General features: G+C 32.3%; 5 protein-coding genes, 1 non-coding gene and 1 pseudogene across 9 annotated transcripts; 4 read left to right on the forward strand and 3 right to left on the reverse strand.

The window, feature by feature from the left end:
• Positions 1-3241: 3241 nt before the first annotated feature.
• On the reverse strand, positions 3242-7797 carry LOC110633645 (zinc finger CCCH domain-containing protein 18). Its single transcript, XM_021782338.2, has 8 exons — positions 7431-7797; positions 5571-6502; positions 5312-5479; positions 5050-5229; positions 4645-4721; positions 4245-4418; positions 4040-4157; positions 3242-3898 (listed from the first exon to the last, which is right to left on the reverse strand). The coding sequence occupies exons 2-8, from the start codon at positions 6491-6493 to the stop codon at positions 3829-3831; spliced, it is 1710 nt and encodes a 569-aa protein (XP_021638030.2). The 5' UTR covers positions 6494-6502; positions 7431-7797; the 3' UTR covers positions 3242-3828.
• A 6446-nt stretch (positions 7798-14243) lies between these two features.
• LOC110633623 (protein transport protein SEC24 A) lies at positions 14244-29668 on the forward strand. Of its 3 annotated transcripts, XM_058137287.1 has the most exons (15): positions 14244-14561; positions 16457-16502; positions 16747-17852; positions 17984-18122; positions 19683-19873; positions 23962-24069; positions 24195-24398; positions 25118-25349; positions 25883-26032; positions 26206-26362; positions 26803-26930; positions 27018-27340; positions 27423-27608; positions 28307-28547; positions 29248-29668. In XM_058137287.1, the coding sequence occupies exons 3-14, from the start codon at positions 16797-16799 to the stop codon at positions 28538-28540; spliced, it is 3108 nt and encodes a 1035-aa protein (XP_057993270.1). In that variant the 5' UTR covers positions 14244-14561; positions 16457-16502; positions 16747-16796; the 3' UTR covers positions 28541-28547; positions 29248-29668. The 3 variants fall into 3 exon arrangements, with proteins under 3 accessions (XP_057993270.1, XP_057993271.1, XP_057993269.1); XM_058137288.1 differs by lacking the exon at positions 16457-16502 and having other exon boundaries at positions 29226-29668; XM_058137286.1 differs by lacking the exon at positions 16457-16502.
• Positions 29669-36879: 7211 nt separating this feature from the next.
• LOC110633655 (calcium-transporting ATPase 12, plasma membrane-type-like) lies at positions 36880-39813 on the forward strand. The gene has a single exon (XM_021782369.2). The coding sequence runs from the start codon at positions 36880-36882 to the stop codon at positions 39811-39813; it is 2934 nt and encodes a 977-aa protein (XP_021638061.2).
• Positions 39814-44528: 4715 nt separating this feature from the next.
• Positions 44529-45359, reverse strand: LOC110633668 (heavy metal-associated isoprenylated plant protein 16-like). 2 transcript variants are annotated; one of them, XM_021782381.2, is made up of 3 exons: positions 45266-45359; positions 45095-45173; positions 44529-44934 (listed from the first exon to the last, which is right to left on the reverse strand). In XM_021782381.2, the coding sequence occupies exons 1-3, from the start codon at positions 45269-45271 to the stop codon at positions 44660-44662; spliced, it is 360 nt and encodes a 119-aa protein (XP_021638073.1). In that variant the 5' UTR covers positions 45272-45359; the 3' UTR covers positions 44529-44659. The 2 variants fall into 2 exon arrangements, with proteins under 2 accessions (XP_021638073.1, XP_057992560.1); XM_058136577.1 differs by lacking the exon at positions 45266-45359 and having other exon boundaries at positions 45095-45182.
• Positions 45360-46532: 1173 nt separating this feature from the next.
• LOC131174110 (uncharacterized) lies at positions 46533-48028 on the reverse strand. Its single transcript, XM_058137174.1, has 4 exons — positions 47707-48028; positions 47077-47619; positions 46685-46851; positions 46533-46643 (listed from the first exon to the last, which is right to left on the reverse strand). Exons 1-4 carry the CDS (start codon positions 48026-48028, stop codon positions 46533-46535), a joined length of 1143 nt encoding a protein of 380 aa, XP_057993157.1.
• A 5417-nt stretch (positions 48029-53445) lies between these two features.
• Positions 53446-63098, forward strand: LOC131174111 (uncharacterized; annotated as a pseudogene).
• Positions 63099-67287: 4189 nt separating this feature from the next.
• Positions 67288-67393, forward strand: LOC131174378 (small nucleolar RNA R71). The gene has a single exon (XR_009144626.1). It is a non-coding gene; the product is annotated as a small nucleolar RNA R71 (small nucleolar RNA).
• Positions 67394-71873: the final 4480 nt, after the last annotated feature.

A 71873-nucleotide genomic window follows, 5' to 3' on the forward strand; every position in this document is an offset into this window, starting at 1 on the left:
TTAAAAATAATTCTGTTGAAAATTATTAATAATAAAATATAGATAATCAAAATATTAGTTATTGCGTTCTATATATAATTATAATGAAATAAAATATTCAAAAGTTTAAGAAATATTAAATAATAAATTTATAAAAAAATTAATAATTAAATATATTTAAATAAATAAATTTTGAGAATAATAATTAATAATTTTTAAAAGAAATAATAAAAAATTATGTAAATCAAAAAAAGATTTAAGAACATTTAATTGAAATGAAAATATTTGGTGAAAATAAAATGTCTGATATATATTAAATGTCTCATATGACATACTATATATATACAAATAAATAAAAACTATTTAAATAAAAATTAATTTATAATTAAATATTATTTAATTAAAAAATGATAATAAACATTCAAATTTAATTTTTATAATAATAAAATGTTTCTATTTACTTGGCCATTTTAATTAAATCGTCATAAGTTGGTTATAATGATAATAATAATAATAATAAGTATTAATTAATCTTAAAAAAGTGAAACAAAAAGAATATTAAATTATTAATATAAAAAATAATATATACTAATTATAAATAAGTTAAATTCCTATATTTTATTTTTATAACTTTTTATATAAATTACACTTTTTATCTTTTAAATTTTTTAATAAAGATTTCATAATAAAAATAGTAGAAAATATAAATATATAATAAAAATATTTATTAAATATATGAAATAATTTAAGGTTGGTTAAATTATATGATAGTTGATTATGAGATCATAAATTAATGATTATTTTTTTTAAATTAATAGCTATCAATGACCTTTAATTATTATTATTATTATTAAAAATAACAAACGGCAAATAATATTTTTACATAAATGAATTTATAAAAAAAATAATATAAATACTTTTTAAATATTATATTTAATTATAAAAGGTCTTAATTTTTTAAAAATTATATTTAAAAAAAATAATAATTTAAATCATAAATGTTAAGGTAGTATTATAAATAATAGTGATAATTAAAAGATAAATAAAAAATTAAATAATTATTAAGATTTATAAAATAATATAATTTTTAAATATTGTATTTAATTATAAAATATTTTAATTTTAAAAAATTAAAGTTTAAAGAATCATAAATATTAAGGTAATATTATAAATAATAATAATAATTAAAAAAAATATAATAATAAATAATAATTAATATAAATAAAAATATTTATTAAGAGTAATACATGATAAATTTTTTATAAAAAATATATTTTAGAAACACCTCATCACTCTATATATATATATATATATATATTACTTCTATCCGCTGGCCAATGTGCTCCGTGGAGAGATGGCAAGATGATGAGGTCATTTTCAAACTGTATTTTTTACTTTTTTTTTTTTTTTTAACAATAAACTGTATTTTTGACCTAGTCATGGATTTCTTGTCCTTTAAAATTGACATGGGTTAGTAATAATCATAACCTTTTCACCTCCGGCTTTTTTACAAGTTTTTGTGTGTTTGCGATTGGATTTTCTTGCCTTTTTTTTTTTTTCTCTCTCCTTGGATCCCAAAACGAGGAGGAAAAGGGTAAAAAGTAGATTAAAAGGCTACCTCAATTTGGGGTCAGGAGAGTGGTTGGAAAGACTGAGCTCGTTTCTCTCCTCTATCTTCTGGGCTGCCAACTTTCAATCACTTGACGTTCCACCAACTAAAAGATGGTTGATTTTTTTTCTTTTAAAGACTTGAGGTTGTCTATGCATCAATCTTCTAGGCAACCAAAAGCTTTATCCGCCAACTAAAAGATGATTGATTTTTTTTTTTTTCTTTTCTTTTAAAGACTTGAGGTTGTCAATACATTGGTAGGGAATTTTTTTTTTTCTCCTACAGATTATGCAATTGGTTGGCAGGTCATGCTCGGCCCTCTCGCTGAGAGGACAATATTTCCCGAAAATTGCGGGCATAAAAATGCTGCTAACAGTGATTCAATCAAGTATGGCACAGCTAAGGCTTATATTATAGATGGACCCACCCATAGGTGATGTCAATTTCAGAAATTATATTTAGTTCACCAGATAGAGATGATGAATGGGACATGATTGAAAAATGCAGGTTGTCTTGCTCTTGCGTTGTAGAATTGCTTGTCTCTTCGTTTTCTGAATTGTGGGTTTTGAGACTACTTTAAACATAGATATTTTCGTAGTCCTCCACATATTATACTGCAAACCCTTATCTTATGGGATGCCACTTGTAAAGAATAAGCAAGTTGTCTAACTATGCCTTTGTCAATGTGGTCCCCCGATGGTATCATTTATTGTGTTGCCGGTTATATGCTGTAGTTTTGGCTTTACTTGTGCCCTGACATTTATATTGTATCTTTAGAATAATTTGCAGAGATGAAAGGCTTTCTAAGATTTGCAAGGATGATTAGCTTAAATATATCACTGATCCCCCCCAATCATAGATAATTAAGTGCATTTGTTCTTTTTAGTGCCTTGCCTAAGTTGAGTTGTGAGTTGAACAATGCATCACTTAGCATAGAATATGATGCTCCCTAAATTTGTTTCGTGGAGGAAGGAGTTAACTTGGTCATAAAGAATTGGCCAAATTTTCAGTTTCTTGCCCCCAATGAAACAATTTTGAACAAGAGAACAAAGGGTGTGCTTTGTATTCTGAACTATATACCATTAATTTTGAAAGACGAAAGTTTCAATGCCACTGTTTGCTCTCATCTTAGCATCGTCACATGAAAGATGTGACTATTGCATATCTCTTTTCTCCAGTCTCCGAACATGACAAAGTAATAAATGACACTCGACTTTAAGGTAAGGCTGTGAGTGGTTAACTGGTTACCATGAATGATATGGATGTCCTGAACAAGTAATAAATCCTACTTGGTGATACATCCACCACAACTTTGGCTGTAGTCAACCTTCCATTTTCCATGTATTAAACCAATTTGAAAAGGTTTTTCTATGATACCCCGTGAGTGTTCTTTCTTTTCTTTTCTTGAAGGACAAGTTGTCAAGATTCGCACCCTCCATATCCTACCTTGTGCTCTGTGCTCTTTTACCATGAACAGACCTTATTTTTTTCATCAAAACCATGGTGACTGATTATACTCTGAGGACAGTATAGAATAACCAATTTTGAAACTACTAATCTATCTTGATAAAATCCATCATGTGTCATCATGGCTATAAAGGTAATTAAAGCTTTAAGAAAATGAGGGGCAAAAAATCAATAGAGAGAGAGAGGTTAAATAAAAAATCAACTCCAACAGGCAAGCAACTATTGAGAATTGAGGATAATCATTCTTTGTGCCTAAGCCAAAAGAAAGGCAAAAGCATGCCCACTGTGTAAACAGAAAATGGCAAAACTATAAACAACTTTTGCTAAACTGGTATAGGGCAACTTCTAATCCTTCTGTTGAAGTCATTTTCATCTATCAGTGAGTGTTGCAGAGGTTTTAAACATTAACTTCTCCAAACACTGCATATGTTCTAATTCCTTTTGTTCCGCTAAAAACTAATTACATCTTCGCTACTTAATATTCAAACCTTCTTGCCTTGTTTGTTTCTCTAACATTAGAAAAACTGTAGCCTTCTTACATGTATTTCTGTGTATCATATTCTGCTTTGCTACTTCCTTTGCCCCGTGTAGGAGGGAGATGCTTCTTGTTTCTTCATTAGCTGTTCTGAACTTGCTGTAAACCTTGGTGAACAAGTTAAAGGGAAAATGGAAGGAAAAACGCAAAAAAAAAAGAGGTGCTGCTGTGTATCAAACCAAAGATGTTGCTGTTGCCTTTGTTACTCTGAACTCTATAATTCTTCTGTGTGCTGAACCTATATGACTGTAGAAATGCTGCTAGCTATTGGAGACGCAAATGGGCTCTCTGGTAAGTTCAGTCCTTGGCTACACAGCAGAGGTAAAGATAAATTATAATGAGTTGAAAAGGGACAGCATCTAAAGACCAAAAGCTCTAAAAGGCTAGAATGGAAGTTCTGCATAATCATGAACTCAAGAGCTCAACATTTAACAGAAGATGAATTTTACCTGTCCGGGTCCATGTAATTGGTCTCTGTATGCCTGAATGTGTCATCACTTACTGAGCCAATGTTCAGAACGTCAATTAGATGACTAAGACGTTCAGTGGATGGCAAATTGAAATTATCTGCAAGAGCAATGGATGAGAAAACAGGAATAAGAACACAACAGTACACAGACAGTGCAAAGGAAAATGAAAGCGGAACTCACTGACCTTCTGAGACTTTAAGCCCCTCCATCGAGTAGCCAAAATAAGACTGATTAGACATTGGCTTCTGAGCTGTTCGCAGTTCTGCAAATCGCCTCCTCTGAATTTCAAGAGCCTGCTCCTGTTGCTCTTCCATAAGCTGCTTTCTCAGCAACCTTGAGGTCTCATATCCTCTTCGCACTAAAAGCAAAATATACAATTAGATGATGCAAAAAAATTAATAACAATAAAAAGGGCCACTGTGGACTATTGTGTGTGCATTTGCAGTATATTAAAGAATTCAAAGGATTTACCAACATAAAATTTGTATTTTTTGGTTTCTTCATAATTATCAAAATGTTTTCTGCATTAATATTTCATAATTTTATCTTTTCATTCATGGAAATTATTGAAAGACCTAACTCACTTGGATAAAACTCAGAATCTGTATCTACGTATTGAGAAGAGAAATAGAATGGAGGCTCAATTCTCTCCTGATACTTCCTGCACCAAAATTTCAGCTGTGAGAAAGAAACAAAATTGCAAGTTCTTTTTAAGAATTTCAAATCCAACTTCATATTCCCCCCCCAAAAAAAAAGCACCAAGTAATTGCTGTAGTTAGTTCTAAAGTTCTACCACTAAAACTCAAACGCACAAGGTTCCACCATTAAAATACAATGTAGTTATCTGATATGATGCTTTGGACACTGAGTTATATTGACATGAAAGGCTATGCTTTAAAAACCATTAAATGGAATATAATAATTCCTGAGAATTGCAATGTCACAAAGAGATTTGGTTTTAGCATTTCAAATTTTGCAGATAATTTTACCTATCAGTAAGCTTTGATTTTTCCCTATAAGGTTTCACAAGAACTCGAGCACCACAAACAAAATGAGGATTTCCTTTTGCCAAAATCATCTTCACAGTATCTGCACTTTCAAATGTTACGAAACCAAACATCCTTTTCTGTTGGCAGGGGATCCTTACATCCTCAACTGATCCAAAGGTGCTGCAAATAAAACCAAAACACAATAAGAAACAAATGCACAATGAAAAGATAGATGCCAAGAGTACCTTGACTAGACAATTACTTGAAGTAGTTGGAGACATCATCTTCTGTAAAAGTGCTCTCAGCGGGGAAGGTTAGATATATCTGCCGTGATCCACTAACAATTGGACCAGGGTCATTTCTGTCCCCCCGATTATCCATGTATTTTGGAGCATCTTCCACCAAAATTACTGCATGCTGACCATGAGGTCTGCAACTCAAGTCAAGAAAACGTACAAGATAAATACTTGCATATAAAAAGATCATTGAGTGGGAACTCTAAAGAAGCTCATAATTTGCACCTGTCGATCAGCTGAATACTGTTTTTCAGCCTAATAAGAAGCTTAGTCAAGCTATAACCAGCTTTCCCATGTCTCTGGCTCTCTGTTAGGTACCCTTCTGCTTGAAGAACTTTTCCATATTTCTCATAATATATCATTGGCAAAGAAGCAATTGAAACAGGATTTCCTTTTCTTGATTTCAAGATCTCAATGATTTCCAACTCCAACTTCTCAAGTGACCCTGGTGAGAAAAGCTGATCTTCATTGTTAGCATCAAATGTTCGAGGAAAGCTCTCCGAGACTTGTCCATGATAGTACCTACAATTACTTCCATGCTTACAAAAACCCTTGTTGAAATAGTGACAAGTCTTAACTGGGATTTCATTTAAGCTTGAATACCGCCGACCCGCCCTTGCACTTAAACTACCCAGTGCAGCATCCGAGGAGAAATAATCACTTGGAAATACCATATTTCCCAAGTTGACAGGCTCTATTTGATCCTCCAAACTCAAGAAATGGTTTTGGTTTTGGAGCTCAGACACAGAATCCAGGTAACCCATAGACGCAAAATCTAAATTATGCTTAGCCGCAACCTGAGATTCCCAATAGGAAGAAGGGGCTCGGAAGGATGTTGCTGGGGACAAAAAAGACCGAGATGAAACAGGGGAGAAAGGAGTGAACTGTGAAGGAAGATCTGAAACAGGTGGTGAATTCATGGATGGCGAGACTGGAGATGTTGCTGATTTGAGGGCTAATTGATTAAGTTCAGTTTTAGCCTTATAAATCACTTCTTGAATAGCCACATCAGGACTCATAGCCAGATTAATCATTTCTTGGTCACCACCATCTTGTAAAAGAAGATAACCGATAATCTTAGTAACATTCTCTGGTTCCAGTTTCTTAATTCTATTGAACACAATCCTCGTATGCTCTGAAAAGTCCATCTTGCATCACTGCAAATGGCAGGAAGAAAAATAAAAAAAAAAATTAAAAAAAAAAACACTTCTAGACCAATTAAAAAAATAAAAAAAAAAAGTCTTCTTCACAATCATTGTATCTAACACTAGAAGATAAACCAAGTGCCAAAAGAATTTTCATTCCTCAATATTTAAGCACAAGAAGAAGAAGAAGAAGAGGGAGAAAGATAAAGTCCAAAAAGTACAGAATCCAAGCCGCCATAACAAGTTGCAGATCTAGTAAAACCCACAAAATAACTCAAACAAAAGGGAGAAAATTTTTGTCTCATGAACCATAAAAGGAAATCCATTTAACGAAAGGAAGTCACTGCAACCAGAACATTCAGAACCAGAAATTAGCCTTTTTGACCTAAATTTGGAACTATAATATTAAATAACAATAATAAAAAATGCATGCTTTAAAGGAAAGGGAAAAGCATAGGAAAAAAAAACCTTTGTATACTGCATAGAGAAGTAATAAGAACATAAGAGACAACATAGTGACAGAGAAACACAAGCAGAACACGAAGAGGAAAGAGTAAAAACCCAGAAGATGAAAATTTTTTTTTTCCTGTTGTAACATCTGTTTTCAAACTCCACAACCATAATTTTTTTCTCATGCTTGAAATAATCCATTAGCAGAAAATAATTTATCATGGGAGAAATCCACATGAAGAAAATAACTTTGCAGAGAAAATATCAAGACAAACTCCAAGAACTGACACCAAAAAGGAAGAACGCTGGGAAAAAAAAAAAGAATTAATTCATGGGTGGAAATCCACAGGTAGAAAACAGCTTTACATAGAAAATTTCAACAAGAACTCCACAGCGAAACCAAAACCATGTTTTATGCAAAAACTCGTGATAAATTTTTGTGCAAGCAAAAGAGACAAAGGGCAACATAAACAATGGAAATCCAACATACCAACAAAACCTTTCAATCTCAGTTTGAAGCAAATCTGTCTCAGAAGAACCAAGAAAGATCCTTAAACATCCCGTCTCTATACCCTCTTCTCCTCCTCCTCTGACTATCTCTATTATTGCTCTCTCTCTCTCTCTCTCTCTCTCTCTCTCTCTCAATCCCTTGATCTCAAGAAGCAAATTGACAGAAATGATATGCTTTATACTTCAAAACACTTCACAGCCACAAAACTGTTCAGTTTGATATGCAAAGCACAGTTAATTATGGTATATAAAGGAAGTCACTTATTTGTGATTACAAGAAAAATATTTTTAAAGATCAATCATTAAAAATAGTTGCCAGTCACTATAGCACTAAACTTTTCTTTTTCCCCCCCCCTTTGCGTTAAATTTCATAAAATCATCAATTTCTACTCTAGATTTTATAAGCCACAGAGTAAAAGGGCTGTATGTTTCCCTTCATTTTCGAGCTTGATTAAAACAGTTTCGGCCCACTTAAATTACATAAATGACCTCATATACAGAGCAAGAATTAGTTTATTTATTCGGAGATACCAATGTGTAAAATTAGAGTTTCCCGTACAAATGTCGGCAAAATGCATCTCCTGAGTGGCACAAAAGTGGATTTTATTTTGTCTTTTTAAAGGAGCTAAAATCTTCCTTAAATATGCAGTGTTGCATCACTCAGGACTTGTTTGATGTTGTTATTAAAATTATTTTTTAAATATATTAATTAAAAATATTAAAAAGTAATTAAAAATTAAATTTAATAAATTTTAATAATAAAATATTAAAATAATATTTTTATTTAAAAAAATAATTTTAATTTTCTAAATGTAATGCCGAAGCAGTACTTAGATACTCCCTGCGCAGTCCACCATTCTCAATGAGGGCATGCATAAGAAGGACGTATGCCCTCTGGTATATGCAAAAATCTTGTACTTTTTAATTCATGCAAATTAAATATTATTCATAATAAAAATTAAGAAATTTTGTTTTCAACGTTAGGTTGCCACAAGCCTCATCATCATTATTGTTAAAATGTCAATATCTAATATTTAATTATTAAATTAATAAGAATTTTAAAATAATAATTTATGATTTCTTATAAATATCCAATTATTGAATTATCAAATATATATATATTTTTTTCAAATGAAACATAGTAAATATTAGAAAGATGGAGTGTGGCAATGGTGATGAGGGCAAGGATGGAATATAAGAATGAAGATGAAGGTGGTGACCTATTCTAGTGGAGAGATAAGTGGAGTTTACCAGTCAATAATAATAATAATTAGAGGAAAATAAATTTAGTTAATAGAAGATTATAGTGAGAATCGGGCTTTCTGTTTTATTTAAGATTATCTCCACTTCTCTTGTTTAGGGTTTTGACTTCACCACCAGATTAAAGAAACATCTCTCTATTATACTTCATGCCAAAATAAATATGTATTGATTTTACTTCAAAAATAAATAATTAAAATTAATTAATGAATAATATATATACATTCATCCATTCAATTTGAAGATGATTACGACGTCGTTTTCATGCCAACTACCCATTTCTTTCATTATTTTTCTCAATCCTTAATATATACAACTCTATAAGTGGCTCCTAACTTAAAATTAAATGTTAATAATGTATAGCAATAATAATAATAATAATAATAATAAATTATGAAATTAATATTTCATTGATTGATATTGATTTTATAATACAATAATAATGGGTACTTAATTAATTTATGATAATTAAATCTCATCATACATTTATTATAAAATAGATATCTTTGTTTTTCTTTTCTCCAAAAAATTAATGTATAATAAGAAAAATGACAAAAAGAAATCAGGTTTGTATATATTGTATGGAATTGGTTGGTATGTCATTATCTTCATCATCTGCAGGTACTCAAAATGATGATGGCAGGCAGCCATCATCCATTACAATTGATTTTTTTTGTTTCATCTTATAAACTATAAATTATAAATGTAATTTAATATAATATATAAATTTTGACATATGATATTATTTTATTACAATAATAAAATGAAAAAAAAGAATGATATATAGTCTTTACATGTAAAATTATTTTTAAATAAATTATTTTTTGTTACTTTATATAATATAAAAATTAATTAAATTTATTGTCAATAATTAAGTGAAATGAAAATTAAAAAAAAAATATATACTAATTAGTCACTTGTTGGAGTGATTCAAAAGTCTAAGTGGGCCAACAACCAAATAAAAATTAAATATTCAATTATATATTGAAAGATATAACTTCCAATCATAAAATAGGAAATAATTTTCTCAAATTTGAAGAGATAAAACAATGCTCATTATGAAATTGATCAATAACATCATAAAAGCTCATAGGAGTGTATTTTTATTTGGTGAAGTTGACGAGCGTACTCATGAAAAAAATGATTTTTACACGAAAAATAAAAAGAATTTGGAGTAATTCATTATTGCTGAGATAATGATTTATTTTTTTCACATTCACTGTGTAATATATACAATTATTGATAGACAAAATAATTATGGTATGTAATTTCGTGTATTAACTAGGCCTTATGTTTGTCCAGTGAGGATATATATTTTTTACTAATTTACCGTTTATTCTTATGAATATAACTCTTAGTAAATTTATCGAAAACGAAAATAATTTATTTAATATTATAAATGATTGGCTATAAAGGGATTGTTCTTATGATCGAAAAAATAATCAAATAATCTGTATCATGTTTTTTTTATTCTAAATTAATAAAATAATAAAAAATATTATATAGGAAAATATTTTCTCCAAAATAAACATAGCCTTAATTTTAATTATAATTTTATTAAATTTAATATTTATTAAGGTCATGTTTGATAATATTAGTTGTTCTAATAGTTGTTCTAATAGTTGTTAGCTGTTTTTGTAGCTGTCAGCTATTTTACTAGTCGTTAGTTGTTAGATATTAGCTGTTAGTGATTAGCTGTTTATATAGTTGTTAAAGTATAAATGTTTAGTAAAAATAATTATTAGATTAACTGCTAAATATAAAAATAGTGATAAAATCTTATTAAACTTAATCAAAATGTTATCTCAACCTCTAAAAATTATGAGAGATAACTTTTTATGAACTACTCCCTTAATTTTTAAAAGCTAATGTAAATATTATGTCACTGAATAATATAAATAAGAGAAGTAGTATTTTGACTATGATCATAATACTAAACGTTACCTTAAAAGTTATTATCGAAAAGAGTCTACATTTATTTATTATTTATTTGAAAAAAAAAAATATATATATATATATATATTAGCTCGAAACTTAGAATAAAAATTTTAAATTGATTTAAAAGAAGTTATGATGAATTTAATTTTAATGTAATTCTAATTTTAAATTAATTAGACTTTGGCCACGTTTATATAGTGGCACCTATATATTTGTTGGTTTTAACACAATAATTGGTTATATTTATAAGTTTATTTCATGGGTGCCATTCTGGATTGTGCACACAATATGTCCAAATAAGTCATTTTCAAAGACCAGGATTTATTAAATTGTCTTTGCTTTAATTCATGCAATCATCACAAATGAATCATTTAGCCGTCTAAAATTGTTGCTGTCTGCCTTCCTCCATATGTAAACGCTTATTTAATTGAATATATAAATAACAAAAAAAATGATAATTATATAATTTGGTAAATAATTTAATAAATCCTTTAAAGAGGGGGGGCCAAAAAGTCTATCAAACTGTTTATTAATTCAACGCTGTGAGAGTGCCATTGACAAGGGAACTAATTGAACTTGAAAATTTTACTGTATGCTATGACCAGAGAGAAGTAGAGAAATTTTTCATGCAAACTCATTAAATAATAAAAGCCAACTACTTTGCAATCTAAGCAAGACTTTGAATTATAAAATCCAATTCGCTCGCCTTCTTTGCTTAACTGCTTCACGTGTTTTCACCTAATCATTGCTCCGTGTAATGTTGAAAATAAACCCCAATCAGTCGTGAGAGGAAAATGCTGAAAACATAATTAATTAATTAAATTAATGGAAAAGGCCACCCGCACATGATCTTATCCCATATGTTCTATTGAGTAGAAAAAAAAAATTTATATAAATAAAATTATATTTATTATCATTGTTGAATTATTTTGACTTAAAACCTAAAAAAACAATCATGTGTGTACAAAATCTCCATAACTTTGTGCTATATAAACGATAATAAAGTTGACATATATCCAGAAAATAGATTTCATGGTCTTGTGAAGATGAAACAGTATAGGATGCTGACATGGAGCAGCTTCATTGGATACTGGGAATTCCGGATGGCAATTGTATTGGTGGGTCACTTTGTTCGGTCCTGTGTGATATGATGTTTATATGGTAACAGGATTAGGAAGGTGATGTTTTGGGATGAACCATACAAATCATTACAAGTGTACAAGTGTACAAGTGTTTGTTTTTTTTTTTTTTAATTGTAATATTTTGTATTATTAAGATTGAAATGGCAAATTAAACTTCATATAAAGGCCTTTGAGACCCAAATTCAAATCATTACATAGAACTCAAACCCAGCAAATTAAAATCAACCCTAACAGTTGGAAGACACAATCTGCCTAACCTTCTTGCAACGCTGCCTGCCTACTTGATCCAAAGCTAAGCTGGTGACAGTGAAAGGGAAGAAATAACCACTCTAACAACAAACTTCAAGATTACAAAGCTCCTTCTACCGCTACCCCAGCCAACCGTTGGATCACAAAGCCTTACAAACATCGCCTTGCCATCTTCAACGCCAGTCATAGGAGGAGATGAAGGGCGGAGCTCATGGCATCTCACTCTTTTATATCCTATGGTAGGGTGACAGCCTTAAGAAGAATGCTGACCCAAGAGTTGCCCATCAACCCAAACAACTAAGCTGCCTCCAGAATACCACACCCTACTGATGAACAAATAAGCACATGCAGGAACAAACCCATCACCAGATCTTCAAAAGATGTCCGCTCCATGACCAATAGACCTGCAAATATATCCAAACTAGGCACAACCCAAAAAACTCATATACACTCAAACCCAACTGTGGGAGGGCCATCCCACATGCCAGGCGAGAGAAGCAAAATAAGGATGAGATCTTTCCTGCCTGAAGGCAAGGGAAGCCGAAGGAAAACAATTCGACTAACCCGAGAAAGAACGATAACTGAAACTGACCTTTGAGACAAATTAACTAAGAGAGAGAAAGCTACCTCCCTACAACATTTGTATTGTATAAAAACATTATTAGTACATAAATTTGATTCTCAATAATATCCTTTTTTTTATGATTGGAGGTTCCTATTATATGTATTAATTATATATTAGCCAGTTTGTTTGTTACTTTTATATGTTCCTTTCAAATTAAATAAGATTTATTAAAATAAAACTTTTATAATTATTTTATTGAAATTTTTTTTATTTAAAAGAGAGTGAAGATTTTACAAAGAAAAAAAGTGGTAAATTATTTCAAATATAAATTTATAATTTTTAAATTTTTTAAAAAATCTGATTACCTTATAAAATCTCTTTTCAAACAGAGTGAAACAGGTTTTGTAAGTTAACATCTGGCCTAGAAGCCCATTAATTCAGGCCCCAATTTAAGTGTTCTTGTTTTTTTTTTTTTTTTTTTTACTTCGTTGATTGAGTTGGAATTCTTTTAATTCAAATTATTTTTTTTATTTATATTTTTACTAAATTATTTGCAACTGAATTTATAAATTTCTCTATATAAAATAAGTATTTAATAATTAAATTATTATTAATTTTTTCAAAGATAATTATTAATTCTTTTTTTTTATCGAAGATAATTATTAATTCAATGACAAAGTAGTATAACAAATGCATTAATATAATATTCTACATTATAAACAATATTTAATTATTGGCAAAATATTTAATTGATGACAAAGTAATATAACCAATATAAAGGGTGCTATAGTTTGGATAGAATAAGGTCCACGAAAAAGATTCTATCAATTTTAATTTATATCATAAAAAATTTTAAGTATAATTTAAGTCATTAAAATTCTTATATTTTGCCGTCATAAGTTTATAGATTAACTTATAATTAAATTTTAATAATTGTTTCTCAACTTAGATAGATGTATTATAATTATTCATCAATTTTAATTTTCATTACAAAAATTTATAAATTTGAATTATATATACATATATTAAAATGTTCAAAATAAATAACAAATAAAAATCATGTTTTCAAAAATAGCATAATATGTATATATATAAATATATAATTATTTATTTGTTTAAGTTATTTATTAAAAATTATAAAATTATTATTATTATTTTTAAAAATATATTTTTTACTTATACTACTTTTTAATTCAATTTTAGATTAATGTATAAAAAATTTATATCTAATTTATCTTAATTTTATTGATTTTATTTTAGTGTAGAAAAAATCTAACAATATATATTATATGATTTCATTTTAATGAAATCTAAACTATAAATAAGTATGAATGATTTTTTTTTTAATATATAGGTTGATTTATATATAGTTTTTTTTTTTTATCCTTCCTTATATTATATTTTAATATAAGAAAAAAAGTTTATTCAATCTTAAAATATTATTAAGCAAATTTTGTATGAAAATTTATTTATATTATATTAAAGTATGGAGATTTTGTGATGTAATTTAAAGTTAAAAGATTTTTGTGGTACATTTATTTAAATTTATTTAATTATAAGTTAATCTAATATTAGGTTACAAAAATTAAAATGATACTTCAAAAACTCCCAATTTATACTAAAAAAAGGGTCGGATCCAACGACAACTCGGATACTGCCCCTAATCAACCGATCCATCTTTGCATTGTTTTTGGGTTCTGTCTCTCTTACTTTCTCTCTCTCTCAAAAATCTCTACTTCTCCTCCGTTTCTACGTTGATCGGATCTAGGGTTTCTAGACTCCATTTTCCGATCTAATCAATCCCGATTTTTCTCTCTAGCTTTTTTCGTTTTGTTCCCACTTCCATTTCCAGATCGAAGCTAGAACGAGATAATCAATTGTCGACATCATTTATTTGTTCTACTAATTCTTTTACATGGCCACCCAAAATTTTGTTCCTTACATGATCTTTGATCAGGTAATCACTAGAGCTAACTTGAATTGCTTGTTTGCTTTATTTGATTTTTGTTGTGTTAACTTCGATTTTTTTTTCTTCGATTTCAGTGCGTATGTTTTACTGACTCCATTTAGTTTGGTAGTTTTTGTTTGAATTTCAATGAATCTTTTGATCATTGCATTATGTATTTACTAACATAGTTACATGAGTTATGAGTTGAATGCTTATTTATGTATATTTTTTTTTGAATTTGAGTCACTACTATAAATTGGTCAACTGATCATTTAACGGTTTGGTTATTTTATTGTCTCTGCTGAATCAAGCAATTTATAACATGTAATGTTACTAATGTATGCTCCTTTGAGGTTACAGATATTCAGCTCGATTCAGATACCTCTTTTTTTACTTCCACTTGTTTTTTAGAGGGACAATGCATTGAACTTCATAGTTTGAATTTGGCTGCCCCCTTTTTTTGGGTCCAATATTTGCTTCCTGTCTTTCGGTGAAAGAAGGGGTGATGGGGTTGGGTTGAGGTGGTGTGGTAAGGGGATTGGGGCAGTTCTATAGTTTTCTTAGATGCAAATATTGACAACCTTAAGAAACGGGTTGGGGTGGGGGTGGGGGGGTGTGGTGGGTGTGTGGTGGGGGGAGTCAAAGTTAATGGCGCTGGTTTTGTGAAATCGCAGCTGAATTAGTTAGGTATCTTTTATTGATGTGCTCTCAAGTTAGAATTGCAGGAGTTGGCTTATTCCATCTTGGGGTTTTCATGAGTAGCTGCTGGATTTTTGTGCCATGTGGGAAGGAAGGAAATGGAAAAGCCTTTGGTGGATTGGGAACTATTTATTTTTGTTTATCTCTTTGAGGCAGAGTGGGCAGCTTGCAAATTGCCCAACGTTCTCTCTTTTTTTCCTTGTAAAATGATCTCGTTGTACTGGGAATCTGGGATTGTCGCTCACTTTGAGGTTTGAGCCCTTCGTTATCATGTTTGTTTATCCAACAACCTCAGGTTTTAGCTACCAAGTTGTATTATGATTGGTAACTATCCTGTTACATTGAGAGAGAGAGAGAGAGAGAGAGAGAGAGAGAGTTACTATTAGGGAAAGTAAAATTTGAAAATTTGATATTCCAGTTATTATTGACCCTTGAAAAAAATAAGCTCTCTTATTTGGGAACCAATGGGAAAGATATAGAGTCTCGAGTTGTTGAAAGTAAGTTAATGAAACAAAAAAATTCCTTATACTGGGAAAGGTATTTATATCTACTGATTAAATGTTTAACATAGGCTTATATTATATGCATTTCATTTACGATTATTGGTTTTGAAATGGGGGCCTGTAAACTGAAGTACTTAAAACTATTTTTCACTTAAAGCACAATACTGGCCTAGTAATTCCTTGCAAATTGCCAACTATTCATGGCATCATTGGAAATGCTTTATTGATGGTGCAGTAGTTTTTATTTTATTTTATTTTATTTATTAGAAGAGATCATGTAATGGCATATTTTGTTTTAGATCCTTTTGAAAAATTATGGAATGGAAACAAATAACTCGCATCAAACCACACACGACATTGATTGGTTATTCGTTTGTAAGTTGCATCAATGAGATAACTCAAGATTGGTATTTAAGCTTATATTGCTATATGCTTAAATTGTGGCCATTTTATATCTGAGAAGCATGAATTAAAATCAACCTATGAAATAAATTGTTATGTTAAAATTACATCATTATGTTGCTCGATGCATGTTATGTAACTAGGTGATTAGAGCATTGATAAAATTGGAACTATAATTTAAGGATCGATAAATTTACAAATTAAACCTTTTGATGTAATGAGTTAACAATTTTAGATAATCCTTCTGTTTTGATAGTGGAGAACCTTATCTTTGAAAATATTAATTTGTGAATTTTCCAGTTGAACTCTGTCATGCATGCGTGTGGAGTGCTGTTTGTCTTTGAAGGTAACTTTCTGAACAGGTTTTGGTTGTGCATGATATACATGTTTGTCTTCTGGTTTAGCATGATATCAACTGTGTGCATTTTGATTCTGTCAATGAATTTAATTGCTTCACCTTTTCATTTCTCCATAGCATGCTGGCATATCCTTCATGTGTAATCTTTGAACTATGCCCTGGGCTGCATTGTTATGTTATTTGTTAATTCTCAATTTTAAATTATTGCAACTTTCCTTGCTTGCCTTAGCAGGTTATGGAAGCATAGACGTACAACATTGACGAGGTTGTTTTTTGAAAGCCATGGGGACTGAAAATCCTGGTCGTCCAAATTTTCCTTTGGCAGCTTCCACCACACCATTTGCTGCTCCTCCTCCAACTATGACACCATTTTCATCATCTGGTCCTATGGTTGGATTAGAGGCCTCTGGCTTTAGAGCTACTCCACCAGCGGTTCCTCAAACTACAATACCTTCTACATTATCTGGGCCTGCAGGTGGCTCACAGACCCCTGATTTTAGACCTGCTCCTCCAGCATCATATGTGCCCTCTGCTGTTGGACCCTTCCAGCGTTTCCCAACGCCACAATATCCTACTACACCTCAAACTCAAACTCCATCAGCTGGAGCTCCTCCTATTGGGCAGCCATCATTTCAACCTCCTGGTCAGGTATCATCCCCACTTTTATATCGTCCACAGCCACCGCAGATGCCTTCTGTACCAATGGGATCTCCTCCTCCTTCAAATGTGAATGTTCCTCAATCTTCATCGGATTCATCATTTTTTACTGCCAGGCCCAATTTTCAGCCATCTTTTCCTCCAGCAGATCCGTCTTATCCTCCTTCTAGAGCCACGTTGCAGCCACCTTTACCTGGATATATAAAGCAATCGGCTGCAGTTTCACAAGCCCCTCCTATGCAGTCCCCTTTTCAAGCTCAACAAGGAAGTTACGTACCTCCTCCTCCAACGCAATCTTCCCCTTTTCCTTCTCACCAAGGAGGTTTTGGTCAACCTCCGCCAGTAGCTGCCTCTTTTGGCTTGCATTCAAGGGAGCAAATCCAACAGCCAGGCTCCGTACCTCCTATAGGTGGCATCCAAGGCTTATTGGAAGATTTCAGCTCACTTTCGATTGGGTCTATGCCAGGATCAATAGATCCAGGACTTGATCCAAAAGCATTGCCAAGGCCATTGGATGGTGATGTGGAGCCAACTCCATTACCTGAAGCATACTCTATGAATTGTGATCCTAGATATCTACGGCTTACAACTAGTGCTATACCAAATTCTCAGTCTTTGGTTTCAAGGTGGCATTTACCTCTTGGAGCAGTTGTTTGTCCTCTTGCAGAAGCTCCAGATGGGGTTAGTGTCTCTGCAATCAAAGTGAATTGACAGTTGACATGCTATAATTATAATTTATTTGAGAAGTATTTTCATCGGCATTGTTTTTTATTTTCATTGTCATTGTTGTTTTGCTCTTCTTTTGTACTCAGGAGGAGGTGCCAGTACTTAATTTTGTTTCAACTGGCATTATTCGTTGTAGAAGATGTCGTACGTATGTGAATCCATATGTAACCTTTACAGATGCTGGAAGAAAGTGGCGTTGCAACATCTGTTCTCTACTTAATGATGGTAAATCTAAATATCTTCTGATAAATGTAGATGTATGTAGGGGCCACAAAGAAAATCTATCTGCAATCAGGAGCCTTGAGTGTCTTCTGAGATTTTACTTATGGCTAATTGTGTATTTTTTTGCATGTGTTAAAAAATTGCAGCACTTGTGAAAAACATCTTTATGAGGAACTTAAAATTTTCTTGGCTGCTTATTAATTTTAATTGATGACGTAGGATCTTGCTTGGTGCTGTTTGAATCTTTGATCTTTCATTTGAAGTTTTTTTTTTTTTTTTTTTTTTCAATTCGTTTGTATAGCTGTAAAATGGAAAAGATGAAGCTAGTCATTTTCAACTCTTTGGAGTTGTCTGTTATTCAAGCTTATTGGCTTTACCTGCATTTAATAGCTTTTTGTATGATGATGTTTAGGCTTGTCGTTTGGTGTGTATATGGTTTCAATTTATGGTAGCAAAAATGTAAAATGCTATATATTCTTGACACTAACGATAGAAAAACTTTCCTTAGCTTAGATTGTGATAGCTCAGTATGTGTCATAGAATCCAATTTCACAATATCTCTTTACTTTTCTCCTTTATGTCACGTGGTCAACTTTACAGTATGTTTGTAAGGGTGGAAAGTGAGGGAAAGAAAGAGAGGAAAGAAAATAATGAGATATTCTCTGTTTTGCAAGATGAAGTAAAATGGAGAGAGAAAAATAAATGATGATGTTTAGGCTTGTGGTTTGGTGTGTATATGGTTTCAATTTATGGTAGCAAAATGTAAAATGCTATATATTCCTAACGATAGAAAAATTTTGGAAAGTGAGGGAAAGAAAGAGAGGAAAGAAAATAATGAGATATTCTCTGTTTTGCAAGATGAAGTAAAATGGAGAGAGAAAAATAAATGATGATGTTTAGGCTTGTGGTTTGGTGTGTATATGGTTTCAATTTATGGTAGCAAAAATGTAAAATGCTATATATTCTTGACACTAACGATAGAAAAACTTTCCTTAGCTTAGATTGTGATAGCTCAGTATGTGTCATAGACTCCAATTTCACAATATCTCTTTACTTTTCTCCTTTATGTCATGTGGTCAACTTTACAGTATGTTTGTAAGGGTGGAAAGTGAGGGAAAGAAAGAGAGGAAAGAAAATAATGAGATATTCTCTGTTTTGCAAGATGAAGTAAAATGGAGAGAGAAAAAATTGAGTGGAAAATGTATTGCAGGATCATCAAACAATTCTCCCTTTAAATTATAGAAAAGGTGGGTCCTTTCCACCATTCTTTTACTCCAAAGTCCAAACAGAGTGTTAGAAACTGGCTTTAGTACATTGGGACTGTTAAATAGTAACTTTGTTCTTTATGTCTTCTTATTTGGTCAGCTACTTCATTGGTTAAATATTTAGATGTGCTTTATTGATTTATATTCCCTTTTGTAAATTTCTTTAGTACTGTTTGGGCATGATACTGTTTCTTGAATCTCGTCAAGTTTGATGTGTGCTCAATATGTTTGTTATATTTCTAATGTCTTTATCTAGTTAAGAACAAAGTGCTGATCAAAATTTAACTATAATTTTTAGTTCCTGGTGAGTATTTTGCCCATTTAGATGCCACTGGTAGAAGAGTTGATTTGGATCAGCGACCTGAGCTTACAAAGGGTAGTGTGGAGTTTGTTGCACCAACTGAGTACATGGTGCGGCCTCCGATGCCACCATTATATTTCTTTCTCATTGATGTTTCAATATCGGCTGTTAGAAGTGGCATGATTGAGGTAAGTTCTTTTTGCTGAGTAGTAGTTCTGCACCAATCATCTAGCCTTCTACAACTACAATTTATATGTTCGGATGAAACATAGGTTAAAATCAACCCTGAAATGTGACTGTTGTTTCTGGTAAATTATTCTTGCATATTTATTAGAAGTAAGGGTATCGTTTGTATGGTTTGAAGCTAATTTTTATTGGTCATATGTAAGAGGTGCAAATAAATATAATTTGTTTTGTGGTTTTTAGAATGTGCATATTGTCAGTAACGGAGCTAGAAATTTTATTTAAGGGGGCCCATTTTAAATAATTATATGAAAATAAATACATATGTTTCGTTGTAAAAATAAAAATAATAAAGAATTGATTAACAATCTTTTCAAAGAATAATAGAAATACATATATTTCCTCTTATGAAGATTAAAATCACAATCTTTCTAAAAAATTAATAAAAATTTCTATTTTTTATATTGATAAATTTGTTATCAGCTCAAAATTTTTGAGCATTAACCATTTCTTTCAATTATCTCAACTTTGATATTAGGAAAAAAATTAGAAATTATAGAGAATTTGCATAAAACTAAATATCCATACTCAACTCAATTAAACCTTTATCCTAAAAATTTATTGGGGTCGGCTATATGGATTCTCTTTCTCCACTCTAAACGATTTTGGGTTAAATATTCGGAAATGTTTAATGCTTCTAGGTCATGTTGTACTAATCTCCTCCAAGTCAGCTTAGGTCTACTCCTTCTTTTCTTTCTATTCTCTAACCCAATGTGTTTTACTTGTCTAACTGGAGCCTCCGTATGTCTATGCTTCACATGACCAAACTACCTTAATCTCTTTTCTCTCAACTTATCCTCAATTGGCACCACTCCTATCTTTTCTTTAATACTCTCATTACGGACTTTATTTAGTCTAGTATGGCCACTCATCTACCTTAATATTCTTATCTCTGCAACTCTTATTTTAGACACATACGACTCCTTCATTGCCTAACATTCACTATCATATAACATGGCTGTTCGTATGGCTGTACGGTAAAATTTTTCTTTCAATTTATTGGGAATCTTGCGATCACATAAAACTCTCGTGGTCCGTCTCCACTTCAACCATCCGGCTTTAATCTTATGACTAACATCCTCCTCACATCCCCCATTTACTTGAAGGATTGAGCCGAGATATTTAAAGTGTTTGCTTTGGGGCAATACTACTCCATTCAAACTAACTTCTTCCCTATCACCAATTCAGGCATTCAGCCTTCACTGAACTTGCAATGCATGTATCTGTCTTCGTTCTACTTAACATAAAGCCCTTTTAACTCTAGAGTACTTCTTCAAAGCTCTAGCATTCTATCGACTCTTTCTTGCGTCTCATCTATCAGAATTATATCATCCGCAAACATCATGCACCAAGAGATACTCTCTTGTATATGTTTCGTCAATTCATCTAGAATTAATGTAAAAAGGTAAGGGCTTACAGCTGAACTTTGGTGTAATCTAACTGAGATAGGAAAATCTCTTGTGTCCCCTTCCACTGTGCGCACACTAGTAGTTGCAAGTTTAGTGAAGGCAGAACTGGTGAGACGCGAGAAAGAGTCGATACCCTCTATTAGGTGCATGATGTTTCAACACTTGTATGTACGTAATAGATACCCTCTTTTGTTCTAATATTCTTCATAAGATATCTCTTGGAACACTATCATAAGCCTTCTCCAAATCGATAAAAATCATGTATAGATCTTTTTTCACACCTCTATATTTTTTCATCAAACTTCTAATGAGAAAGATCGTTTCCATAGTTGAACAACCGGGCATGAAGCCAAATTGATTGGGAGAGATAGAAGTGTCTTGACATAGTCGATGTTCCACAAATCTCTCCCACAACTTCATAGTATGGCTTATGAGTTTAATTCCCCTATAGTTTGAGCAACTCTGTATGTCTCCCTTATTTTTCATAAAATTAAATATCCATATCTCTAAATTTTTTACTAACTCATTAAATTTTATTATTAAAGAAAATTCACCAAACTCAATAGAATGTTACAATGATTAAATAAGAGAAAGAGAAATGATATACTATAATTGATCTTTCGTTATTAATTTACCAAGAAATCTAAGCATTAAATAGAAATTTCTAATTTTGTTGTTCTAGAACATATTTGGTAGAATAATAGCTTTAAAAATCTGCGACATTAGAAATCCTCATTGATTTTTAGGGTTTGTTTGGTACAAAGTTAAAAAATTGGGGGTTAAGTATTGACCTTGTAAAATTTAAGGGAGTAATTATTAAGGGGGTAAAAGATAATTAATGGTATAATAATTAATGATATTTGGTATAAGGTTAAAAATTTGAGCTCACATGAAAATATATAAACATCTATTTTTATATTTTAATAACAAATATCAAAATTTTTTTTGGTAATATTATTTTTTATTTGTAAATAATTTAATTTAAAAATTTATTAGCTGTATTTTTATTATCTACTGTAACATTATTATGTTCTCTTTATCTTACCAACTTATATACATATAAACACAAACTGGACAACTTGATTAGGTCATAGCAATATGCATATTATATATACAAATTTCATTAGGTCATAGCAAGTAAAGGAAATTTGAAAATATATATATATATATATATATATATATATATATATATATAAAATTTTTTTACAACTCATAATGGAATAAACAAGATAGAAATCCATATTTTCACACCCAGAAAGTTTATAGTCTTGCTCATGTGATTGAAAAAAAAATCATACATTCTTATTGTTGTAGGAGACGAACAGTTTTTAGAGATGAAGGGATCAAAAAATAAAACAAGTTGAGAAGAAATAGGAAAGAGATATATAAATAATGTGTTTAGCTTTTGTTAATCTACCCACCTCAAGGTTAACATTTAACCCCTAAAAAGAGGTTAAATGTTAATAAGGTTAAAAATTAACCTATTCACTTTAAAGCATCGAAACATTATTAAAAATTACAAGGTTAATTATTAACCCTTATTAACCCCGTACCAAATGCACCCTTAGTGTAGATTTTTTTTTTTAAATTGTTTAGCTAAAACTCTAAACACATCGTTTATCTAAAAAGAAATGGTTTCTTAAGAATTGAAATAAATCTTCTATTGGGTTTTTAAGAATTGAAACAACTAAAACTCTAAACAAATCTTCTATTGGGGAAATTATTAAACTTATTAATAATTAGTGAAATTCACACTTACATACTCAGTTTTTAAGAATTGAAATAAATTATTTTTATTCTTTAAAAAAAATATAAAATTTAATCTTTTTATTACATTTTAATCCCTCACTTATGTTAAATAACTTTTATAGTCTATTTTTTAGGTAAAATAACATTTTAGTCTCTTATCTTTGATTTTCTTAGAAATTAAAAATTAATTTTACATGAAAATTCAAGTACTAAGATGTTATTTAAAGCAAAATCATGAAGATTAATTATATAATATTTTAATTGTATAAGTAGATTGTTATAAAATTAAAAATTGAGTACTACATTTCTTAAAAAAAAAGTTATAAATGTTAATTTTATTAAAAGTAAGGGAGCTTAAGGTAATTTAGCTTTTATTTTTGTTTAAAGGACTATTATACCCCTATTCTTTTTCAAAATCTCAGGAGGCCCAATGCCCCCCTTGGCCCCTTAGTGGCTCTGTCCCTGCATATTGTATAGTGTGATCATATTCTTATTGCAATAGTTGATGTGCCAGTTAGGCATGCTTTAAATAATATATGCAATTATGTCCTTATGTCTTGGCTTAATTGAACACACATAGTTGGGGGATAGTTTTAGCTGTGACTATTGCAACAAAATTGCAACAACCATATTAAGTCAAAAGTGGCATCTTTTTAGGAGGATTGCTTGATTATTTTTTATTATATTCTTTTGTAGATTCTTCTGATTGATCAAATCAAAAGGATTTGTTAGGTCTTGGACTCTTATTCTCTTCTTTTGAGGGATTAATTTTAATTTAATCCCAACATTACTTGTTACTAGGGCAGTGCGTGTTCAGCTGAAGTTGTATGCATAGCTTTGTTCATAATCTTATACTGACCTTTGAGTTCATGTAGGTTGTGGCCCAAACTATTAAGTCTTGTTTGGATGACTTACCTGGCTTCCCCAGAACGCAGATTGGGTTTATCACTTATGACAGCACAATACATTTTTATAACATGAAGGCAAGTGATGTATAATCATTGCAAGCTAGTGCTCTGAGATGCTTCATGCGTCTTTCCTCCATGTTAGCTAACAGTTTAGCTGAACAAGTTGTGTTGTTTTTTCCCCTTCTTCTCTTTTGGTGCAGTCATCATTGGTGCAGCCTCAGATGATGGTGGTTTCAGATTTGGATGACATATTTGTTCCATTGCCTGATGATCTCCTTGTTAATTTGTCCGAATCAAGAAGTGTTGTAGAGGCATTTCTAGATAGTTTACCATCCATGTTTCAGGACAATATGAATGTGGAATCTGCTTTTGGTCCAGCTTTAAAAGCAGCATTCATGGTTATGGTGTGTTTTTTTTATTTATTTATTTATTTTTTATTTTATTCTTTTAAACACTTGCTACTTTATTTATTCACTATTCAGTTAAATATTCATCATACCTGCAAATATAATGTCCTATCCAAAAATCCATTGGATCATTCATGTACCAGTCAATTACAATATAAGATGAAAGGAGAGAAAAATAAATAATTGAGTTATTATCAGACTTCTTTTATTGTTATTATTTTTTTCTGAGTGTTGAACTTTTTCTTGAAAATGTTTTCTTGAACAAGGGGTGGGAAACAATTTGTTAATGGTAGCAATAATCTAATGGTTTTAGAAGAAAATTATCTTTGAGTGGCTTTTTACTTTTATTTTTTTTTTCCCTCAGTGTTGAACTTTTTCTTGAAAATATTTGCTTGAACAAGGAGTGGGAAACAAGTTGGTAATGGTAGCAATAATCTAATGATTTTATAAGAAAATTATCTTTGAGTGGCTTTTATATACAACTACAGTCTACAGCCTACAGCTGCAACTCGACTAGACATTAGTGCAAACTGGTTGAAGCGGGCTCTTTCCACTCCTCTGCCCTTTCTTTATCTTTATAAGATATTCATTTATGGCATGTTTGTGTTTGCCTTTTGAGGCTAATGTAGTTGTTGCTTGCTATTCTTTTCTGAGATAGTTTAGTCATCCATCTCCTTTTTATTAACTCCTCTCTCCTTGTCTCTCTCTGTCTCCAGAGCCAACTTGGCGGAAAATTGTTGATTTTCCAGAATACCATGCCATCTATTGGTTTTGGCCGCTTAAAGTTGCGTGGGGATGATCTTCGTGTTTATGGAACAGATAAAGAACATGCTTTAAGAATACCAGAGGATCCATTCTATAAGCAAATGGCAGCTGATTTTACCAAGTACCAGATAGGAGTTAATGTATATGCGTTTAGTGACAAGTACACTGATTTAGCTTCCATAGGTACAACATTCACTTCAACTCAAATCATTTTTCTTCATTGGTGCTGTATTTTTCTTAAACTTTCCTCATATATTAGTTTAACATGACCAAAATTAAACCTCCCCATGGTTTCTTATCCTTCACTTTTTCAATATTTTCTGTGGAGAATTTTGAGATATGCTTTTGGGAGTTTATGTCTGGTGAATGTGGTCTCTAATTAGACTTGGACAGGATGACTTATGTGTCCTTAATGAGGTCTGCATATTGATGTTATCTTGATCTCTGCTTTCTGATGCTGCTTTTAGAATATTAAACTGAAGAAATTCTGAAGTATGGGTAGGGACTTTCAGATTTTTGTTTATTTGATGAGTCTTATACCTATGCTTATTGACTTTGAAAATGGAGACGCACATTCTTAATCTATGGCTATGTTGTTGGTCGTTTCTTCTTTCTGATCTTATCATTATTTGTTTATTTGCAAGTGACACTTTTAAACTTTTATGATGGTAAAGCGTCAATCATTGATATAAATTAGTTAATATCTCTCTTCATAGGGACTCTGGCTAAATATACTGGAGGACAGGTTTATTATTACCCAAGTTTTCAATCTGCTAATCATGGAGAGAAGTTGAGGCATGAGCTGGCTAGGGATCTTACAAGGGAAACTGCCTGGGAAGCTGTCATGCGAATAAGATGCGGGAAAGGTCTATCCATTTATATTTTTCCCTGAACATTCTGTATTTTAAATGGATGGCGTATGACCATGTGAAAGCATCTTCTTGTCATTGGCTACTCCTTTTCTCTATAAGTTTTTCTTTACTTCCTCTCCTAGATAGATGGGCAGCTGATTTTCTTTCCTTGTGCTCTGTATTTCCAGGGATTCGGTTTACATCTTATCATGGGAACTTCATGCTAAGGTCCACAGATTTACTAGCACTTCCAGCCGTTGATTGTGATAAAGCATATGCAATGCAGTTATCACTTGAAGAGACATTGTTGACAACTCAGACAGTTTACTTCCAAGTTGCTTTGCTGTATCCTTGAAACGTATAACAAAATTTCTACATCTCTGCCACATGCTCGTGTTTTTATAATGTGCTAGTGTTACTGTGTTAGTTATTAGTTTGAACTCCTCCATGCATAGTTCATAATCTAAATGAACTAGTAGTTGGTCACTCTAAAGTCTAAACATTTTTTTTCTTGTTTTTCCTTTTTAATTTGACATTATTTTTTTGCCGTCAAGTTGGCCAGAAAATTGAGAGATGATGTCTGTGGGATTGTTACAGTCATCTAAGTAATTCAGGGGTTTCCTTTTGCCGGAGTCTTGGGGGAAAAGACGATATTTCACCCTCCTTGCTTCTCTGACTTCGTGTATCAGTTTCACTTGGATGTTTCTTCTCAATCTAAATTGGTAGGCCAATTTATATGGAGCTACAGAACAACAGTGATTTAATGCTTTCTTAACCATCAAAAGATACACTGCATCTTGTGGAGAGAGGCGTATCAGAGTACACACAGCAGCAGCTCCAGTGGTTGCAGATTTGGGGGAGATGTATCGCCAGGCTGATACAGGTGCCATTGTTTCTTTGTTTTGTCGGTTAGGTAGGTCTGAACCCTATGCTAATGCTTACTCTGGATCCTGACCTTGATACAAACGTGATTTTTCTAATTAACTGAAATAATTTGTAGCAATTGAAAAAACGTTGTCCCATAAGTTGGAAGATGCACGAAACTCTGTACAGCTAAGGATTGTAAAAGCTTTAAGAGAATACCGCAATCTCTATGCTGTGCAGCATCGCTTGGGGGGACGGATGATATATCCTGAGTCTCTAAAGTTCTTGCCTTTGTATGGATTAGCACTTCGTAAATCAACACCTCTCCGCGGAGGGTATGCTGATGTTCAGCTTGATGAACGCTGTGCTGCGGGATTTACGATGATGGCATTACCTGTTAAGAAAATGATGAAACTTTTATATCCTAGCTTGATTCGGGTGGATGACCATCTTTTAAAGGTAAAAAAATTATCCTCCATCCCACAGTGATGATGCAGACGTTGTATAAAATTAATGATGCATCTCAATTTCGTGTGTGCAGCCTTTAGCCAAAGCTGATGAGTTCAAAAACATCACGAGGTTACCACTGACAATGGAGAGCTTAGATTCTAGAGGTCTTTATATATATGATGATGGTTTTCGCTTTGTTTTATGGTTTGGTAGAATGCTTTCACCTGATATAGCAATGACTCTACTTGGGCCAGATGCAGCAGCTGAGTTATCCAAGGTGTGTCATTGGATATCAAAAGCATCACATGCTCTATGCTCATTTCCAAAATCATTTTCGGCATGCTTTGGAGTTTGGGTGGAATGAAATTTAGTCTTAATCTATGGATAAGAAAGAAAGGAAAGCAAAAGTAAATTGTTTTAATTGCCATTTTCAAATGATATTTAATACTCATGCTTGAGGGAAAAGCATAGAATGGACAACTGATATTGTTATTTTTCAACACTTAAAATGCTGTTATAGCATGACCTTCTATTTAAATGAATCTTTAGGCATTTATGTTTCTCAGTTAGTCAACTGTCAAAAATGAGCTAGAATGGAGCGTCTTCTTTTGTCGGTTTTTATCTGTGAAGGCAAAGATTGGATGATTTTAGGTCTATAAAAGAAAATTCTGAAATTAAATCATTCATTCTTATTATGCATAACCCTTTATTTTTCTTAGGAAAAAAAAAATAAATAAAGGAAAGAAAAGATTTATCATCTGTTGGTGCTAGATGCCTTTTACTTGTAATAAATGAAGTTTGATTAAATTTCATTTTCTTGGTTGTCAAGGATTTTATTTTTATTATTTTACTTGAGATCCATATGCATGGTTATTGTTTCTAGATATTGTCATTACTGTTTTTCTCAGTTAAACAGATTTCCTTGCTACTTATTATGGGGCTGTAATTGACCTTCTATTGTGCTGAATTAATTAGGTTACACTCAGTGAGCGGGATACTGAAATGTCAAGGAAGTTAATGGAGATCCTTAAAAAATTAAGGGAGAGTGATCGATCATATTATCAGCTGTGCTATCTTGTAAGGCAAGGTGAGCAGCCCAGAGAAGGCTTCCTTGTCCTCACAAACCTGGTGGAGGATGCAATTGGGGGTACAAATGGATATGTTGATTGGATGCTGCTAATACATAGACAAGTCCAACAAAATGCATAATTGACAGGTACTCGCATTTTATTTCAATTTCATTGAGGATGCTTTTACAAAAGACTGTTGATATAATTTTTGCATCATTATATATTTGGTTTTAGATCAAGAAAATGCATGAAATTCTAGTAGCTGGGGTGCCTGGGGCAATTTCTTAAGCATGATCAGTTTTTAGCTCAGCATTGTTCTTAATGTGCAAGCTTTATACTCTTTCTGAAGCTTCTGTGCTCTTAATGACTTCTACTTCAAGAAAAATTGAGACTTCATTCTGGGTTTTAAATTTTTTAAATGGAACATGTTAATTTTGTGGGCTGGTTTCTTTTCCTTTATTTTCTAGGAAGCAAGTGGTTTTTGTTTCATTTTGTTTTGATTTTATCAGTGACCCAGTTGTTTCTAATGAGGATTGAGTTGATCATAGTTCTTTTATTATGGAAGGTTGTGTGGTTAGATTTTGTCTTATAAGATGGAAGGAACTTGGTCCTTTATTGTCATGTCCAGTTGTTAAACCTCCTACTCCTACCTTGGATTGTTTAAAAGTATCAAAAATTAAAGCTTCATTCATTTATTTGTGATGTTGATTTTTCATGTCATTTGCTGTTTCCAGAGTTCTTGCTCGGTAGAATCAGCTTAATGTTCAATGAGTTGCCAATGTTAATCCTGATGTGGAAATTATTTTGAGTTAATAGTTTTCTAGTTTTGGCATATTTCATTTGCAGGATTATTGTGTGGGCCCCATTTGTAGACTGACGAATATCACAAATAGTCTGAACTGGTCATGTGTTTCCTTCAAAATTGTGGGATGGTTGAGTCGAAGACAAGTTCTGAAACAACAATTTGTTTGGCACATCACAGGATTTAATAATTAGAGTGAGATGTACTTAGCAAATTAGCATGGTGCCGCAGTTTTTACCTGGGAAAGCCAAGCCGGATCAAATTTTTGTATCTGATAGCTCAATAATTATCAGCAATTCCTATAGTTGTGCTATATTCTTCTCTATTTTCAAAAATTTTGAACTTAAGTTAGGTATTTGTTTGCCTAGAGTGGTGTTATCCATTGCTTACAAAATTGTTGTCGTTTGCATATTGCTCTATTTACAGCAACAATTTAATCAGAAAAAGCAACTCTTTTGTGGTCAATTTGACACTTGAATAGGTTTACTCTCATGGATGCTAGAAGTTTCTTTTCCTTCCTATTGTTAGGATACAGAATAGACAAGGGTAATTAACTTCTCGTCAATTTATTCATCCACATTTTCAAATCGAATGATCCATCTATTATTATTATTATTCGCCCAATTTTGCTTCTAAAATTGTAGTTGAATTTTATATTTGGTCGTAAAATGAAAGTTAATGCAATGATAATTTTTTTAAAAAATTTTTATATTTAATATATTTGTTATTCTTGGGTTAGTGACTACTTACCATGCTAGACAAAATGTAACTACGGTTCTATTAAAGCTATGGCTTGGAGCTTTCTCTTTTTCCTAGTAGTTTGACGTTGCCGTTATTTCTTGCTCTAGATGCTAGAAATGATCGAACTTATTGTAGGAAAATTGCGGCTTCCTCTTCTCTCCCTCGTACCAGTTCTCCATGCCTAATTTCATTCTTCGATCGGCGCTCTCCTTCCCTTCTCTTGAGCCTCCTGGCTAGCCTATTAATAAAAAATTTAAAAAAATGGACAGAGACTAAAAATAAGTAAATAAATAAACGATGTACATAACAATCCGGACGAACCTCTTCCTCTTTTCTTCAAAAAATTATAGAATAGTCAATGATATTTACACTAACAAAAAATTAATTAATCTTTTTTTTTAGAGTAAACAGTTAATGATTCTTGAAATAATAAAAAGTGAATCTTATCAAATTGTGAATGAACACAGATCACCCATAATTTCTCCTTTCCTTCCTCCTGCAGAAGCCTAGAACTTTGTGCCGCCTACGGGCTACGACATACCGTTGCGATTATCTTCTCTTTCGCACTCGTATTCGAGGCTTGAGTTAAACCGTTTCCCGTTCGATTTCCAACTTTTAAAATTCGAAATAAAGCTCAATTTAGCATGTATTTATTCTAAATACAATGTTCAATTGAATTCATTTTAACTTTTGGTTGAATTTAGTTTATAAATTTTGATTTAAACTCAAATTAGTTTAATTTTTATTATTTAAATTACATGTGACATATTTAATATTAAATTAATTTTTATTTTTAATATTTTTATATTTTATAACTAAATAAATTAAAACATCAAAATATTATTTTTATTTTTTAATTATTATTAATTAAAATAAAAATATAAAAAAATATTTTTATATTTTCATATAATTAATTAAAAATAAAAATTATAATTATTATACTTAATTAAATTGAAAAATGAAAATACATTTTTTATTTTCATATAATTAATTAAAATTATAAATTATCATTATAATTAATTTTTATTATTTAAATTAAAAAATATTATTTTTATATTTTCATGTTTTAATTTAAAATTAGAAAATTATAATTAAATAAAATTAAAAATATGAAAATATTATGAGTTGTGCATTCTTTAATTTTGAACTAAATTAAATATAAATTGAAAGAGCAGAAAAATATAAGCATGTTAAAATTGGATTTTCATCTTTAGTTTCCGTGGAACTCTCTTACAATTCTAAAGAGCTATTCTGTAAAATAAAGGTTTCTTCTTGAATTAGTTACTTTAAGTTCCCAGGGTAAACTACTTCCCTGGAAGGCCATAAGAAAGGAAAACATTTTATCAGTATGTGAATTGGTAAACAATAGGGTGAAAGGATTTAAAATCCATTTTCATCTATCTTTAATGCAACCTTTCAAACATGGTAGACAAGGAAAAATAGGGGCGATTTTAACTTGGACAGCTTGGATTTTGATCTTCATGGAAAACGACTACACAGTAAACTCAAGAGCAATACATGACAAACAGAAGAAAGAATCTCCCAAAAAAACCTAAGCAAATTGCCTATTTATTTAGGCCCTTGAAGCTACACTTACACTAAATAGCCACAGAAATTTTTAAAATGTTTTGTGATCCAATTAAATATTCAACTTTTAAACCCATCAATTTTTAAAAACAAATTAAAAAAATTAAATTATAATTTGTTTCTAATATAAATTTAGACAATACTATGCACTAAATTCTCCTAGTGTATAGGGTCCTTACCAGCAATTTTGCATATCTGATTTGTATATCTATTACATTTAATAAGTTATTTTTTACCGAACGATTGAAGAAACTTCTTTATAAGAATTATAACAAAGATAAACCCATAAAAAAGTATTTTGAATTATTCAATAAAAATTAACTTATCAATATGCTCCATTATAGTATTGTTGATGAGGATCTCATGCACTAAAAGATTTTTGTGCTCGACCTTAGCTATATTTATATTGGAGATAAATTATAATTCAGTTTTTTTTATCTATTTTTAAAAGTTGAAAGGTTTATTTGATTATAAAATATTAAAAAAAATTTATTTAATCTATTTTTAAAATTTTTAAAATTTATTTAATCTTTTTCAAAATTTAAAAGACTCGTTTGGACTCCAAAACATTATAAAGACTCGTACTTTAAGAGTCAAAATTAATTTTTTGTCAAAAACTTAATTTACTTATCTAAATTGTGAAAAAAAAAACTATCAAATAATGCTCAACTTGAATTCAACATTGCTCTCAACTGAAATGAACCTAAAATATTAAACTGATTTAGGATGGTCAGGTCAGCATAACATTATTATATGCAACATTATTGAAAGGGAACTTATTGAAACTGTTTACAAATAAATCGATATTTCTTTGTTCTCTCTCAAGAAACACAGCCCACCATCTGAATGCTAAAGTGGGCAAAATGCAAAGTCAAACCTATGAACATGCTGCAAGCATGGAGAGCACTTTTTGTAATAAATATTTGTTTTGTGTTTCTTTTTTTTGAACTATTGCTTCGGAGGAAACTCTTGTCGTCATTTTTTTAAACCTATCAGATATGAAAAAGGAAAATCAACTTGCTCTTTTAGATTTTTTTTTTTTCCATTTAGTTTAGGTTGAGTGTAAGGGGAGGTCTGCTAATCGAGTTTAAGTGAATAATATATTCTAACTTTTTTTTTTATAATTTTTTTTATTATTACTAAAATTATTTCTTATAAAAAAATTGCTCTCTAAGATCATCACTTACTAGCGTCTTAAGTTTGCTTATTGGTTTAGTGACTAAAAACATATCATTGGCCTGATAAGTATTAGATTCGGGTTTTCAGGTCCCACGCCCTCAATTCCCCTATCAAAAGTTGACTTGATAACACCAGATTCCCAGGATATTGAGGATTAAGACAAAAATATTTTAGTATCAAACAACCCATTATAGCTCTCGACAAGTAACCTTGTTGCCACTACATTATGTTGTTTTTTTCCTTCTAACATGATAGCAACCATGAAGCTGAAGACAAAATGCTTTGTAGTCGGATCAGATAAGGCATCATTGTTAACAAATGTAATAAGATAGAACTGCTTAATAAGCATCTTCTTGATATAAAAGACCGAGAAGGAGAGTTTCAGCTATTTTCAGTCAAAAGGTTTTCCACAATCAGTTGAATTAAATCCATGGTGCCATGATTAACATGGAATCTTAGTCTTGAAAGAGTCTATGGGCACAAGGTCTCTAGAAGTGGCCAGTTTTTCTAGTGGAAAAAATGGCCTTGAAATTACAGAAAAAGGAAGTAAGTGACATTATGCACTTCCCACTCCCTTTTAATTAAGAGCTATAAGGAGAAATTATTGCAGTGAAACTTCTTGGCAGCTTCATCAAGTTTCCATTTTGTTGTCCCCTGTAAAAAGTAACTAAAGCTCCTTGCTATCACTACTAGTAAGTCAAAAGTAACGAAGATGATGTACAGAAACAGGATTACGATTAGTTACTGTGGAGAATATTGCCCACAATTCACAACTAGCACAAAAGCTTCAACACACCAACCCCAGTTCCTCCACACCACAACCCCCCCCCCCAAACACACTCCACCCCCCCAAACACACAAAAAAAAAAAAAAAAGCAAGAAAAAAGAAAAGGCAATGTGGGTGATGAGGTCTTTAACTGTTCTACTATGGTAATTGTTGCAGCTAAGGGTCAATCCTGATATGAGCTTTTGTCAATAATTAACCATGCATTTATGTCTAATTAACATGTTATTTTGGCGTTACAATCAGGAGCAGGATTTTGGATTTTGTGTCTAAATCCCTTGCAAAAGGTGAATGTTGAGTTTCAATTGTAAGTCTTGACTAGCTTGCTGTTTCAGGGTATACAACAAATATCACTAATCTATAGATCCTGAAGTGAGAAGGTTAGGAAATGTTGAAATCAACTTTATATATATATATATATATATATATATATCTCCATGTGGGTTCTGGGGGATTGAGATTTCCAAGGGGAAGTTTCTCTCAAGTCATTATGCATACTAAAATTAAAAACCCTAGATGTATCCAAGCTCACTCCAGCATAGAGCCTCTAGAACCTACATCGGTGAAAATGATGCAGCCATCTCCATTTTCTTCTGCAATGAAGTCCCTACATCAGCAATCAACATCTTTATTTCAGCTAATGCAACTCTTTTCTCAGTAGTTTTCCATATATATATATATATATATATATATATATATATTGCACTTGACTTCCATGAGTCGAATAATATATTATTTTTACCTCGTTTGATCACCTTACCCAAAATTTTGATCTTTAAAGAAAAAGGGGAAAATAAAAAACATTTCCTATTTGGACTTGTTGGCAAATTAAGTAGTCTAGGTATTTTCTTTTTTTAACTGAAATCCAATCTTAGATAACTCTAATGGAAAATAGCACTTAAAAATTTAAAAAAAAAAAAACGAGGAAGAAGAAAATTAAATGGACAGGCCAAGAAATTAAATGCGTGTCATTGTTAATTTGATAATGTCTCAAATTTTCATGGAAAAGATAGTTATAATCAAGGATCTTATGATATTATAAAACAAGAGAGCATAGTCTATTTGTTTTAATTGGCAAAAAAGGAAAAAAAAAAAAATACAAACAACCATAAACCCTCAAACAAGACAAAAGACCACAGAACCTAAAAAGAACAAAAAACATAGTCTACTTGTAATTCTCACACGGGAACAGAATTATTAGATAATGGTCTTAATATAATTTTTTTTGGAAACTTTGATGATCGATATCAGAATGAAAATTCTTTCTCTAATAAAGGATAAAATGCTGGCTAGCATTCAAAATTTTTTCTTCCTAGTTTTTATTATAGTGCCAAGCACTTGGAGTAGAGTGTATTAAAATAATTGTTATTGTCTTTTGTCTCATTTTGGAATTCAACCAATTCATTACCCATCATTGCACAGCAAGATTAATTAATGCCACAATAAAAAGGTAGTATTACTCACTTAAAAAAAAATTATTAAGTGTGCTTAAGCACTACTAGTAATTTTTTATAAGTTATTTTTTTCTAAATTATCTTTCATTTTAAAAATTAAATATTAATATTTACATATTATATAGTTATTTAAGTTAAATTTCTTTTAATTAGTGGAATAAATGGTAATTTAATCAAATTTAAAAGTATTTTAATTTAAATAATTTAATTATTTTTTTAATTATTACAAAAAAATATTAAATGATATATAAAAATAAATAGAAAGAGTAATAAAAAATATAGCTTTAAATTGATGTAAGTATGATTAACCTTTTATATTAACGCAGAATATATATATATATATATATATATATATTTGAAATTAGTACTCGTAGATTGCGCGTGCATGAAGAAGTATATTGCAAGGAAACCAGCAGGATGTTCCACTACATTGCAAGGAAACCTGCAAGGATGGAGATTGCAGGAAAAGCAAGGAAATGAGGAACATAAGTAAGCGCTAGCTAGTCAATGGGAAATTACACACATCGATCGATTAAGGTATTTCTTTAATATAAAATATATCGATCAGTGGCTTTTCTAGAATCAAAACCACATCTATGAAAATGAACGCTTCCATGTTTTGTCTACCAATTGTGCGATTTATGGCAGCTGCCGTTCATTTACTGAGAAATTTCTATTTATAGGACGAAAAAACGTTCTGGCTTTGAATTGCAAATTAAAAAAAAAAAAAATAATAATGAGAGGCTGTGATGGAGTTGAGCTTATATATAATCACACGCTACCCCTTCGAGGATTAATAAAATAATGATTAATTAATTACATGTCACCCTATTTTTTTTAAAAAAAATGATGGTATATCTATCCATTATTAATTACAATTATATTAGTCATCAAAAAAATATAATTATATTAAATTATTCAGTAATTGAGTGCTTTTTTTATGATATATAAAACCATAAGTTAAAAAAAAGGATCAGAGGGGTATATTTTATTTTAGAATGATAATAATAATTCTTATATAACAATATAAAGAGGGGATCAGAGGGTATAATTTTAGCATAATAATGATTAATTTTATTCTCATCACTGGGTGTAGCATGAAAATGTTAACTATCTGCTCTAAACCGTTACGTTTTTATCTGTTGAGGCTGTGGGTTGAGGGTTTTGCCCTGTAGGTTCTGAGTGTATTGGGGATTAACAGATGGCATAGGTCTAGTTCAGAGTTTCCCTCATCCCCTTTCTTTTTGATATTCTTAACAAAATCTCTGTTTATATATATATATATATATATAAACTTTTATTTTTATTTTTTATTATAATTATAGACAAACTACGCAAGATCATATATAGCAATATATCATAGCTATTCCCTCATATTATAATATGTTTGTAACATCAAAAGAAAAATCAACTATTTATACAAAAAAAAATTTTTTTCATATCGAATTTATAAAAATAAAACGTATTCGACCTTCTCATAGCAGTGATTTCGATTTGGTATGCACATGATACTAAATTTTTTGGCATTAAATATTTATCAATAAGATAAGTTATATAATTTGAATGTCTTTTTTATATTGCAGGAAATCGAAAGTTAAAAATTTTTTTATTTAAAAATTCCGAAATATATATGAATTCTAACTTGAGAATCTCTCCCTTCCATGTATCTATAATAGGGGAGATTGTAAAATATTTTAGTATACACAAATGACATGTGCACGTGTGCACTTAATAGTCTCTTCAAAAATAGACTGGCACTTAAAACAAAGAAAAAATAGAGTTATCAAGCAGCGAAAACTTCCTCTGAGGTTCTCATTTACTCATCTCGAATTTGTCCAGAAACTGTCTCTCTGTTTCTGTGTCGTCCCTCTACCAGAAAGCCAACAGTTAACATCTAATATTAGATTGGTTGCTTTGTTTTTGAGAAAAAAATGGAAATGGTGCAGCATCATTCTGCAGGTGATTTAGAAGAGGGAATTCATTATCAAGAACATGGGGACGCCAAGGACTTTGCAATAGACCAGGAAAGCCTAGTTTCACTATTTGAGTTCGATGGCTTTTCTCATAGTCAATTCCAAAGAATTGAAGAGATAGCAGCTGCCCTAGAGACTAGCGTTTCTACAGGAATAACAGGAGACACGGAAGATCTTAAACGTCGCAGAGACTATTTTGGCTCTAACCAAGTGGATGTGGATGTTCCCTTGGAGGTACCACCAACTGATACTAGAAAATCCCTGTCCAGGCTGACTCTAGAATGTTTCAGAGATCCAAATGTTATCATGCTTTTATGCTCTTCTGCACTATCTTTAACCCTCGGCATCTTGAAATATGGAGTTAAAAAAGGATGGTATGATGGATTCATCGTACTTTTTGAAGCACTCGTTACTGTCCTTGTAAAGATGTACAAGGAAAGATACCTTAAGGTGTCTATTAACTGCAGGCAGACCCTGGAGGAAACAGTGCATGTAATGAGGGATGGAAGCTTGCAACAGGTGCCTATCTCTCAGGTTGTGGTCGGCGATGTCTTAAGTTTGAAGACTGGTGATAGGGTTCCTGCAGATGGCTTGGTCATAAGTGGAAGCCCGTCACTGAAGCTCAATAATACTGGCAGCGAGTCTTTTGACATGGATGGCTCCCGGTTCCAGGCAATATTTGGTGGAGCCACAGTGGTAAGTGGGGAATGCTCGATGCTTGTGATTTTGGTAGGATCAAACACGAGAAGAAGCAAGATGATAAGCTCTATTGGAAAAGGCAATAAGAGTGTTAAAGCTCAGTTGATCACAAGGTTAGACGATTTAAGCTCGAACATGGAAAAGTTGGCGATCCTATCCCTCTTGGTTCTTCTTGTGGTTCAGTTGATGTGTTATCTCATAAGAAGAAGCTTAACCTCAAGCAATAATGATGATGACAAAGGCCTGAACAACCAGGGCATGTATTCCACAACGGATGAACTGATGAGTCAAGTTACAATAGTGATAAACAGACACGCTGGAATCTTTAGTCGATTTCTCGCCTTTACTAGTGTTTTGCTTATGGCAATCAGAGAAGGTTTGAATTTTGGGGTTCTCATCTCTCTCTCGTACTCAAGAAGGGCCGTGGAGTTAGAATGTCGTGTCATGGTCAGAGACCTTCCAGCCTGCGCAGCAGTGGGACTGGCTTCCACTATTTGTACAGGCGAAACTGGTGACCTGAGCTTAAAGAAGATGAATGTCGCTGAGCTTTGGATTGGTGCAGAGATGGTCAGTGATGCAGCGACGATTGTTTCTCAAGAAGTACTCGATGTATTGCATGATGGGGTAGGCCTCAACGTAAATGGTCCAGTAGAGGATGCTCAGATTTGCTGGGTTAGATTGGCGCTGGGAGTTGATGTTGAAAAATTGAAGCAAGATAGCACCGTCATTAAAACTGAAGCCTTCGATTTCCATAGCGCCTGCAGTTTTACTTCCTTAACGAAGAACAAGGAAATGGCAAGCGGTAAATTGGTTGTGCATAGGCACTTGAATGGTGTTCCAGATGATGTGCTTCCCTCCTGTCGATATTACTGTGAGGTAAATGGAACAGTGAAGTTAATCGATGAAGATCAAAGAGCTGTATTTGATAGAATTTGTCAACATATTACTGCCAATAGTATTCATTGCTTAGCTTTTGCTTATCAACCAGTTGTGGAGTCAGAAGAAGGAGAGGAACAGCAATTGGAAGAAAAAAAGGAAATTGACAAATTCACATGCAATGATGGATTCATCTTATTAGGCATCGTGGGTTTCAAGAATCCATATCCACTGGAGCTGAAAGAGGCTGTACAAGCCTGCCGTGACGCTGGTATTGGCATCAAACTAATTCTCAATGAAGACAGAAATATAGGCAGGTTCATTGCTGTCAACTCCGGAATCATCAGCCATGGAGATTTACAAAAAGCGGTGGTTGAAGCAGCCGAATTCAGGAGCCTCTCAGATGAAGGGCGAGAAAGATTGATTGATCATATCCAGGTGATGGTAAATTCTACTCCAGTTGACAAGCTGCTGATGGCACAGTGCCTAAAAAAGAAATTTGATGCAGTAATGGTTATCAGCGACAATAGTATGGACTTCCCATCATTGAAAGAAGCAGATATTGGACTTTTAATGGGAAGCGGAGGCGAAAATGCTATATGCAGTGAGAATTCTGATGATGAGATAGTGGTTATGGATAGAAGTTTTGCTACTGTTGCTTCCATTTTAAGAAGGGGAAGGCATGCGTACAGGAACATGCAAAAATTTGTCCAATTACATCTCACTGCCATGATTGCTGCAGTTGCGGTAAACTTCATTACGGGGATTCCCTCCGGAGAAAACCTCTTTTCACCGCTACAGGTTTTGTGGGTTAGCCTAATCATTGTTGACGCCCTCGGCGCCTTGGCTCTTGCAACCGATCAACCTAACCAAATTTCTTCATTGCCTATGCCTTTAATCCATGGTGCTGGTTCATCACTCATAACCAGAATTATGTGGAAAAATATTATGTTTCAAGTTATATATCAGATTATCATATTTATAGTCTTGCACAACAAAGGAAGTGAAATATTTCATGTGGAGCAAGCAGTGGTGGATGCTATGATCTTTAACAGTTATGCTCTGTGCCAGATTTTTATATTGTTGAACGCAAGAGAGATTGAGAAGACTAACATTCTTGAGAACCTTCACAAGAACTCACGGTTTTTATTGGCGGTACTAGCTATGGTTCTTCTACAGTTCACATTCATACAAATTTTCACACATTTCAGTCCTGGGGCTAAGCTAGGCCCGCAAAGTTGGTTGGTCTGTGTTGCCATATCATCTCTATCATTGCCTATTGGTTTTGTGGTTAAGTGTACGCAGTTTTATGGGTAACCATTAGCTGCTAATTTCTTGGTTGTAATTACAAAAAGAAGAAGATGAAGAAAGAAAGAAAGAAAACAAGAACTGAAGCAAATCAGGAGCAGGTCGATTCGCCATATATTTTCAGGTTTCAACTAGAGGAGCTACCCTTTCCCTTTCCTCTTTTTATCCATGTAAATAACCACCGTAGATGGTGGCAGACAGGCAGGTGCAGATGTATATATGTATATATATCATGGAGACTTAAGATATTCGTAGTAAGATGACAAAGGGATAAGGGAGTTAATATGTTATATTACAGAAAAATAATTGGTTTGGGACTATTTCTTGGCGTGTGAAAATGGTGGGGAAACATAATATTAATTAAATAATGCTCCATGAAAACAGCTGAAGTGCACAAAGCAATAAAGAAAAAGGTGTATTAACCACCTCATGCATCCGGCCATGGCTCCGCGTTAGGCGAATTCCTGGAACTTCTCTAGAGAGGAGAAAAAAGAAAAAAATCTCCCTGTATTTTCTTTTATCTTTTGATAAAATAGAAATTTATTAATAAGAATAAAAAAGATAAGTATAAAATATTTTTTTTCATGTGAGGAAAAGATACAAATATAAACAAATATATTTGTGGCGTGAATAAAAAATTAAACTATCAATTGTGAATGGAGGCTTGTCAATAGAAGAACAAGCTGCACTATCATATTCTATTGATAAAAGATTATTACTTGAACCTAAAGATATAATGCCTCCAAATGAAAAAATTTAACTATTCATGCTATAGTTTAAACGGTGAAAGAGTCCATTCAAATAAACAAGACCCAATATTGGAAAAATTATAATATAATTCAGTTTATACAAAAATATTGTCTCCTTTCATAAAAATAAGAGTCATTATTCTGATATGAAAAATAGGCTCCACGTGATAGTGAGAGATGTGCATATGTATCAGGAGTACATAATAATTTTTTTAATATTTGGAGAGCACAAAACCTTAATATTGGGGAAATAATTTTAGATTGCATATACAAATTTAAGTAGAGAAATTCATATTTTTTTATAAAAGGATATAAATTTGAGAATTTATTAGAAAAGTTAAAAAAAAAAATTGATTTAAGAATAATTATTGGTGAGATATTAATTGATGGCCACTAAAAAAGAGATCTTCTAAGGAGAAAAGGAAAGGAAGAGAGGGGAGGAAAATTTTTTTTTATCTTTTTTCTTGGAAGGATAGGATCTGCCACTAACATCATCAGAAAGACCCATACGTCAGAAAGTCTACGAACGTAGGAAAGCCAGACCCCACACCTCGGTTAATTACTGGTTTCCTATAGGGGATCATGATCTACAAGGTGATCGATCATGTAAATTATTCTTGGCAAGGATGATCCTTTGTAGCTAGGGATGTTTTCCTTTTAAAGAAGCTTCATGCTTGAAGTGGTTTTCTGGTCAATTTCCTTCTTAAAAGATTTTTTAGCGATCAAAATTCAAACAAATAAGTCGACTATGAAGAGATTTTTTATTTACTATAATATTTAGGTTTTATTTTATTTTACAGAAAATATTTTTTTAAAAAATATTTTTTATATTTTTTAATTTTTAAAGTATTCTAGAAATAATTATATTTTTCTGATTAAAAGAAAAATTAAACCATTTTTAAGAAAAATGATATTTTCTTTTGAAAAAATGAAATTATTTTCTAGATTTTGATAATTTTATAAAATATGAAAACACTTATAAATGTAAGATATAAATAAATATTAAAAATAATTTAATTTTTTTAATCAGTAAAATATTTTTTATTAATTAGTTTTTTGAATGCCCTAAACGAACGCTAAAAAAATACAAAAAATATTTTTAAAAAACAAACAAAATTAATGTTAAAAATTTCCTAGAAAAGCTGTTGAACCCCAACTTAGACATTCTTAATACATGGGAAATTATTAGTGAAAGGTAAAGCAACTTAATTTCCAGGATATATACTTAAAATTAAGGATGGACCACTAACTTTAGAGCATTAATCAGTAGAACGGCTGAAAACTAAGAAACTCTTAGGAAAAAGCATTCTCTTTTAACAACAGGACTGTTAGGGCATTTTCAAAGTACTTAACTACCCAATTAGTTATATATAATGTAGATATTTATAAATGAGTTTGAAATGAGATGAATTTTAAATTCATTACTTATTTTAGTTGTCAAATATATATAATTTTATGGACCGTAAAATGGATATAGAAAAGTACCTTGATGAATCGAAAAAATTAATGAAATAGATTATTGCCATATGATCCTATTTATATAAATATTTTACTATTTAGAACATCTTAATAAATATACAAGCAATTTTAATATAAGACTGCTTTTGTTGGCTTTGGATGGATTTGCATCTATAATAGAATCAATTTAAATAGATTTATATAAAATTAAATAATATTAAGATAAATTTTAATTAAATTTAAGATGAATTTGAATAATAAAATCGATTATCAAAAGAGAATATTCACCAAAATTGTTGGCCCTCTAGATGGGTTATTAACATGATATCGGCTTTGTTTTATCAATCCAATTGTGATAATCCGAAATTTTTATTGGGCACAGCCCAAGTATTGACTTTCTCTCTCTATACTTGGTTGGCCCAAATTTATCCTGAGAAGAGAAGCATCATCATTCATCGTTCCCTTTCAAAAATAAATAAATAAAGGCTGCCCTACGGGTCAGACGAAAATCATAGTGAGTTCGATCATTATTCATTACCCGATAATAAATTCATGAAATTTTGATTTAAAAAATGATCAGTGTTGATTTAATGAAATTGAAATCATTTATCATATTATAAAATTTTAAATTTAAATTTTAATTAAAATTAAATTAATAAAAAAATTATATGCTAAATAAAATATAATTCAAAAATTAACTCAACAAAAAAAGTTTATTGAAATTTTATATATAGCATAAAATCTTTATTTTAAATAAACGTGAGAGAGTACAATATTATTTTATATGATTGTAGAGCATATCTGGATTTTTCACTGAGAACTTTTATCAAACATAACGAGAATCAACTCCTATAACCTTGATTGTAGGCAGTAAGCTGAAGAACCCAAACGTGCATGTTAGAGATTGAATTAATAAATCAGATCAAAATAAAGAATAAGAAGAGAATACTCGTATTCCTGACTAATGTGATATATACAAGACTGCAGCCCTATTGCAGGTGTAGATAGTGGAAATCGTTTGGAGACAATTTTGCAAAATATAAATTAACAAAATTATAAAAAAAACGAAATATTTTTAGTAGTTGAACTTAAGATAAGGGTCTTGTAGTTGATGCAATAAAGTTATATATAAGCAGGAAAAGGGCTCTTTTGTGAGCTGAATTAATTACCTGGCTGCTAGAGGAGCTATAGGAAGTTTTTTTTTTTTTTTTTTTTTAATTTATAGTTTATCAGTATAGATTATAGAAACCTGATGCAATTTTTTGAACTTATTATAGTACAGGATATATGAGTAGCCATAACTAAACATACTGTAACAAGCAACTTTCGTTTTGCAGAAATGCTTATATGAGTTTAGAGAGAGAGCATAAATGACCTTTGACTGTCCTGTGAAGAAATTTTTATGTAATGCAACTGTTGTACATATAACGAATTAATTATAATAAGTGATCATGGTGAGATCTATATTGAACTTATCACAATTAATGATTACAATAAAATCATTGTATATACATTAATTTTGTTGTATAATTTTTCCTCGTGAAGGTTGCATCAAATATAAAAACTTGTGTGTTAGAAAAATCAAAAATATTATAAAATGCCTAAAAATAAATATTTTCAAAATTTTATGGAGTGTGTAGCTATTTTTCCATGGCATTAGAAGAAAATTATATAATAAGATAAAATTTTTAAGAAGACCCTTTTTGATGCCCAATTTAATCATGCATAAAAATAAAAGAAAATGTTACCTAAAAAAATCAAGAATATTATAAGAAATTCAAAAATATTTTTGTTTTTATAATTTCTTAAATTATGATTTAAAAAATAAAACACAATAAAATAATAATTTTTAATACCCAATTTATTTTTACATTAAAAATAAAAACTTTCACATCAGAAAAATTAAGAATATTGTAAAGTGTCCAAAAATATTTTTTTTTTTATAATTTTGATTTACATAAAAATATTTTCAAATAAATTTTACATATAAATTTTACATATAAAAAAATAATTGCATGAAGACTAAAAAAAAAAAAAAAAATTAGAGCTAAGTTAGAGATTTCAACTTTGTATTAGTGTTTGCCAAATGTCTCTCACCCAAAATAACTGTTGCATTTAAAATTTTTTTTTTCTCTCTCACTCAGCATTATTATATTAAAAAAGTACTTTTATTCTCTATTATTAGGTGTGTATTTCACCTGTCTAATTTGTGTGTCAAATGTTAGGCTTATTTGAGTTTAATTGAGAAGTTATGAGATTATTTGGACGAAAAGTTTAATTTGGATATATTTAGACTTCAATAAAAAATTTAAAGGCTTCTTTCAACTCATTTCCTTTTTTTTTTTTATTAACTAATTTCCTTGCTTTATGTTTAGTTTGAGCAGGATCATGTCTTAATTATCATATACGTTGCAGAATATAGGTTAGAACTCTCAAGGGAAACAGACACTTATAAATTAATTTAGACATTTGAGTTATTAAATTATCCAATATTGTTCTTTGATAGGAACTATGAGCTGGATGGCTACTCAGTTAACTTTATTGACACCTTATTTCATTTAAACATAACGAGCGGGTTAATTTCTAGTAATAATAAGAGAGGGGAAAAAAGGGAAAGAAATTGAGACATTACAAGAAAATTTTGCTTATCACAGGATGGTGCAAGTTTCTGGATTTGTATCATAAACCACACTAACCAATTCACAACGAGGTCTTTCTTGACAACAAGGTGGAGTTGGTTTGTTATCATCTTCTTTCTTCTTCTCAGGCTTTTTCTCTTGGTGCTTCACCTCTTCTACCCTTTCTAAGATTGCAAAGTTCACCTTCTTCCGGAGGGCCTTGGTCAAGCAGGCTGCATCTACCCTTTCTCCTATCACCACCAACTTTTCTTTGTCATCTCCTTCTAATGCCACCGAATTCACACCTAATCATGTCCCCCCCCCACCAAACAAAAAAGAAAAAAAGAAAGAGGATTAGCTTGATTAATTAGTATATGCCATTGATCAAATAATGTGCAATAGCAGGCTTAATTAATTAATTAACAAAATCAAATTAATGAATTATAGATATATTTTGAAACTCACCAGATGCAGTAGCGGCTGTCTTCAAGACCTTGCTTCGGCATTTATCACAACAAGTTGTCACCTTGATGACTATCTTTTGCTGCAGCATTGTCATATAAATAGCAAATTAAATTAACTCGTTTCTAATATAAAAAATAGCTTTTTTAGTAGCAATTAATTAATTATACTTACTTTCATTATCTCCCGAGCTCCAAAGAAAATGTTGTTTTTGTTCACTGAGTGATGAGAATAAGACGAAAGAATCAAGAATGGGTATTTATAGATGGAAAAGGTTGCGTGGGAAGTAAACTTGCACATAATTTGAAATTACTGTTGTTCGTTGAATTGTAATTAAGAAATATAAATTGGAGATCCACTTTTTATGGGTTCAATGCATACCTTACTTACTAAATTAAAAATAATATATATATATATATATGTGCTTTAAAGTCAATGTCCATTCAAGAAATCAATTAAGTCCAGTTTTAATTGCACCACGTCAACACCAAAACTTTGCATTCACACGTGCACGTTCCATTTTTATTTGTAGTCCTTGCTTATGCTTTTGTATTGGTTTGATTCTGTCTCTGTGATTTTTTGGTTTGGTTTGTTTTTATTTGTCTCTAATCTTAGTTGTTTTTTTGTCAGAATTTTTCACTTGATATGCCACGTCTTTAGGTGTGAGTGAATTAAAGTGGTCGATCAGATTAGATTTTTAGATAGGTGGGCTCATATTAAATTTTTCCTAATTTTTTTATTAATAAAATTTTTTACTTACAAAAAAAATTGGCCCAAGTCAACTATATATAAATATGGTTGGTTTTTCTTTTTGGTTAGAGCTAGCATTTGAGCTGGCTAATTAATGATACTCTAAGTTGATAGAACAAATATCAACTTTTTATGACCCATCTTGAATTTTATAATTAAAAGTTGGTAGAACAATATCAAGTTAGAGTTTTTAGTTAAAATTTGTAGTGGGACTAGAAGAACATTATGACCCCATTTTGAATTTGGCATCTAATTTGATAATTTAAGTTGATAGAAAAATATCAACTTTATTTTTTTTTTTTAAGTTAATTTGCACTGTGCTCACACAATATGACCAATTCTTGCATATATGCAGTGGTGAAGCCAAATTTTTTGTTGAAGTTGGGCAAAGGCAAAAAAATAAATTCTATCAAAATTTACAAAGATGATATTTTAAAAGATAAAATTGAAATAGTAACAAATAATATTCTGTTCAAAAAAAACTAATTGAAAAATAGTATATTTCAATATCCCAAAAATCAAGCCATAACATTACTCAAAAATGTCAATTACAAATTACATCAATACATAGATTTCTAAGTGGCAATTGCTCTTTGTGAGTTTTCATGTTTTGATATCGTTGCATGATCACCTCATTGTCAATGGAGTTAAAAATTTCTTTCTCAATATATGTAATTAAACAATCAGACATTCATTGATCTCCCATTTGATTGCGCAATCGATTCTTCACAATCTTCATATCAGAAATGCTCTCTCGACAGAAGCTATTGCAACAAGTAGAATTAAGGTCAATGTTATAAGCCTATAAACCAAAGGATATAACACATTCTTTTTTGTCTTCACCATTTTTTCAGCAAGATTGCTAATTCCTATCAAATTTGAAAACTTAGCATTGGACTTTATATCAAGAATATATGTCTCCAGTTGATTGTCAAGAGCAACAAGCTGTACTATAGAAAATTCAATCGGGTAAAATTGAGCAAAGCGCAGCAATTGTTCCTCATCAAAAGCTGAAAAGGAATCATTTGGACTCAAACAAGCAATACATAAAAGCAACTATATATTCACTTCATTGAAACGATTGTTAAGCTCCTTAAGCTGCAAATCTATAACAACATAAAATACTTGAACCCGATAATGATGCATGTTAGTCACCTTTTCAAAATTGCATTGAGATCATCGACGAAGAACATACATATCATCCATAGAAGGCACTTCGATATTGTGTTTATTACAAAACACTATAACGTCATCAAATAAAGAATTCCATCCTTCATCTCGAATAGATTGCAACTGTTGTTTAGCTATTTTGACCAATGTCATAGCATTCACAATATCTTGATCTTTTCTTTGCAAAGCTTGTGATAGTTCATAAGTGATCCCTAGAATGTTTCTCATCACATGAAGGCTAAATGCAACATCAAAAGATTGTAGTAAATCAAGGAGATTGAATGCTTCAGCTTTCTGTTCAGACTTAGAATTTTCCACAATCAACTCAAGCACATCAATAATAGCAGAAAACATCTTAATTAAGCTAATAGGAGTTTTATAATGTGACCCCCACCGTGCGTCTCCTACTCGTTTAAGAGTATATTCTTGATTTTGGCCAGTTCCACTAATCAATTCACCATTTTCAAGTGCTTCTAAAACTCTAATAACTTGAGATTCTTGAAGAATATCATAACGTTTACAAGAAACACCAACAACATTCACCATATTTGAAACTAAAGTGAAGAGTAATGCAACATATACATCAATTTTTACAACAGCTACAAGTGCTAATTGAAGTTGTTGTGCGAATTAGTGAACATAGAAAGCACTTCCATTTTCCTTCAAGACTAGAGTTTTGAGACCATTAAACTCACCTCGCATGTTGCTTGCCCCATCATAGCCTTGGCCTCGCAATCTTGATATGCTTAAGCTATGTTTGGAAAACAATGCATTTATGGCTGCTTTTAGTGATAAAGCACTAGTGTCAGTAACATGTACAATACCCAAAATATGCTCCACCGCATGTCCATTCTTGTCCACATAGCGTATAACAATAGCCATCTGTTCCTTAGCTGGTACATCACGAGCTTCATCAAATAAAATAGAAAACAAAGCATCTCCAAGATCTCGAGTAATAATGTTGATAGTTTCAGTTGCACAAGCATTGACAATGTCTTTTTGCATATTTGATGACATTTATATAAAACAACTCATTTGATGCCTTCATTATGATCAGCAAGAAATTGTAAAATTTCAAGATAATTACCTTTGTTGGTTGAATTATTTGATTCATCATGGCTGCGAAAAGCTAAACCTTGTTTGAGAAGAAATTGAACACAATCAATAGAAGCATTCAAATGCATCCAATAGTCATTTCGAGTTTGATTAGTTTGTCTATTCACAAATGTTCTAAGATGTTGTTCATTCATTAAAGCTTGACAATTCCTCTAGGCTTGATTGTGAGTACTGTTAGGGCCTCCAACATGTTCACCTAGTTTCTCCTTTTGCTTCCAATTTTGAAACCCTTTGACAACAAATGCATCACCCCTGCCAACATGTTGTTTGCTATCAGATTTGAAAAGATAGCAATAGAAGTAAAATGCCTTCTCTACTGTTGTGCTATATTCTAACTAGGAAATTTCATCATACCAAGAGAGATTAAATCGTTGTAAAACATTTCCTAGCAGAATTTGTTTGAATTTGTGATCACGGGGTTAACAAGAACCCTTTTACAAGTACCACCTCTGTATTTCATCCCGTATATTAGGATGATATCCCATAATTGGCTTACGCAATGCAGGATCGGCAGGAAGATTGTCCTTATCATGCTCAAAATAACTCTTTTCTATGCATTATTTCTTCAAATATCTATCCAATGTAGCCATATCTACAACAAAAAAATCATAGTTATTAATTATTATATTAATACATTTAATTTCAATCTATTGTAAAAATATAAATAAAAGAATATGAAATTCTAAATAATGATTAACTGAATATAAATGATTAATTGAATATATCAAACAATGTATAAATTCCTAATTCAAATAAAGCATTTATCATAATATATCAATATAAAAATTTGAGGTCAAACGAGTTATTACTATTTTCATATCAATCAAAGTAGTTAAGTAACAATCAAACAAATTACTAATATTTTATTATCAATCAAGATAGCTAAAAAATATTACGATATTACTAACCAGATTGAAATAAGGAATAGTTGAAAATAGCAATAAGGAACAAGTGAAAACAAATTATAATTACCAACCAGATTTTCACAATTTTTTTGCTCGTACTTTTTCTCTTGGGCAATGGGCTATGGCTGTCTCAACCTCTTTCTCCTTGTCACAGATCATAGTTGAGATAAATAAAAAAAAAGCTTCGTTCGTCTTTTCTTTCTTTCTGTTTAAAGAACAAAAAAAAGCCTTTCTTATGAAGTTTTTGTTTTTATCTCCCTCTCTCTATCAGTTGTCATTTTGGTTTCTTTGAGAAGTTTTAGATATATTTTGTTCTTTTTTAATTTTCATTAAAAAAGGCTTTGTTATTATAATTTTAAATTTTAAAATGTTAATTAAAACATTTGCAATCTGAAACCTCTTTATAAATGTCCCATCATTTTCTTCCTTTTTGTTGGTAATTGAAGAAGGAAGAAGCTTTTTTTTTTTTTTTTTTTATTTGGGTCCCATCACTACTCTTCTTTACGTTGTTAATTGGTGAGGGTAGAGACAAATTTAGCTTTTTAGGTTACCATACTTACTAAAAACACAATTCAAAGATGAGCATTGATTGATTATTATGGGGGACAAAAGTGTAACTACATAGGTGGGTTTTCATTTTAATTTCAAAATTTAAGGTGGGCAATTGCCCACCATGTCTATGCTGTGGCTTCGCAACTGCATATATGCTTTACCAGAAAAAGTCATGGGGAAAAAAAATGGCAACTTGCCTTTATATATATATATATATATATGATAAGCCAATACGTCGGTCAACAAGAGTCATTGTGAAGAATAGGAAGTTCTTGAACTAATAATACTGCTGTTTATTTTTCTGCTGCAATTATTCTATTCTTAGTGTGTAAATTGCTTAGTCAATTTCAGTTAGAGTGCTTAGTCAATTTCAGTTAGAGTCAAAGCAAATAAATCTCGTTGTTGTCGATTATGGGCCATGAGAATAGGCAAAGTTGTTGCTTTTCATTCTTATTTAAGAACATGTAATTTGCAGCAGTAGGACATGAATAAAAATACAAACTTCTTATTTCTTTATCAAATCTCTTGGCTTCTGATTGGGACCTAACATTGGTATCAGAGCCGTGTTATCTATCTTTTTCTTTTCTATTTCTTTTCGATTCCTATGGCAACCAATAAGGAACGAATTGAAAACTTGGAAGTCATTGTCGGGCAACTTCAAGATTCCATTAGCAACATGGATCAAGGGATTAACTAAAATCGCATCAGATTGAAAAAGCCATCTCGAAGTTTTCTGAGATGACTCTTTCTACTAAAGAAGGAACCAGCAGCGTTGGTGACGATAGCCAGAGTCATTCTAACAAGGAGGAATCAAAAGAGGGAGGACAACCTATCTTCGCTTCCAAACTCACTAAAATTGAATTCCCTAAATTTTCAGGCGATGATCCAACAGAATGGATGGCTAAAGTGGAACAGTTTTTCGACTATCAGAAAACGATTCCTACTGAAAAGGTGTATTTAGCCTCTTATCATCTCCAAGGAGAAGCTAATCAATGGTGGAGGTGGATGCAACGTACGTATAAAGAAGAGAACAAGGAAATTACCTGGGAGGCCTTTGTCGAAGAATTATGGTCCCGTTTTGGACCAACTGAATGCGAGGATTTCGACGAGTCTCTCTCTAAAATACGACAAACTGGGCCCTTGAGAGAATACCAGCGGGAATTTGAACGCTTGGGTAATAAGGTGAAAGGATGGACGCAGAAAGCCCTAGTGGGAACATTTATGGGCGGCCTCAAAACAGAGATTTCAGATGGTATCAGAATGTTCAAGCCTAAGACGCTCAAGGAAGCAATTGATTACGCTCGAATGAGGGATGAGCAGTTGCTGCGACAACGAAAGGCAACTCGCCCACCTTATCAGTTGAGCTCTTCTTCTCCAGTTAAGAGCAAACCGACGACACCAGTAAAGAGGCTCACTTGGGAAGAGATGCAGAAAAGGCGGGCTGATGGTTTATGCTTTAACTGCGATGAAAAGTTTGTGCCAGGGCACAGGTGTTCTAAACCTCAACTGCTTCTACTCGACGGTGGATGTAATTTTGATGATGACGAGGAAGATGATGCCGCAGAGCCTGAGATTTCTTTGCATGCCCTTACAGGATGGTCTTCGGCTGGTACCATGAGAGTTGCTATCCAAATCAATTCCTTCGAACTGATTGCTCTTATTGACAGCGGCTCAACTCACAATTTCATCAATGAGAAAATTGCTGAGATACTCAAACTTCCAGGAAAGCCGACCAAGCCTTTCAATGTCAAAGTGGCCGATGGAACTCCATTAATCTGCGGCAGTAAATTCAGGAATATTCCCTTCTCGCTTCAAGGTATACCCTTTGTGGCTACTTTCTTTTCTCTGCCGATAATGGGTTTAGATGTTGTTTTGGGAGTACAGTGGTTGCAGCGGCTGGGAACTGTTGCTTGTAACTGGAAGGATTTGACGATGGATTTCAAATGGGAAGGCCAGCAGAGACACTTACAGGGACTTCGGAGTAAGCCGATTGAACCTCTCTCCCTGAAAGCCATGTCCAAGGAATTGAGGCAACAAGGTTCAGTTTTTGCTATCTGTATGGAATCCTCTTCCACCATTTTGCCCGAAGGATTACATCCAGACATGCAGAAGTTGTTAACTCAATATTCTGATATCCTTCAGAAACCAGTCCAGTTGCCACCAGAGAGAGCAATTTCCCACCACATCAATCTCAAAGAGGGTACCGATCCTGTTAATGTAAGACCTTACAGGTATGCTCACTTTCAAAAGGAGGAAATTGAGAAGCAAGTTCAGGATATGCTGAAATTGGGTCTAATTCGGGCTAGTACAAGTCCTTTTTCTTCTCCTGTTTTGCTAGTCAAGAAAAAGGACGGCTCCTGGAGATTCTGTACAGACTACCGTGCTCTTAATGAAGTTACAATTCGGGATCGATTTCCGATTCCTACGGTGGAAGATATGCTTGACGAACTCTATGGATCCGCTTATTTTACTAAACTTGATTTCATTGCAGGATTCCACCAAGTTCGAGTTCATCCAACAGATATACATAAGACGGCTTTCCGGACTCATAACGGTCACTATGAGTATCTGGTAATGCCCTTTGGCCTCTGTAACGCTCCTTCAACATTCCAGGCTCTAATGAACACAGTTTTCCGACCCTACTTGAGAAAATTTGTGCTTGTTTTCTTTGACGATGTCCTTATATATAGCCCGTCTTGGGAATCACATATGGAGCATGTGCGGCTGGCTTTTGAGTTAATTCGAAAGCACCGATTCTTTATTAAACTAAGCAAATGTGCTTTTGGCCAGCAGTAAATTGAATACTTGGGGCACATTGTATCTCGTGAGGGTGTGCAGGTGGATCAATCCAAGGTCAAGGCAATTCTTGAATGGCCTAAACCATCTACTATAACTGAGTTGCGTGGTTTTTTGGGCCTTACAGGTTATTACAGAAAATTTGTGCGTGACTATGGAGTTCTAGCTCAACCATTGACGAACTTATTGAAGAAAGGAAACTTCTTCTGGACTGCCGAAGCTGATGCATCCTTTCTGACCTTGAAGCAAGCTTTGACTACTACTCCAACACTAGCCATGCCCAATTTTGATGAACCGTTTGTCATCACAACCGATGCCTCTAATACAGGAATTGGAGCGGTCTTAACTCAGCAGGATCGCCCAATCGCATTCATGAGCCGTGCCTTGGGGATCTCTAAGCAAACCTGGTCCACTTATGCTAAGGAAATGCTGGCTATATTACAAGCGGTTCGTACTTGGCGTCCTTATCTTCTGGGTCACAAATTTTTTATTCACACAGACCAACGAAGCCTGAAATATATGGTGGAGCAGCGGGTTATCACTCCAGAACAGCAGAATTGGGTTTCGAAGCTTTTGGGGTATGATTATGAAATTGTATACAAACCGGGCAAAGAAAACAAAGTAGCAGACGCCTTATCGCGTGTACAGGGAAGTCCCAGTCTCAATGCACTTTTCATGCCTCATGCCTCTCTTTGGGATCGACTTAAATCCCTTGCTTCTACTGATCCGTATATGATTGATCTTGATAAAAGGCAATCGCAAAACCGGGCAGCCATACTCTTGGAAACTGGATTCTTTGTTTTACAAAAATCGCGTGGTAATTTCTCCAACTTCGACTTGCCTATTCGGCTCTTGCAGAATTCCATGACTCTCCTATCGGTGGACATTCCGTGTTTTACGCACTTTTAAGAGGATCGCCCAAAGCAATTCTATTGGCTCTCTATGCGAACACAAATCCGAATTATATTGCAGCATCGTCTGGCCGGAAGAATAAGGCAATGAACTCGTCCCCGTGGTCTTCTTCAACCATTGCTGATTCCACTTCAAGTCTGGGATGATATTGCAATGGACTTTATAGATGGTCTTCCTTCCTCTGGTGGAAAAGATTCAATTCTGGTTGTCATTGATCGCCTGAGCAAATATGCCCACTTCTTGGCGTTATCACATCCTTACTCTGCAAAAGTGATAGCTGAAAAATTTGTGGATGGGATTGTGAAATATCATGGCATGCCGAGATCGATTATTAGTGACTGCGATCCTATTTTCATGAGCCATTTTTGGCGGGAGTTCTTCAAGCTGTCCGGAACTAAATTGAATATGAGCTCATCATATCACCTTCAAACTGACGGGCAATCTGAGGTCACTAACCGCTGTTTGGAGCAGTACCTGCGTTGTTTTACAAGTCAACAACCATGTAAATGGAGCAATTTTTTGTCTTGGGCAGAGTATTGGTACAATACCTCTTTCCACATCTCTATTGGAATGACTCCCTTTTTCGCCTTGTATGGCAGGGAACCTCCGATGATTCCCCGTTATGAGTTGGGTCACTCATTAGTACAAGAGGTTGATCAGACATTGGCAGCGAGGGATGCGATTTTACAAGACTTGAAAACCCATCTTTCACGAGCTGCGCATCAGATGAAGCAATCTGCAGATAAGAAGCGCAGAGATGTTTCATTCTCTCCTGGTGATTTGGTTTATCTTAAGCTACAACCTTATCGCTGATCTGTCTCCAAACGAGCTTTTGTAAATTAGCCAATCGCTTTTATGGGCCATTTCTGTCATTTAATAAATTGGAAATTTGGCTTATAAATTGCAATTGTCACGCTTCAAAATCCATCCGGTTTTTCATGTTTCCTTCTCAAAAGCATGTTGGCGATGTCGCTCCTATTTCTCATGACTTACCACAACTACGGATGATGGATATGCTTTTTGGAACTCAAGAAATATTGATGCTCGTTGGACTAAGATCGCACGCTTCTTGGAGGAAATTCTAGTTCGATGGAAGAATTTACCACATGAAGATGCCACTGTAATGTTCTCAGACTTGCAAATGCGGTTTTCGTGATCCGAACCTTGAGGACAAGGTTCCATCCGATGGTGTAATGATAAGCCAATACGCCGGTCAACAAGAGTCATTGTGAAGAATAGGAAGTTCTTGAACTAATAATCTGCCGCTTATTTTTCTGCTGCAATTATTCTATTCTTAGTGTGTAAATTGCTTAGTCAATTTCATTAGAGTGCTTAGTCAATTTCTTAGAGTCAAAGCAAATAAATCTCGTTCTTTGCCGATTATGGGCCATGAGAATAGGCAAAGTTGTTGCTTTTCATTCTTATTTAAGAACATGTAATTTGCAGCAGTAGGACATGAATAAAAATACAAACTTCCTATTTCTTTATCAAATCTCTTGGCTTCTATTGGGAGCTAACAATATATATATATATATATATATATATATATATATATATATATATATATATATATATATATATATATATAAGTATAGCTAGCTATATGATTAATTTCAATCCCAATGATATATCATTTGATCATATTGAAGAAACATACTTAGTACTCCTCGTAAAAAAGAATAAATAAAAAGGCTTTGTTTGTAATTAAGTTATGATCAAGGGTGTAATTCTGACTTGCTTAGACTCACATATTGCCCCAACTAACTATACTGATTTAACTCACAGCTAGGGGATTTTTTGGAATTAAAAAATTAAATTTAGAAAGATCCTGATTAGTGTTTCGTATTTTGACTAGGATTAAAACACTACTTCTCTTATTTATACTATTTGATAATATAAGTATTTATACTAATATTTAACGATTTGAGGGAGTGAATTATAAAATGTTACATCTCATAGCTTTTAAGGTAGTATTTTAACTATGATAAAAAAAAATGATACTACTATTTTTATATTTAACAACTAATCTAATAATTATTTTTATTGAATAAATTTACTTTAAACTATTATATTTACCATTATTTATTTTAAAAAAAATAACTATCCGTTAATAATAAAAGTTAATAAAATAGTTAACAGTCACTTAACAGTTAACTAGTACTATAACAACTAGATTATCCAATAGACTCAAAAGAATATATATGCATATGTATACACAGGGTCAAGCAGTTCATAACCAAATGCCGCGTAAGATGAAAAGTTGCATGGAATCATTATACTCTCTCTCTCTCTCTCTGTGTGAAAGTCTAAAACCTACTTTTTAGTCCTCCAACCTTTTGGCCAATGATCTCTCTCTGTGTGTGTGTGTGTGTGTGAAAGTCTAAAAACCCACCACGCCCTCCCCGCCCCCTTCATTCTTTTTTCACTTTATATTGTTGAATTAGTTTCTTTAGTTTCATTTCTAATGTTATGTTTCTCTAGTCTCCAGTTTGGAGTTTTAGTACCCCTCTTTAGATATTGTGGCCGTTGCAAGTGGGTTTCAAAATGGTTTGCTTGCTTGAAGTTTTAACAATCTAGGGGCTATCCTTGCTGGCTGGCAACTTTATAAATGAGAAGGTATCATTCTGCTGTTGGTCACCGATCCGTCTAGGCTATAGGAGAATGAGACACTTAAGCTCTACCACCATGACTTTCTCGATTCTCCAGCTTTCCCCTTGGTTTCTGGCCCACTTGTTTGTCAATCTCTTGATGCCTAGCCTATCTCATCTGGTTCTGCTGGGGTTGATGTCTCGGGGGAGTTCTACTTGATGTCAGTCGAGGCGTTCTTGCTTCTGATTCGGTGAGGCTCTCCTTCTTGTGTGTTTTCTTAAGGTTGTTGATCCCCCTTTAGTAGCTGGTGTTCAAGCTGTTTCAACGTCCCATCTTCCTGCTTGTTGGAGTTGTGAGATCAAATATTGCACGCATTATAGTCTTAGGGGATTCTCTTTGTAAGGTCTTGGGCTTTATGTTTCAAGGGCTTGGTTGTTAATTATTGTTGTAGATAGGTTGCTACTAGTGGATGGTGGGCCTTGTAATCACATGCTTCTCAATGAAATATCTTTCTTTTGGTAAAAAAAAAAAAAAAAAAAAAAGAAAGTGTGCAAGCTAGAATTATCCTGTGCCAATTGGAACTCAATTTTATAAAAAGAAAAAAATTATTATTTAGTTCATATATTTTGATGAAAATAAATGTTTAGTCTCTTTTTGAGAAATGTACTATTTAATTTTTATTTTTTATTTTCATTAAACTTTTTAGCTCCTTCATCAAATTTTCTTTATTAGCCAAAGAAGTACTTTAATACTAAGTAAATTATTATTTAATTCCTCTATTTTAGTAAAAATAATTAGTTAGCCCTTATATTTTGTAAAATATTACCTTTTAGTTTTTTTATTTTAGTAAAGCTAATTAGCCCTTGTATTTTGAAAAAAATAATATTTTAAAAAATATATTTCTAAATGAAAATAAAAATTTTATTGTGTGTTGACTAAATTTGAATTTGAATTTGAACTTTCTAGAATTGTTCAAGCATTTTGATAATATATTTATCAACTATATCCTAACTTTACTCTTTATTGTTTTGAGCTAGACTCATGTAATAATCCGAATTTTTAAATAATTATTTTATGTGTAAATTATAATATTTTAATGTATTAAATATTATGAAAATTAATTTGAACTTTCTGAATTTTCAAAATCGGGTTTTATTTTTCGAGACAATTAATTTTATCAATTTTTAAAAATTAATTTAAAGACCATGTGGCAAATATAAAAATATATTTGGACTCTATAAATATTTTTAAGTTTTTTTGTAATTGTTTTTAGAATTTTTGGGCCTCGTTTTGGCCTCTAAGAGAAAATAAAAATTAAATTTTGAGTACCTTGAATCAAACCGATTGAATTGAATCAGACCATATCAGACCAATTGAATCGGATCAGTCTTCTTCTTTTTCCTTCCCCTCCCTTAAATAAAAATTATATTCTAACTCTTGGTGTTGTGGGCTTCGCTTAGGTGTTGTCGTTTCGTAGAAATTTCACCAGCGACTGGTACTGCATTTTCGGGTCAGACAGATAGGCTGTTAGACCCACTTTGGAAGTGGGTCAGTATTACAATGATTCCCATCATTTTCAGGAGCCTCAGTCGCATTCTAGATGTCAGAATTAACATAGGTAAATCTGAACTCTAAATTACTCATTTTACCTAATGCCAAGTTTAGAATAAAATTTATAAAATATTCATGAGTAGCTAGAAAATTTTATTTCCTTTTTCAATAGTATTATAACATTGTTAAGGATTGCAAGACATGTTTATAGAATTTTTGAAGAGGGTTTAGATGGTTTTTGCAAAATATTAGTTTTAAGCCTTATAGCTGAATCGCATAGTTACTTGAGAATTATCTGGTTTAGCAGGCCCAGAAGGGGCCGTAAGATGTTGTTGTGATGTGGGCCTAAGGCCTTTGGGTTTAGAAGTATTGTTTGAATTACTTTATAGGTTGGGTAGGTCCTAGATACTAGAAAAACCCTGTTAGATTTCTAACTTAAAATAGGATGTCCTTGACTCTTTAAATTCTTGTTTTGAGTTAATGCTGATAAATTCATAAATATAATTTTTTAGGTGATCAGAGTCAGCCTTCCTCTTTCACCCAGCCGCCACAGTGACTTCTAATGATCTGTGAGTAGAAATTGATTTCATTTATAATTTCAATATTATTATATATTTAAGGCATGCCCATACATTCACTTATAAATATATGTATATAGTTAATTACTAGGTATATCTTGTATTGTACATTTATTTGATGAATTTATTGTGAATGTCACCTTAGGGTAATTGGGGGCTTTGTGTGTGTGTCGACGTTCGTGTGGTATGATTATAGATATAGGTAAGATGAGTAGTCGTGGTTGAAGCTTAACTCGTTGGGACCCAATCCTTATATGTGGATAAGTTAGAGTGAGTACGGTTTTGAGTTGATCTCACTGATCTCCGCATTTAGATTATTAAGAGAAAGTCCGACTCGAGTTGATATCGCTGGCAAGTGTTGAAATTAAGAGAACTGTATAGGGGATTAGCTCCTATATATATATATATATACACTTTGATGTGATACACGAGTGTGTGAGTGCTCCAAATTATCTTTTATGTGAATATTGTTTGGATTGATTGGAAATGAGTGTATGTTGAATTTCATACATAGGAATGCATTAGGCTTAGATAGTTATGGAAATTGTATTTAAAATCAATATCTTACTCTATAAGTCAAATGTTCACTCCTATTCAACTATTTTTCCTCAGGTGATAGGTGGTCTTTTTGTGAATAATATGTTTCTTTTCTCGCAGGTTTACCAGCAGCAGCTTAATTGTATTTCATTTTCTTGAATTATATTCTAGACTCTGCCTGTACCAATAATGTTTTAAACTTTTCTGGTATTGTAATAACTTAATCATTTGGGTATTGTAAACTTATTATGTGAATGTACTTGGATGCATGAGATGAGTATTTCCTTAGATGAGGAAGCTGAGTTGCCATTGGATTATTTTTTAGATTGAGGCTTATGAGGGTGAGCTGAGCTCTCCAAATTTTGTTATTTTGTGATTATGGGTCAAATGAGTTAATACACCCTGTTGTATAGTTTAATTTATGGCCGGACTCTATTCGTTTGTTTTATCAAAATTAGACTATGTTTATGGGCTTTATGGTTATACTAGGAATAGCAAGGCTTACTATAGATTTTAGAGGCCTTATATTTATCCAAGTTCTAGTGCCGATCCGGCCCAAAATTTGGGTCGTGACAACTCAAATGGTTTATTTTTTTATTATATATTTTTTATCTAATAAAGTAATTATTTTACATTCTTTCATAAAAAAAATATTGTATTTATGACACCCATAAATATAATATTTTTTTCATCACACTTATCTTAGAATTTAAAATGCTTTCACAAATAAGGCTATGAGATGTATGCATAACAACAAATTAATATTATAATAAGTATGATGAAACTCTAAATTTTAAGAGTTATTGAACATTTATTAATATACAGGGTGTAAGGTAGACATGGGTTTGGTCCGGTCAAAACTAAATTTGATTAAAATTATAATGAATTGAATCGAATTGATTTTGATTGATTTGGTCTAATTTCTTATTAAAAATCCTATTTTTTATTTTTTAAAAAATTAAAAAAAATTAACTGTTCACTTTGATAAATTTGAATCAAATAAAATTTTGAATAGAATTGAAACTGAATCAAAATTAAACTAAACAAAAATCAAGATGAAAATCAAAGGAAACCTATAATGTCCTGAATTTTTAAATAATTAGTTTATGTGGGAATTGACTGGTTTGGCAGGCCTAGGAGGAGCATTGTGTAGTTATTATATTGTGGGCCTAAGGCCTTTTGGATTGAGAAGTGTTTATTGAGTTATTTTGCAGGTTGGGTAGGTTCTAGGTACAGGGAAAACTCTACCAGATTTTCGACATAAACCTAAGGTGTCTTAGGCTCTTTAGTTCTTTGTTTTGAGTTAATATTGATAAATTTCTTGAATATAATTGTTTAGATGATCCAAGTCAACATTCCTCATCTTCTCAGCCGCCCTAGTGACATTTGGATAATTTGTGAGTAGATATTGATTTTATTTATAATTTTAATATTATTATTATATATTCAAGGCATGCTCAGGCATTCACTTGTATATATATATATATATATATATATATATATATATATATATATATATATATATATATATATATATATATATATATATGTAGTTAAATACTAGGCACGCCCTTATGTTGCATATATTATTGGTGAAATTATTGTGGTTGTCGCGTTAAGATAATTTGGAGCTGTGTGTGTGTTGGCGTGCGTGTGGTATGGATATATGGTAAGACGGGTAGTCGCGGTTGGAGCTTGACTCGCTTGGACCTGATCCTTATATGTGGATAAGTCGGGTTCAGTACGGCTTTGAGTTGATCTCGCTGACACCCGCACTTGGATTATCAAGAGAAAGTCCAGCTTGAGTTGACCTCGTTGACAGGTATTGGAATTAATAAAGTTGTATAAAGGATTAGCTCCCATAGGTATATATGTTGATGTGACACACGAGTGTGTGAGTGCTCCAAGTTATCTTTTGTGTGAATATTGTCTGAATTATTTAAAATTATGTGTGCATGTTGTATTTCATACATAGGAATGCATTAGGTTTAGATAGTTATAGAAATTATATTTAAAATTAATATCTTACTCTATAAGTCAAAACGTTTACTTCTGTTCAATTATTTTTTCTCAGGTGACAGGTGGACTTGTTGAAAATAATATGTTTTCTTTTCTCGCAGGTTAAACTAGAAAAGTTCAATTTACTTTTATTATCTTTTGTTAAATTCTAGAACCCCGCATGTACCAGTAGTGTATTATCCTTATCTGGGGTTGTATTAACTAAACTTTTGGAGTTGTAACCTTATTTATGTGGAAATATTTGGATGCATGAGATATTCATTTCTTTGGATGAGGGAGCTAAGCTCCCATTTGATTATTTATCTGATTTGAGGATTGTGAGGGTGAGCTGAGCTCCCCATATTATTGTTTTATTGGTTCACAGATAGTGAATTAAGGCTCCCCATTTGATAGTCTAATTTATGGCCGGATTCTGTCCATTTGATTTTTTAAAATTAGACTATATTTATGTGCTTTATGGTTGGACTAGAAATAGTTAGGATTACTACTGGATTTGAGAGCCTTATACTAACTCAAGTTCTAGCACCGGTCCGGCCTAGAAAATGGATCGTGACAAAACCCTTCAATTCAATCTTGATTCACAAACCTTTAAAGATTAAATTCTGCTGGTTGATTTTTGGTTGATTTTGCGGCAGCTTTTGAAAATTATGATATGATATAATATGTAGATTTGGGCACATTTTTTGATTGATTTATGAACTGTAGATTTAATTTTCAGAAGCAGATTGATCTTGACTTTGGTTTTTCTCTTTTGAATCTTGGTGATTGTTGCTACAGCCTACGTTTAAAGTCACTTCTTCTTCTGAGGCTCCTGGAAATTTTGCTATGCTCTTTTTGTGATCTTGGGCCACTGTCACATTTGTGCCTTCTTGTTTCTTCTTGCTTAAGTATTTATTTACTTGGCTTGTCTATCGGGTTATTTTTTCAGTTTTTGATCTTGAAGTTGATTTTGTATTTTTGTCTTTGGTCTAATATTGGCTGGTTTTGTATTGCTTTTTTCAAGTTTTTTCTCTGAACATAATATGTTCTAGGTGGGTGTATTTAGATTGGTTTGCTGGCCTAGATTAGATGAATGTTCTCATAGTAAATTTTTCTTTGATATTATTTTTAATAAATTATTTACTTATAAAAAAATAATCAATTTAATTTCAACTTCAATTTTAACACTAGACCTTGTCCATGTTTAATGTTAAGAAATTATACTTTCCCTAAGTGTAATATAATTTATCAATTTATTTTTTTTAATTTAATATATATTAAATTATATTATGAGCATTATTTAAGAGAAAATTTATTTATTGAAAAATTAATTTATATATCAGAAGATATATTTATATTATATTTACTAAAAAATAAATTCTCTGAAAATTTATTTTTCAAATATGGAATTTTCTGAAAATTTACTTTTCAAATAGGGAATTTTAAACCAAATGAGACCTAAAATTAAATTGCTAAAAATAAAATTATATTTCTAAACTTTGATCTGATTAAAGCCAAATTGATCTTTTATCTGTCTTAAAAGAGTAAGCAACACAGTTTAAATAAAATAAAAATACTCCTTTCAGATTTTATTTAATCTCTCACCAAAAAAAGGGGCAGTCTATGCAAGTAAAAGCCACAATTAGATTAGCCCATCTCTCAAAATATGCACCAGAGCATGTATTAGCTCCAACTATACCTATCCTTGCTAAGTTTCTCCTCACTGACATTTCAAACAATTTAATTCAGTCCATTCAAGAAGCAGCCGCATATTGTTTGAACCGAATTTCATGTCAAGGTGATGGTGTTTTGGCCTCAGAGATAGGCCAATCTGGTGTTACACATTCTATCTTAAGTTTGCTGCCCCAGTCCAAAAATAGGTTCTGAAAGGTTTTGATAAAATGTGTTTTGGTGTCTTGTTAATTTTGGTAACGTAAATCATTTGATTATAGCTAGAAAATGTGGGTTAGAGATCATTATTGATATGTTAAATTCTTGTAGAGATGGGGACAGGCTGTACTTCTCGGAGATTTTAGGTGCATTGCCACTGTTGAGGTTGCAGAATAGAACGGCTTGACTTCTTAGATTGGGAGGGCTTAATTTCTTTTTGAGCCGGTTAGGTATGGTAGCATGATATCAAGAGAGAGAGCTTGTCAAGCAGTAGGATGACTTGCTGTCGCAAGCCGTGCAAGGTCTATGCTTGTGGAATTAGGAGCAATTCCATTGCTTATTGAATTATTTCAAGATGGACATTGTTACAAGCACTCAGTTTCAGTTGTTAGAAAATCAGATGCAGTTCCAGTTTTGGTTGAGCTTTTGAGGGATGGGAATGGTGAAGTTAGGGGAAAGGTATCAGGGGCTATTGCTCAGTTGAGTTATAATGAGGCTGATCGAGCTGCACTTGCTGATTCAGGGGAAGTTCCAATTCTCATTGAATTATTGTATGAGTTAGAGGATTTGAAGGATAATGCTGCTGAGATTCTTGTGAATTTGGCTGAAGATCCGTGCAGCATGATACAATATTTGAAGCAGTTGATGTTCCTTCATTCCTGAGTTTGCAGAATAGAATGGCTTGACTTATTGTTTCAAATAAGCGCATGGTTAGATCACTGAGACGTTGAGCATTGAACAGCTTGCTCGGGATATATATATTGCCTAATTTTCTCTTATTTCTTTAATATCTGCTGCCTGCAAAATGCTAAAATTGTAGTTACATTGATGGTACTATTCTTTTTTTTTTTTTTTTTGGATAAGCAAAATATTTTTTTAATAATTAGCCAGGAAAAAATGCTATTATTCTGTTGCCAGTGGATTTTTCTTGTTTGATCAGCTTTCATCTGTTTTAAAGGTTCGTAAGTTGTAAAGCTTATACACGTTGTGACAGCAGCAATAAATCATCTGTTCTTTTGCATATACTATGAAGTTTTGAGAGCATGGGTTGTGGTGGGGGGGGGGGGGGGGGGGGGGTTTGGTGGGCGCGGCGGGGGGGGGGGGGGGTTTGTTGTGTGTGTGGGTTGGGTAAGGTATGCATGTTAATCAATACATGTTCTGAGCTTGATTCAACAAAATTGAGCAGAAAAACATAAGCATGTTAAAATTGGATTTTCATCTTTTGTTTCCGTGGAACTTCCTTGGAAGGCTATAAGAAAGAAAAACATTTTATCAGTACGTAAATTTGGTAAATAATAGGACGAAAGGATTTAAAATCCATTTTCATCCATCCTTAATGCAAGCTTTCAAACATGGTAGAAAAGGAAAAATAGGGGCGATTTTAACTTGGACAGCTTGGGTTTTGTTTTTCATGGAAAACGACTACACGGTAAACTCAACAGCAATACAAGATAAATAGAAGAAAGAATCTGCTAAAAAACCTAATTCATTTATCTAAATTGTGACAGGAAACTATCAAATACTGCTACTGCTGAGCTTGAACTCAACATTGCTCTCAAATGAAATGAACCTAAAATATTGAACTGATTTAGGATGGCCAAGTCAGCATAACATTACTATCTGCAATAATTGAAACTGTTTACAAATAAATCGAATTTTCTTTGTTCTCTCTCAAGAAGCACGGCCCACCATCTGAATGCTAAAGTGGGCAACATGCAAAAAGAAATCTATGGAGATTTTTTAAACTATTGCTTAGGAGAAAACTCTTTTCCTCATTTTTGTACTCATTTTCTTATCGTACCCAACAACTTGTTCTCTAAGATCACTACTTACCAGCATCATAAGTTTGCTTTATTATGTGATAACACTAGATTCTCCAGATATTGAGGATTGAGACATAAATACTATTATAACAAGTATGCAAATCTAAGGTGCACACATAAATCACACAATCACACAGCATTGAAAAGAAAAAAAGAATAACACAAAATTTAACATGGTTCAACTGTAAGGTCTACTTCCATAGGCAAGACAAGAGAAAAAGTTCTACTATGATGAAAAAGAGCAAGATACAATCAATCAAACCTTAACCCAGTGTGTTGTCCAAATATCTCACAATTCTACCGCAAAGAGTAGAATATTATAATATTTATACTGGTCCATACCGAGGAGATTAGTGGTGGGTTTCGAGCCCAGGCCTATTAGCGCGTGCTCTCTGCTACTACTACAGATCTCATTTTTTATCCTAATCGGATCATAGCGCGAAATTTTTGGGTCGGGTCATAATTCGGATCCATGAAAAACATATCCAAATTTCAAAGCCACAAATATAACAATTTTCCCTCTTGGCTTGAATTTTCTCTATCATCAACAAAATAACCACAAACACTCTGTCTTGCCATATGCCCTCGCAAGGGCATTACTGAGCACTACAAACACCAACTAAGTCTAGGCAATTCCTAAACTTGCTGACTAGGACTCCCTTGGTCATCATATCTGCTGGATTATCATGTGTAGAGACTTTTTGCATAACTATAGTCCCCTGAGATACAATGTTCTGAATGAAGTGATATCTGACATCAATGTGCTTAGTTCGCTTATGGTACATCTGATTCTTTATGAGATGTATTACACTCTGGCTGTTACAAAATACTGTTGCCTTATTCTATATCAACCCAAGATTACCCACCAAACCTTGTAACCATAAAACTTCTTTTACTACCTCTGCTAAGATCATATATTCAGCCTTTGTGGTAGACAAAGCAACTGTAACTTGCAATGTTGCCTTTCAACTGATAGCACTTCTGGAAAGAGTAAACAAATAACCTGTCAAAGATCTCCTCTTGTCTAAGTCCTCTGCAAAATCTGAATCCACATAGCCAATAACTGAATCACTCATCTTGGCCCTGTCAAATGTCAGACCAACATCTGTAGTACCCTTAAAATACCTCAAAATCCATTTTACTGCCTGCCAATGCTCTTTCTCAGGACACGCCATGTATTTACTCACTACACTAACTACAAGAAAAATGTCAGGTCGAGTGTATACCATAGCATACGTGATGCTATCAACAACACTCAAATAGGGAACACTAGACATGTGCTCCATCTCCTCATCTATTTTTGGTGACATGTCTGCAGATAACTTGAAATGGGCAGCAAACGAAATAGTCACAGGCTTAGCATTATTCATGTTGAAACACTTAAGCACTTTCTTAACATAGGCTTGTTGAGATAAGAAAAGCTTCCCAATGCTTCTATTCCTACTAATTTCCATTCCCAATATCTTCTTTGCAGCACCCAAATCCTTCATCTCAAACTCATCACTCAACTGCTTTTTCAGAATGTTAATTTGTGATATGCTTTTAGCAGCAATAAGCATGTCATCCACATACAATAGCAAATAAATAAAAGAATCATCTGAAAGCTTCTTATGATAAACACAACTGTCATATGAACTATGATTAAAGTTATTACGAACCATGAATGTATTAAATCTTTTGTACCACTGCCTAGGAGACTGTTTCAGACCATATAAAGATTTCTTAAGCAATCAAACACGATTTTTCATACCTGGAATGACAAATCACTCAAGTCGACTCATATAAATTTGCTCCACCAACTCAGCATGTAAAAATGTTGTCTTCACATCTAGTTGCTTAAGCTCTAGATTATAAAGAGCAAGTAAGACTCTGATAGAATTGTGCTTCATAACTGGAGAAAACACTTCATTAAAGTCAATCCCCTCCCTCTGAGTAAAGCCTTTTGCTACCAACTGTGCGTTATATCGAGGTGCTTCAACCCCTGGAGTGCTTTCCTCTTTCTTGAACACCCATTTGCAACCTACCACATTTTGTCTCTTAGGCAATGTTACAAGCTCCCAAGTCTGATTCTTATGAAGAGATTCAATTTCTTCACTCATAACACCGACCCACTGATCTGCATTTGAACAAGAAATAGCTTCTCTATAATTGCTGGGTTCATGCACATTATCTGTTTCAGCAACTAACAAGGCAAACGCAACTAGATTTGCATATGTATATCTCTGCGGTGGTCTAATCTATCTTCTCTCTCTACCAGTAGCAATGCTATATGGTTCCTATTGTTGTTGCTCAGGTGCATCCTCTTGTTGATCAGGATCTTGCATCTCATCATCTGAATCACTGGACTGAACTGCTGAAGTATTAATATCAAGCTCCACCTGTTCTCTGACACTGTGATCTGATTCTACTATTGACTTCCACCTCTGACTATCCAATGAAGCAAACTCATTAAATGTCACATCCCTGCTGATAATTAATCCTGGAGACTTTGGATCATTGCACCACAACCTGTAGCCTTTCACTTTAGATGGATTCCCTAGAAATATGCATTTTTTTGCCCTCAGCTCAAGCTTACCATGTCTCACATGAGCATAAGCAGGGCAACCAAATACTCTCAGCTGATAGCAATCAGCAGGTGAACCGGACCAGATCTCAAAAGGAGTTTTACACTCAATTGCTGTAGATGGAGATCTATTAACCAAGAAACAGGCTATATTAATTGCTTCAGCCCAAAAATCCTTTCCCAATCGTAAATGTGAGAGCATGCTTCATGCTTTGTCCCAAAGCGTTCTGTTCATGCATTCTGCAATACTATTCTATTGTGGTGTCCTTGTACAAGTGCGATGTCTCACAATACCTTCATTGCTGCGAAATGCATCGAACTCACAATTGCAAAATTCCAACCCGTTATCGGTTCTAAGACGCTTGACTTTCTTTTCTGTCTGCTTTTCAATCATCGTCTTCTCACAATACTTTTAATTGCTGGAGAAACACCATTGTAAAAATGTTGAACTAGCATCCATTTAGGGATTCCATGATGTGGACATCTCCTTTGAAGATCCTTGTATCTCTCCCAAGCTTCATAAAGACTCTCATCATCCCTTGGCTGAAAGAAGTTAATTCATTTCTCAATTTTGTAGTCTTGCTACGAGGAAAGTATTGAGCCAAGAACGCTTGTGACAACTCATCCCAAGTAGTTATTGAGCCCGGAGGTAATGAATGCAACCACTCCCTAGCACGATCCTTCAAAGAAAAAGGAAATAATCTCAATCAGATGGCATCATTTGACACTCCATTTATCTTCAGCATGTCACTAATTTCAAGAAAATGTGCAAGGTGCACATGTGGACTCTCAGTAGGACCTCCCCCAAACTGTGATTGTTGAACCATTTGAAAAAGCGAGGGCTTCAACTCAAAGTTGTTTGCTTCCACTATACTCGGTCTAAAATCTCCAAAACTTGGAAAAGCATGATCCTTAATTGATCGGTTGTTGTTGTTTGTCATAGCTTCTATCACTTATTGCTCTTGATGTTGCTCTTGCTGTCTTTGAATTCTGAGTTCAGCTTTTCTTCTTTTAGACTTTGTTTTTAAAGCTTTAGCTGTCTTTTCAATCTCAGGATCAAAAATTAAATCAATTTCTGCACTTTTTGTTCTTCTCATATAAAAGATATGTACCTGAAAAACCAAATAAGAAAATCTCAAAGTAAAATGATAAAGAAAAGAAATTAAAATCAAAAATAAAATGCCCAAATTAACCAAACAATCAATCGTCTAATATCAAACAAAACAAATCCCTGGCAACAGCGCCAAAAACTTGATTGCGTACTCCGTAAGTATACGGGTCGTTCAAGTTGTAAAGAAAAGATATCATCCCACAGAGATTTATTATTTTAGTATCAAACTATAAAAGTCACAATTATTTGGGCTATCGATAGTTTGTACCAAAAATAGAGTAAGAGATGCAACAAATTAAATTGAGAAAATAAGGAAATTATAATGAATTAAGCAATTAAAATTCTAAGCACTATACTAATTTACTAAAATTTCAGTAAGTAACAAAATATTTAATTAATTAATGGTAAAAATTGATTCCAGAGTTGAGGTTCATGAAGTAAATTTCATTGGAATTTGGATAGACAAAGCCAAGATTAAGGGAAATACAAGTTTGAAGGAAGTTGATTCTGATTTCCTTTGATTTCTCTTTCAAGCAAACTAAAGAGTGTTTTAAAGGAAACTAAACCCCACTCTCATGCGATGTTTAATTACCCAAAATCCTTTAAGCATTTTAATCAACTTGAAATTCCTCTTAATCCACTAGTTTATTTCTAACACTAGGTGATTAAGTTCATTATCTTGATTATCTATCATAAATTTTCACCTCTCGGTCCTTCAATCTAAGATTAAGAACAAAACCCAAAGGGTACCAATAATGGGTATGTAAATAAGCACACAAGATGAGAATCAAAGCTTATATATACTAAAAATCTGGTTAAAACCAGTCCAAATTCACAAATAAAACTTAAATTATTACACCCAACTCTGAAATCTTAAGTATCTACTCACTCATGCTTGTATTTACAAGTAGAAAATATGAAATAGAGCAAGAAAATATGAAATAGAGCAAGAAAATATGAAAATAAAACTAAAAATAAAAGAATCCAGAAGAAGAAGATCCAAATCTCTGAAAATGTAAGCTGGAAAACGTCACTCTGCAGGTGTTCTTCCTCCTAGAAATGGTGTGATTCCCTCTTTCCTTTCTCTTTTGATTTTTCTCCCTCTTTGTCCTTTTGGTAAAAATGAGAATATGATGCTTATATATCCCCTCAAGGTTTGCCCTAAAAATAGTCTCTAAAGGGATAAAGACAAAAGGTATAAAAGGTGTGAAAAGAGAAAATTTTTTCATGTCAGCAAATCTGCCAGCTCCATCCCACTTGCCTCATGTTGATTTAAGTTGTTTTCCACGTGCCTCATGTTGATTCGGAGGAGGAGCCTTAGATTCTGCACGACCAGCTACACGGGGCATGTTGAAGCCCTTGAAACTTTCAGCGTGTTTTGTTCCGAAATCTCTGTTTAAATGACTCAGTGTGAATTTACATGCTTCATGTGGATTCCTGCTGGCTGACTCTTATTTTCACACGACCCTCAACATGGGGCATGTTGAAACCCTTGAAACTTTCGGTGTATTTTGTTCTGAAATCTTTGTTTACATGACCCAGTGTGAATTTACATGCCTCATGTGGATTCCTACTGGCTGACTCTTATCTTCACACGACCCTCAACACGGGACATGTTGAAGCCCTTGAAAGTCTAGGCTGGACTTCTTCTTTAAGTGAATTTTCTTTATTTTTCACACCACTTTAGGCTTCCAAATCACTTTGAATTTTTTCTATATGGAACTTTTTGCCTTTAAACCTTATTAAAACCTATCAAAAATATTAAAATTTCGAAAATCAAATATAATGAAACTAAAATTAACAAATTAACTAAAATAAGTATTAAAAGCATAAAATTAGTAAACTAAAAAGGCAAAATAGATGCAAAACTACTCTAAAATACTTATATAAAATGAGTTTATCAAATTTGAACGATGAGCTTCGTGAAGGAATGCAACAGCTAGCTTGATAGCAAGACGCTCGTTCAACTGAGGGCGTAGCGTCTGGGAGTGATCGAAACTTTAAGAAGCAAGGGGCGGCAATGAAGAACAGAGGAGTGTTTTAGATTTGTTAAGTTCACCCATCCTTAAAACTACTCAGTTTTATGTAATTTAGCACTCTCATTTAAAATTTTTTTTCTATTTTATTTGTTATTTTAAAAAATTATGAAAATATTAATTATTTTTTAACTTTACTTTAATTATTATTATTCTCAATATATTTATTTTTTTTTTCACATATTTTTACATTTCAATGATATTATAAACAAATTTTAATTAATTTTTAATATTATTTTTATAAAAATATTTATCCAATAATTTTTTAATTCTTAAAAAAAATTTTAAAAATTATTGACATAGAATGGAGCTAGTATTAAATTAGTATTTATTTGTAAATATTTTTTAATTTTTATAAAATATAATTAAATATTGATTTAAATTATTTTAATAGGGTAAGTTTATGAAAGACATTTCTCTAGAATAGTATAAAAAAATTAATATAATATATATATATTTGAAATTAAATTGTCCCCTATAGTTTTATGAAAATAAAATTAATATAATTCTATATAATTAAAATTAAAATTAGATAAAAATAATTAGATAACACTTTAATTTTTGAAACCGAAAGCAATTGGTTTCTAAATATAACTAAAAGAATTAGAAACCGGTATAAATCGGTTCCTAATTTATTTTAAAATTTCATTGATTTTGAAACCGACAAAACTCGATTTCTAAATATAGAGGAAATAGAAACCGACAGAAATCGGTTTCTAACTTTACTTTAAAATTTATTAAATCAAATATAAAATAGATAAATTTTGAAACCGAAAGCTATCGGTTTCTAAGCATCAATGAAAAAATTAGAAATTGGTAAAAATCGGTTTCTATTTTGAAAATTTAGTAAATAATATAGAAATTATAAATATAATTAGAGAACAATTTAATATTTGAAACCGAAAACAATCGGTTTCTAAATAACTTTGGAATTAGAAACAGACATAAAACGGTTTCTAAATATAACAAAGGAAAATATAAACGGATAGGAATCGGTTTCCAACGTTTTAAGTAAAATTGGAAACCGAAAGCAATCGATTTCTAAATCTATTAAGTAATTAGAAACCGAAAGGAATCGGTTTCTATTTTATTTTAAAATTTAGTAAATAAAATGGAAATTACATTACTTTTGAAACCGATATAAATCGGTTTCTAAATTTTTTAGGTAATTAGAAACTGATATGAATCGGTTCCTAATTTATCCTTAAAATTTAATAAATAAAATTAATAATTAGATTTATTTTGAAACCGACAAAATCGGTTTCTAAATATAACCAAGGGAAATTGAAACCGATAGGAATCAGTTTCTATACAGACTTTAATTTTTAGTAAATAAAATAGAAATTATATGAATATTGAAACCGATACGAATCGGTTTCTAAATATAAATAGATAATACTTTATTTTGAAACTGAATGAAATCGATTTTTAAATTAAATTGAAAGAAATTAGGAACCGATATATTCTGTTTCTAATATGACAAATATTAGAAACGGAAAATTATTCAGTTTTAGAAATCGGTTTGTAATCAGTTTATAAATAGTTGCTAAATTTGCCACCAAATTGTTATTCATAATTTAGAAACCGATGAGTTTTCATTTCTAATTTCTATTTCTAATCCGTTGCTAATTGGTTTTTAATGTATTGAAGCTGTTCTACCAAATTTCCATTTCAAAATCTGTTTCAAATTATAAATCGACATAAATCCGTTTCTAAATTCGGTTTCTATTCTGATATTTTCTTGTAGTGTGAAGTACCTGGCACCGCTTTTGGAAGGAATTCTGTTAGGACCCCGATCTCAGTGGGTATATTCCACCGTTCCTCTGGTCTTATGCATTGCTCTTTTATCGAACTTCACCCTAGTCTGTTTGCCAAACACACAGTGTTCACAAAAGTCCATAGATT

Source organism: Hevea brasiliensis, chromosome 15 (genome assembly GCF_030052815.1).
Source record: "Hevea brasiliensis isolate MT/VB/25A 57/8 chromosome 15, ASM3005281v1, whole genome shotgun sequence".
Lineage (NCBI taxonomy): Eukaryota > Viridiplantae > Streptophyta > Magnoliopsida > Malpighiales > Euphorbiaceae > Hevea > Hevea brasiliensis.

What these genes read in the sequence shown, in the direction of transcription:
- LOC110633655 (XM_021782369.2), top strand. Translation starts at nt 36,880, where the DNA reads ATGGAAATGGTGCAGCATCATTCTGCAGGTGATTTAGAAGAGGGAATT.
- LOC110633623 (XM_058137287.1), top strand. Translation starts at nt 16,797, where the DNA reads ATGGGGACTGAAAATCCTGGTCGTCCAAATTTTCCTTTGGCAGCTTCC. An exon ending in TTAGAAGTGGCATGATTGAG is followed by an intron (nt 19,874 to 23,961) that starts GTAAGTTCTTTT and finishes GAGTTCATGTAG; the next exon opens with GTTGTGGCCCAAACTATTAA. An exon ending in TACATTTTTATAACATGAAG is followed by an intron (nt 24,070 to 24,194) that starts GCAAGTGATGTA and finishes CTTTTGGTGCAG; the next exon opens with TCATCATTGGTGCAGCCTCA.
- LOC110633668 (XM_058136577.1), bottom strand. Translation starts at nt 45,182, where the DNA reads ATGCTGCAGCAAAAGATAGTCATCAAGGTGACAACTTGTTGTGATAAA. An exon ending in GACAGCCGCTACTGCATCTG is followed by an intron (nt 44,935 to 45,094) that starts GTGAGTTTCAAA and finishes GGACATGATTAG; the next exon opens with GTGTGAATTCGGTGGCATTA.
- LOC110633645 (XM_021782338.2), bottom strand. Translation starts at nt 6,493, where the DNA reads ATGGACTTTTCAGAGCATACGAGGATTGTGTTCAATAGAATTAAGAAA. An exon ending in GATGTCTCCAACTACTTCAA is followed by an intron (nt 5,230 to 5,311) that starts GTAATTGTCTAG and finishes TTTTATTTGCAG; the next exon opens with CACCTTTGGATCAGTTGAGG. An exon ending in AAATCAAAGCTTACTGATAG is followed by an intron (nt 4,722 to 5,049) that starts GTAAAATTATCT and finishes ATTTTGGTGCAG; the next exon opens with GAAGTATCAGGAGAGAATTG.
- LOC131174110 (XM_058137174.1), bottom strand. Translation starts at nt 48,028, where the DNA reads ATGTCATCAAATATGCAAAAAGACATTGTCAATGCTTGTGCAACTGAA. An exon ending in TGATGACGTTATAGTGTTTT is followed by an intron (nt 46,852 to 47,076) that starts GTAATAAACACA and finishes ATTCCTTTTCAG; the next exon opens with CTTTTGATGAGGAACAATTG. An exon ending in GCAATCTTGCTGAAAAAATG is followed by an intron (nt 46,644 to 46,684) that starts GTGAAGACAAAA and finishes TTTGGTTTATAG; the next exon opens with GCTTATAACATTGACCTTAA.